The sequence below is a fragment of the Mustelus asterias genome, chromosome 20 (assembly GCF_964213995.1).
Source record: "Mustelus asterias chromosome 20, sMusAst1.hap1.1, whole genome shotgun sequence".
NCBI classification, from domain to species: Eukaryota; Metazoa; Chordata; class Chondrichthyes; order Carcharhiniformes; family Triakidae; genus Mustelus; species Mustelus asterias.
In genome coordinates, this window is record NC_135820.1 from 2,915,673 (window position 1) to 2,986,875 (window position 71,203).

At 50.5% G+C, this 71,203-nt stretch overlaps 1 protein-coding gene across 1 annotated transcript; it reads left to right on the forward strand.

Annotated features, from left to right (window-relative positions):
* The first annotated feature begins 22,641 nt into the window (after positions 1–22,641).
* LOC144508376 (urokinase plasminogen activator surface receptor-like) lies at positions 22,642–39,691 on the forward strand. The gene is made up of 5 exons (XM_078236240.1): positions 22,642–22,719; positions 29,487–29,609; positions 31,486–31,623; positions 34,711–34,854; positions 39,074–39,691. The coding sequence occupies exons 1-5, from the start codon at positions 22,671–22,673 to the stop codon at positions 39,331–39,333; spliced, it is 714 nt and encodes a 237-aa protein (XP_078092366.1). The 5' UTR covers positions 22,642–22,670; the 3' UTR covers positions 39,334–39,691.
* The last annotated feature ends 31,512 nt before the right edge of the window (positions 39,692–71,203 follow it).

Here is a 71,203-nt window from a genome sequence, read left to right on the forward strand (position 1 = left end):
TGTGAGTGAGTAAGTGAATGAGTGAATGGGTGAGTGAGTGAATGAGTGAAAGAGTGAATGAGTGAGTGTGAGTGAGTGAGTAAGTGAGTGGCTGGGTGAGTGAATGAATGAGTGAGTGAATGAGTGAGTGAATGAATGAGTGAATGAGTGAGTGAGTGAGTGAGTGAGTGGGTGAGTGAGTGAATGAATGAATGAGTGAGTGCGTGAGTGAATGGGTGAGTGAGTGAGCGAGTGAATGAATGAGTGAGTGAGTGAGTGAGTGACTTCGAGCGTGAGTGTGTGAATAAGAGTGAGCAAGTAAGTGTGTGAGTGCGTAAGTTAGTGCATGAGTGAGTGTGTAAGTGAATTTGAGAGTGTTAACACGACAAAGCAAAGATCTTACAAATGGATACTTATATACTGCAAAAAAAAAGCAAAAATAATGTGTGTTGTGTACCCTTACGGATGAGTTAGTCGGGGATCACACTGGAGTTCATCCAACGTGACCCAGAGATACATGCGCTGTGACGCCTAACTCCAGAAACAATGGAGTACAAAGACACTGGGCGGCATGGTGGCACAGTGGTTCGCACTGCTCTCTCAGCTCCAGGGACCCAGGTTCAATTCCGGCCTCGGGTCACTGTCTGTGTGGAGTTTGCACGTTCTCTGTATGGGTTTCCTCTGGGTGCTCCTGTTTCCTCCCATAGTCCAAAGATTTGCAGGTTAGATGGATTTGCCATGCTGAATTGCTCCTTAGTACCCAAGATGTGTAGGTCATGGGGATTAGCCATGGGAAATGTATGGGTTATGGCGATAGTCATGATGTGGAGATGCCGGCGTTGGACTGGGGTAAACACAGTAACAGTTTTAACAACACTGACAGTGTGGGCGGAAACCGGAGCACCCGGAGGAAACCCACGCAGACACGAGGAGAATGTGCAAATTCCACACAGACAGTGACCCAAGCCAGGAATTGAACCCGGGTCCTTGGCACTGTGAGGCAGCAGTGCTAACCACTGTGCCGCCCTAGATCTACCTGTATCATACCGCATGAGACCACCATAGTTTGGTACCACCAACAGTCTATGCTCCTTACCTATGAAGCAGCAAGAATTTAATGAGTTGTATTGGGTGAGAACTCCTATTGTAGAATCACAGAATCCCTACAGTGCAGAAGGAGGCCATTCAGCCTATTGAGTCTGCACCGACAGCAATCCCGCCCGGGCCCTACCCCATAACCCCACATATTTACCCCACTAATCCATGCAGGTAAGGAGCAATTTAGCATGGCCAATCAACCTAACCCGCACATCTTTGGAGTGTGGGAGGAACCTGGAGGAAACCCACACAGACACGGGGAGAATGTGCAGATTCTGCACAGACAGTGACCCCAGGCCGGGAATTGAACCCTTGTCCCTGGCGCTGTGAGGCAGCAATGCTAACCACTGTGCTACCGTGCTGCTATCGATGAGGATACGCACTACTGCTGGCCAGAGTAAAGAAAGATAGCAGGCTCAGGATATGCATTGACCCAAGGCACTTGAACAAGGCGCTGCTCCGACCTTATCACCCTGTGAAGACAGTGGAACAGGTGATAGCAGACCATACCAAATGCCAAGCTGTTCAGCAGCTGGGATACTAAATGCAGATCCCGTTCGCGTCTCTGGGAGGGAGATATCGCTTTCTTTGCCTGCCCCGTGGGATCTCCACTGGCAGTGAGATTTTCCAGCAATGCACGGAGCAGCTCTTTGCAGGCCGGCCTTGCGAGATCATTGCTGACAGCACTCTGATTTGGGATTGTACAATGCAAGAACGTGACACACATCTTCATCTCGTCCCCCCGACAGAATCCAGAACCCCGCAGCTGGAGCTTAACCCTGCGAAACGCAGAATCAGGGTCAACCAGGGCTCTTCCGTGGGTCATTTTCTCACAGCCAGTGGTGTAAAGCGCGATCCAGACAAGATAACGGCTGTACAACAGTCCTATGGACAAGCACACTTCACAGCGTTATCTTGGTGTGACAGATTACCCGTCTAATTTCACTCTGGGTTCGAGTGAGGTCTCTGAATCGCTTCGTCAACTTCTCCACCAGGATGTTGAATGATCCTGGTAAGAGCACCTCAGAGCATCTACAACAAACTCAAACAGGCTCCCACAGCCACAGTAAGAAGTTTCACAACACCAGGTTAAAGTCCAACAGGTTTATTTGGTAGCAAATACCATTAGCTTTCGGAGCACTGCTCCTTCGTCAGATGGAGTGGAAATGTGCTCTCAAACAGGGCACAGAGACACAAAATCAAGTTACAGAATACTGATTAGAATGCGAATCCCTACAACCAGCCAGGTCTTAAAGATACAGACAATGTGGGTGGAGGGAGCATTAAACACAGGTTAAAGAGATGTGTATTGTCTCCAGACAGGACAGCGAGTGAGATTCTGCAAGCCCAGGAGGCAAGCTGTGGGGGTTACTGATAATGTGACATAAATCCAACATCCCGGTTTAGGCCGTCCTCATGTGTGCGCAACTTGGCTATCAGCTTCTGCTCAGCGACTCTGCGCTGTCGTGTGTCGTGAAGGCCACCTTGGAGAACAGCCACACAGCCACACCAGTGATACAATACTTTCACGTTCAAACATCCATACTCCTATCAGCGACACCTCCCCGCATGGACTTGGTGCAGTCTGCATCCAGAATGGCAGACCATTGCTTCAAGGCCCCTCACTGACACTGAGACTCGTTATGCACAGATCGAAAAGGAACTCCTCACTTTAGTTTTTGCCTGTCAGAAATGTCACGCCTTCACATATGTTCGTCCCGCAACGGGTAAAACAGATCATCAGCCACTCAGAACTATCTTAAATAATCCTCTCCAAACTGTGTCTGCCTGACTGTGGCACCTGATGCTAAAGTTGCAATGCTCCAATCTCAGCATCATCCAGAGATGCGGCAAGGTCATTTCGACAACAGCCGACAGGATCCATGGGCCAGTTCATCAACAGCTGCATCATGTGCTTCAGTGCAGAAGGATTGTGGTCTGCACTGACCACAATCCCAGCCAAGCCCTATTCCTGTAACCCCACATATTTATCCTGCTAAACCCCCTGACATTAGATTTAATTTAGCATGGCCAATCAACCCAACCAGCACGTCTTTCGGACCGTGGGAGGAAACTGGAGCACCCAGAGGAAACCCACGCAGACACGGGGAGAATGTGCAAACTCCACACAGTAAGAAGTTTAACAACACCAGGTTAAAGTCCAACAGGTTTATTTGGTAGCAAAAGCCACAAGCTTTCGGAGCCTTAAGCTCCTTCTTCAGGTGAGTGGGAATTCTGTTCACAAACACGGGCATATAAAGACACAGACTCAATTTACAGAATAATGGTTGGAATGCGAATACTTACAGCTAATCAAGTCTTAAAGGTACAAACTCCACACAGACAGTGACCCAAGCCGGGAATCGGACTCGGGTCCCGGTTTTCAATCTGCAAAGAAAAGGGCAAGTACTGTGTTTTCTGAAACACCGAATCAGCAGACAGAATTGTTGGGTTGGTGATCGCATGAAAGCATATCAGAACCAACTACGAGACAAGACCAAAATACACAGCATCAAGGAGCTCGTCAAGGATGGATTTATGTATGAAACAATCCTCGCTGGTCGACAAAGTTTAGAGTTGCGAAGTACGATCCCAATTATTGATGTACTCCCCAGAGCACTTAAACCTGGCAAGACATGGGGAAGATGTAGCCTTCTGCAAGCACCAAGGAAATGCCCAGTTTCCCAGCAATTCTACAGAGCATGTGGCGGTGCCATAGAGCAAAGGATGATGCTGATACAAAGAGCGTGCACTGATCCACACACACCATATACAACAGATACATTCAAGCACTAAAAATGACCATCCGGTATCCCGTCAGAAACATATACATGAGGTGACTGACAAACCAGAAAATGACAGAGATTGACAGCGAGACATTGATAGGATGCAAGACTGGGCGGAGAAGTGGCAGATGGAGTTTAACCCAGATAAGTGTGAGGTGGTTCATTTTGGCAGGTCAAATAGGATGGCGGAATATAATATTGATGGTAGGACTCTTGGCAGTGTGGAAGGATCTTGGGGTCCGAGTTCATAGGACGCTCAAAGCAACTGTGCAGGTTGAGGCTGTGGTTAAGAAGGCGTATGGTGTACTGGCCTTCATCAATCGAGGAATTGAGTTTAGGAGTCGTGAGATAATGTTGCAGCTATATAGGACCCTGGTCAGACCCCACTTGGAGTGCTGTGCTCAGTTCTGGTCGCCTCATTACAGGAAGGATGTGGAAGCCATAGAAAGGGTGCAGGGGAGATTTACAAGGATGTTGCCTGGATTGGGGGGCATGCCTTATGAGGATAGGTTGAGACGAAGGATGAGGGGTGACCTGATAGAGGTGTATAAGATGTTGAGAGGTATTGATCGAGTGGACAGTCAGAGGCTTTTTCCTAGGGCTGAAATGGTTGCCACAAGAGGACACAGGTTTAAGGTGCTGGGGAGTAGGTACAGAGGAGATGTCAGGGGTAAGTTTTTCACTTAGAGGGTGGTGGGTACGTGGAATGGGCTGCCAGCAACGGTGGTGGAGGCGGATTTGATAGGGTCTTTTAAGAGACTTTTAGATAAGTACATGGAACTTAGTAAGATAGAGGGGTTATAGGTAAGCCTAGTAATCGCTAAGGTAGGGACATGTTCGGCACAACTTTGTGGGCTGAAGGGCCTGTATTGTGCTGTAGTTTTTCTATGTTTCTATCTTTCTATTTGCATGATGCGGTAATGAGCGGTGAACACAGGGTTCACACTGCCATTCCTGTGGAAAACAGAGACGCAGTCACGCTGTCTGTAGCGTTCGCCAAGATTTTAATTATCGGCCCTAAAAAAGTTAACAATTCATGATTGGCTAAGATTGGCACTGGGGCAAGTGCCAACATATTCCCGCAATGAATTCTAAAAGACATGTATCCACACACATGGAAGGCCATGGCAAAACATGCTGTGAGATGTTCAGTATACAACAGTTTAGTAATTCAATTCTCAGGTTCCACAGTGCCGGAGTGCAAGTACAATTAACAAGACGAAAGGTCCAGTGATCACTGGTTCACAGGCTCTACAGATGTCCCTATCCTCAAGGAGCCCATCACATCAGTGTAAAAGGCAAGGCTGAAGCATTTGCAATAAGCCTCAGGCAGAGATGCCGAGTGGATGATCCATCTCGGCCTCGAGAACTCCCTGCCTAACAGCACGGTGGGTGTACCTACACCACATGGACTGCAGCGGCTCACCACCACCTTCTCAAGGGCCAATTAAGGATGGACAGTAAGTGCTGGCCTTGCTAATGATGCCCACGTCCCATGGTGAATAAAAAAGTCACGAGCTTCCACTCGCGAAAATCCAGGGAATTATTCACCTATCAGAAGGCAGATCAAATTTAGGAATTATTCCTATCACCTCAGTTCATGAGCTAACACTGAGATTCACAGAACATTTTGACAAAATTGGCAGTTTCAAGAGGGCTGTAACATTGCACTTGCAGGAGAATGCAAGTCCGTCAATTGATCTGGTAAATTTTACGTGACGTAAAGCCCAGCAAACACAGGAAGAAGCGTCAAAAAGATTCCACCATTGAAGGCTGGTCGGATTAAATTCAGCAAGTCCGGGGACACGTGAGACCATTTGGTCCTTCCAAGAATGAACTAGGCATCCCCTGGGGCGTCATTTTTAAAGACAGCCAGGTCACCATACCAGAATCTTTGTGACCTGATATTCTTCAACAACTTCATCACTCACACATGGTCAATGATTGGATAAGAAAACTCGCAAGGGGGACAGTCAGTTGTTGGGCATGGAAAATTTCATTGAAGCCATCATCAAGATAGTATGTCGACATTCCTTGAATGAATTTAAAAAAATGTAAATTTAGCACAAGTAGGTGACAATAGAAAATTGATGAGGGAAGGGCTGTGGATGTAGTTTATATGGACTTTAGTAAGGCATTTGACAAGGTCCCACATGGCAGACTGGTACAAAATCACATGGGATTCGGGGCGGGCTGCTAGATGGATACAGAACTGGCTTGGTTATAAAACCAGCTTTAACCTGGTGTTGTTAAAACTCTTACTTGGTTATAGGAGACAGAGGGTAGCGGTGGAAGGATGTTTCTCAGAATGGAGATCTGTAGCTAGTGGTGTTCCGCACGGGTCAGTGCTGGGACCTCTCCTGTTCGTAGTATATATAAATGCTCTGGAAGAAAATGTGGGTGGTCTGATTAGTAAATTTGCGGATGACATGAAGATTGATGGAGTTGCTGAGAGTGCCGGGGATTGTCAGAGGACACAACAGGAGACTTGGGCACAAAAATGGCACATGGAGTTTAATCCGGACAAATGCGAGATAATGCATTTTGGAAGATCAAATTTAGGTGTGAGTTGGACATAAATGGCAGAACCCTTAGGAACAGTAACATGCAGAGGGATCTGGGGTGCAGGTCCACAGTTCCCTAAAAGTGGCAACACACTTGGCCAAGTTGATTAAGAAGGCATATGGCCTTCATCAGCCGAGGCACTGAGTACAAGAGTTGGGAAATCATGTTGCAGCTATATAAAACCTTGGTTCGGCTGCATTTGGAGTATCGTGTGCACTTCTGGTCACCACACTACTAGAAGGACATGGAAGCTTTGAGAGAGTGCAAAGGAGGTTCACCAGGATATTGCCTGGTCTTTGAAGTGTTGGCTATGAGGAGAGGGTGAATAAACTCGGATTGCTTTCACTGGAAAGACGGAGGCTGAGGGGAGACCTGATAGAGGGTCTACAAAATGATGAGAGGCACAGACAGGGTGGATAGTCGGAGGCTTTTTCCCAGGGTGGAAGTGTCAATTACAAGGGGGCACAGGTTCGAGGTGAGAGGGGGAAAGTTTAAGGGAGATGTGCGAGGGGAGTTTTTCACGCAGAGAGTGGTGGGTGCCTGGAACGCGCTGCCAGAGGAGGTGGTGGAAGCAGGTACATTAGCAACATTTAAGAGGTATCTGGATGGATACATGAACAGGGAGGGAATAGAGGGATACGGACCGAGTAAGGGCAGAAGGTGTTTTTAAGTTTAGTTAGGGCATCATGATTGGCACAGGTTTGGAGGGCCGAAGGGCCTGTTCATGTGCTGTACTTCTCTTTGTTCTTTGCTCTTTTTAACCCCATTTACCATCAGTTGGCCCATGGCCCTGAATGTTACGATGTGCCAAGTGTTCATCCAGATACTTTTTAAAGGATGTGAGGCGACCCGCCTCCACCACCCTCCCAGGCAGCACATTCCAGACCATCACCATCCTCTGGGTAAAAAGGTTTTTCCTCACAACCCCTCCTAAACCTCCTGCACCTCACCTTGAACCTACGTCCCCTCGTGACTGACCCTTCAACTAAGGGGAACAGCTGCTCCCTATCCACTCTGTCCGTGCCCCTCATAATCTTGTACACCTCGATCAGGTCACCTCTCAATCTTCTCTGCTCCAACGAAAACAACCCAAGCCCAGCCAACCTCTCTTCATAACTTAAATGTTCCATCCCAGGCAGCATCCTGGTGAATCTCCTCTGCACCCGCTGCATTGCAATCACGTCCTTCCTATAATGTGGTGACCAGAACTGCACACAGTACTCCAGCCGTGGCCTCACCAAGGTTCTATACAACTCCATCATGATTCCCCTTTTGTCATTATCCTTATTGTTTCTCTTTTTGCTTTAAGTTCCGTTCTTGCTTGGAAAACGGCCCCGGTCCTTGGGATTGGGGTTGCGGGGAAGAATGGAAATGATGAGATGTGTAGGATGTTCCTGGGACATTCCAACCTTTCTCTGCGGAGGCGAGGAAGGTGCTGAATATTTAGGATCGCCAAGCCTGTGAGAGGGAATTATTAAAAAATGCTGTGGGATTTGCAATTCAAAGCCTTCATGTGAATGTTGCAATTTCCTCATTCTCTAGAAGGTCATTTGTTAGTCCAGGATCGTTCCACAACCTCAGGAGATGACAGGGGGTTTTTCAAAAGGGGCGGATGCAGATTGGTAGCGGGAAACTGAAACCAGTTGGACAGGAAAAAGACAGACTTGGAAACCTATCTAATCATTGGTAAAAACGCAGATCAACTTCTTTCTTCTGCATAATTGTTTTGCTGTCCCCTGTCAGGAATCTGAACATTTCCTGTTGAGTTTAATACGGAATATGATTAACCGGGGTGGCACGGTGGCACAATGGAGGGGGTGGCATGGTGGCACAGTGGGGGGGGGTGGCACAGAGGCACAGTGGGGGGTGGCACAGTGGCACAATGGAGGGTGGCATGGTGACACAATGGTAGGTGGCATGGTGGCACAATGGGGGGGGGTGGCAAGGTGGCACAGTGGGGGAGTGGCACGGTGACACAGTGGGGGGGGTGGCATGGTGACCCAGTGTGAGGGGCGGCACAGTGGCACAGTGGGGGGAATGACACAGTGGCATGGAGGGGCGGCACAGTGACACAGTGGGGGGACATGGTGACACAGTGGGGATGGCATGGTGACACAGTGAGGATGGCATGGTGGCACAGTGAGGGTGGCATGGTGGCACAGTGAGGGTGGCATGGTGGCACTGTGGGGGGCATGGTGGCACTGTGGGTATGGCACAGTGGCACTGTGGGTATGGCACAGTGGCACAGTGGGGACCATGGAGGCACAGTGAGGGTGGCAGGGTGGCACAGTGGGAGGGCATGGTGGCACAGTGGGGAGCATGGTGGCACTGTGGGGGTGGCACGGTGGCACAGTGGGGGTGGCACGGTGGCACAGTGGGGAGCATGGTGGCACAATGTGGGGCTGCATGGTGGAAGAGTAGGGGCCGGCACGGTGGCACAGTGAGGGGGGTGTGGCATGGTGGTACAGTGGGTAGCACTGCTGCCTCACAGTGCCAGGGACCCGGGTTCGATTCCTGGTTTGGGTCACTGTCTGTGTGGAGTTTGCACATTCTCCCCATGTCTGCGTGGGTTTCCTCCCACAGTCCAAAGATGTGCGGGTTAGGTTGATTAGCCATGATAAATTGACCTTAGTGTCAGGGGGGCGAGTAGGGTAAATACGTGGGGTTACAGGGATAGGGCCTGGGTGGGATTGTGGTCGGTGCAGACTCGATGGGCTGAATGGCCTCCTTCTGCACTGCAGGGATTCTATGAACTTGTGTTTCTGAGGCGTGCTTTTCATCTCAGGATATCCCAGAACCCCTCACAGTCAATGGAACACTCAATAAAAGTGCTGTCACTGTCGGAAACACAGAAGCCAGTGTAGACACAGCAAGATCCCACAAAATGCACTGTGTTGATGACCCACCTGTTTTTCTGATGTTGGTTCCAGATACCTGTTCATCAGGACAGCCGGCAGGGTGTGACTTCTTCCTGTTCCAAGCGATACCATCGGATTCTCAACCTCACAGGACAATGAAGGCAGTCTCTTCTGAACCCATTTACCTTCTACAAGGATCAGTACTGAGGGAGTGCCGCACTGACAGAGGGTCAGTACTGAGGGAGTGCTGCACAGTCAGAGGGTCAGTATTGAGGGAGTGCTGCACTGTCAGAGGGTGAGTACTGAGGGAGTGCCGCACTGTCAGTGGGTCAGTACTGAGGGAGTGCTGCACTGTCAGAGGGTCAGGACTGAGGGAGTGCTGCCCTGTCAGAGGGTCAGTGCTGAGGGAGTGCCGCACTGTCAGAGGGTCAGTACTGAGGGAGTGCTGCACTATCAGAGGGTCAGTACTGAGGGAGTGCCGCACTGTCAGAGGGTCAGTACTGAGGGAGTGCTGCACTGTCAGAGGGTCAGTACTGAGGGACTGCTGCACTGTCAGAGGATCTAGTATTGAGGGAATGCTGCACTGTCAGAGGGTCAGTACTGAGGGAGTGCCGCACTGTCAGAGGGTCTAGTACTGAGGGAGTGCTGCACTGTCAGAGGGTCAGTACTGAGGGAGTGCCGCACTGTCAGAGGGTCAGTACTGAGGGAGTGCTGCATTGTCAGAGGGTGAATACTGAGGGAGTGCCGTACTGACAGAGGGTCAGTACTGAGGGAGTGCTGCACTGTCAGAGGATCAGTATTGAGGGAGTGCTGCCCTGTCACAGGGTCAGTGCTGAGGGAGTGCCACACTGTCAGAGGGTCAGTACTGAGGGAGTGCTGCACTGTCAGAGGGTCAGTGCTGAGGGAGTGCAGCACTGTCAGAGGGTCAGTACTGAGGGAGTGCTGCACTGTCAGAGGGTCAGTGCTGAGGGAGTGCCGCACTGTCAGAGGGTCAGTTCTGAGGGAGTGCTGCACTGTCAGAGGGTCAGCGCTGTGGGAATGCCGCACTGTCAGAGTGTCAGTACTGAGGGAGTGCTGCACTGTCAGAGGGTCAGTACTGAGGGAGTGCGGCAGTGTCAGAGGGTCAGTACTGAGGGAGTGCCGTACTGACAGATGGTCAGTAGTGAGGGAGTGCTGCACTGTCAGAGGGTCAGTACTGAGGGAGTGCCGCACTGTCAGAGGGTCAGTACTGAGGGAGTGCTGCACTGTCAGAGGGTCAGTAGTGAGGAAATGTCGCACTCTCAGAGGGTCAGTACTGAGGGAGTGCTGCACTGTCAGAGGGTCAGTACTGAGGGAATGTCGCCCTGTCAGAGAGTCAGTACTGAGGGAGTGCTGCACTGTCAGAGGGTCAGTAGTGAGGGAATGTCGCAGTGTCAGAGGGTCAGTACTGAGGGAATGTCGCCCTGTCAGAGAGTCAGTACTGAGGGAGTGCTGCACTGTCAGAGGGTCAGTACTGAGGGAATGTCGCCCTGTCAGAGAGTCAGTACTGAGGGAGTGCTGCACTGTCAGAGGGTCAGTAGTGAGGGAATGTCGCAGTGTCAGAGGGTCAGTACTGAGGGAGTGCCGCACTGTCAGAGGGTCAGTACTGAGGGAATGTCGCCCTGTCAGAAGGTCAGTACTGAGGGAGTGCTGCACTGTCAGAGGGTGAGTACTGAGTGAGTGCTACACTGTCAGAGGATCAGTACTGAGGGAGTGCCACACTGTCAGAGGGTCAGTACTGAGGGAGTGCCGCACTGTCAGAGGGTCAGGACTGAGGGATTGCCACACTGTCAGAGGGTCAGTACTGAGGGAGTGCCGCACTGTCAGTGGGTCAGTACTGAGGGAGTGCTGCTGTGTCAGAGGGTCAGCACTCAGGGAGTGCCGCTGTGTCAGAGGGTCAGCACTGAGGGTGTGCTGCACTGTACGAGGGTCAGTACTGAGGGAGTGCCACACTGTCAGAGGGTCAGTACTGAGGGAGTGCTGCACTGTCAGAGGGTCAGTGCTGAGGGAGTGCCGCACTGTCAGAGGGTCAGTACTGAGGGATTGCTGCACTGTCAGAGGGTCAGCGCTGTGGGAATGCCACACTGTCAGAGGGTCAGTACTGAGGGAGTGCCGTACTGACAGATGGTCAGTAGTGAGGGAGTGCTGCACTGTCAGAGGGCCAGTACTGTGGGAGTGCTGCACTGTCAGAGGGTCAGTACTGAGGGAGTGCTGCACTGTCAGAGGGTCAGTACTGAGGGAGTGCTGCACTGTCTGAGGGTCAGTACTGAGGGAGTGCTGCACTGTCAGAGGGTCAGTGTTGAGGGAGTGCTGCACTCTCAGAGGGTCAGTACTGAGGGAGTGCTGCACTGTCAGATGGTCAGTGTTGAGGGAGTGCTGCACTCTCGGAGGGTCAGTACTGAGGGAGTGCTGCACTGTCAGACGGTCAGTACTGAGGGAGTGCTGCACTGTCAGAGGGTCAGTACTGAGGGAGTGCTGCACTGTCAGAGGGTCAGTACTGAGGGAGTCCTGCACTGTCAGAGGGTCTAGTATTGAGGGAATGCTGCACTGTCTGAGGGTCAGTACTGAGGGAGTGCCGCACTGTCAGAGGGTCTAGTACTGAGGGAGCGCTGCACTGTCAGAGGGTCTAGGACTGAGGGAGTGCTGCACTGTCAGAGGGTCAGTACTGAGGGAGTGCTGCACTGTCTGAGGGTCAGTACTGAGGGAGCGCTGCCCTGTCAGAGGGTCAGTGCTGAGGGAGTGCTGCACTGTCAGAGGGTCAGTACTGAGGGAGTGCGGCAGTGTCAGAGGGTCAGTACTGAGGGAGTGCCGTACTGACAGATGGTCAGTAGTGAGGGAGTGCTGCACTGTCAGAGGGTCAGTACTGAGGGAGTGCCGCACTGTCAGAGGGTCAGTACTGAGGGAGTGCTGCACTGTCAGAGGGTCAGTAGTGAGGAAATGTCGCACTCTCAGAGGGTCAGTACTGAGGGAGTGCTGCACTGTCAGAGGGTCAGTACTGAGGGAATGTCGCCCTGTCAGAGAGTCAGTACTGAGGGAGTGCTGCACTGTCAGAGGGTCAGTAGTGAGGGAATGTCGCAGTGTCAGAGGGTCAGTACTGAGGGAATGTCGCCCTGTCAGAGAGTCAGTACTGAGGGAGTGCTGCACTGTCAGAGGGTCAGTACTGAGGGAATGTCGCCCTGTCAGAGAGTCAGTACTGAGGGAGTGCTGCACTGTCAGAGGGTCAGTAGTGAGGGAATGTCGCAGTGTCAGAGGGTCAGTACTGAGGGAGTGCCGCACTGTCAGAGAGTCAGTACTGAGGGAATGTCGCCCTGTCAGAAGGTCAGTACTGAGGGAGTGCTGCACTGTCAGAGGGTGAGTACTGAGTGAGTGCTACACTGTCAGAGGATCAGTACTGAGGGAGTGCCACACTGTCAGAGGGTCAGTACTGAGGGAGTGCCGCACTGTCAGAGGGTCAGGACTGAGGGATTGCCACACTGTCAGAGGGTCAGGACTGAGGGATTGCCACACTGTCAGAGGGTCAGTACTGAGGGAGTGCCGCACTGTCAGTGGGTCAGTACTGAGGGAGTGCTGCTGTGTCAGAGGGTCAGCACTCAGGGAGTGCCGCTGTGTCAGAGGGTCAGCACTGAGGGTGTGCTGCACTGTACGAGGGTCAGTACTGAGGGAGTGCCACACTGTCAGAGGGTCAGTACTGAGGGAGTGCTGCACTGTCATAGGGTCAGTGCTGAGGGAGTGCCGCACTGTCAGAGGGTCAGTACTGAGGGATTGCTGCACTGTCAGAGGGTCAGCGCTGTGGGAATGCCACACTGTCAGAGGGTCAGTACTGAGGGAGTGCCGTACTGACAGATGGTCAGTAGTGAGGGAGTGCTGCACTGTCAGAGGGCCAGTACTGTGGGAGTGCGGCACTGTCAGAGGGTCAGTACTGAGGGAGTGCTGCACTGTCAGAGGGTCAGTACTGAGGGAGTGCTGCACTGTCAGAGGGTCAGTACTGAGGGAGTCCTGCACTGTCAGAGGGTCTAGTATTGAGGGAATGCTGCACTGTCTGAGGGTCAGTACTGAGGGAGTGCCGCACTGTCAGAGGGTCTAGTACTGAGGGAGCGCTGCACTGTCAGAGGGTCTAGGACTGAGGGAGTGCTGCACTGTCAGAGTGTCAGTACTGAGGGAGTGCTGCACTGTCTGAGGGTCAGTACTGAGGGAGTGCTGCACTGTCAGAGGGTCAGTGCTGAGGGAGTGCCACACTGTCAGAGGGTCAGTACTGAGGGAGGGCTGCACTGTCAGAGGGTCAGTACTGAGGGAGTGCTGCCGTGTCAGAGGGTCAGTACTGAGGGAGTGCTGCACTGTCAGAGGGTCAGTGCTGAGGGAGTGCCACACTGTCAGAGGGTCAGTACTGAGGGAGTGCTGCACTGTCAGAGGGTCAGTACTGAGGGAGTGCCGTACTGACAGATGGTCAGTACTGAGAGAGTGCTGCACTGTCAGAGGGTCAGTACTGAGGGAGTGCTGCACTGTCAGAGGGTCAGTACTGAGGGAGTGCCGCATTGTCAGAGGGTCAGTACTGAGGGAGTGCCGTACTGACAGATGGTCAGTACTGAGGGAGTGCTGCACTGTCAGAGGGTCAGTACTGAAGGAGTGCTGCACTGTCAGAGGGTCAGTGCTGAGGGAGTGCCGCACTGTCAGAGCATCAGTAGTGAGGGAATGTCGCACTGTCAGAGGGTCAGGACTGAGGGAGTGCCGCACTGTCAGAGGGTCAGTACTGAGGGACTGCCGCATTGTCAGATGATCAGTACTGAGGGAGTGTTGCACTGTCAGAGGGTCAGTAGTGAGGGAATGTCGCACTGTCAGAGGGTCAGTACTGTAGGAATGCTGCACTGTCAGAGTCTCAGCACTGAGGGAGCGCCGCACTGTCAGAGGGTCAGTACTGAGGCAGTGCTGCACTGTCAGAGGGTCAGTACGGAGCGAGTGCTGCACTGTCAGAGGGTCAGTACTGAGGGAGTGCTGCACTGTCAGAGGGTCAGTACTGAGGGAGTGCTGCACTGTCAGAGTGTCAGTACTGAGGGAGTGCTGCACTGTCAGAGGGTCAGTACTGAGGGAGTGCTGCACTGTCAGAGTGTCAGTACTGAGGGAGTGCTGCACTGACAGAGGGTCAGTACTGAGGGAGTGCCGCACTGTCAGAGGGTCAGTACTGAGGGAGTGCTGCACTGTCAGAGGGTCAGTGCTGAGGGAGTGCTGCACTGTCAGAGTGTCAGTACTGACGGAGTGCTGCACTGTCAGAGGGTCAGTACTGACGGAGTGCTGCACTGTCAGAGGGTCAGTACTGACGGAGTGCTGCACTGTCAGAGGGTCAGTACTGAGGGAGTGCTGCACTGTCAGAGTGTCAGTACTGAGGGAGTGCTGCACTGTCAGAGTGTCAGTACTGAGGGAGTGCTGCACTGACAGAGGGTCAGTACTGAGGGAGTGCTGCACTGTCAGAGGGTCAGTGCTGAGGGAGTGCTGCACTGTCAGAGTGTCAGTACTGACGGAGTGCTGCACTGTCAGAGGGTCAGTACTGAGGGAGTGCTGCACTGTCAGAGGGTCAGTACTGAGGGAGTGCTGCACTGTCAGAGTGTCAGTACTGAGGGAGTGCTGCACTGTCAGAGGGTCGGTACTGAGGGAGTGCTGCACTGTCAGAGGGTCAGTACTGAGGGAGTGCCGCACTGTCAGAGGGTCAGTACTGAGGGAGTGCTGCACTGTCAGAGGGTCAGTACTGAGGGACTGCTGCACTGTCAGAGGATCTAGTATTGAGGGAATGCTGCACTGTCAGAGGGTCAGTACTGAGGGAGTGCCGCACTGTCAGAGGGTCTAGTACTGAGGGAGTGCTGCACTGTCAGAGGGTCAGTACTGAGGGAGTGCCGCACTGTCAGAGGGTCAGTACTGAGGGAGTGCTGCATTGTCAGAGGGTGAATACTGAGGGAGTGCCGTACTGACAGAGGGTCAGTACTGAGGGAGTGCTGCACTGTCAGAGGGTCAGTATTGAGGGAGTGCTGCCCTGTCACAGGGTCAGTGCTGAGGGAGTGCCACACTGTCAGAGGGTCAGTACTGAGGGAGTGCTGCACTGTCAGAGGGTCAGTGCTGAGGGAGTGCAGCACTGTCAGAGGGTCAGTACTGAGGGAGTGCTGCACTGTCAGAGGGTCAGTGCTGAGGGAGTGCCGCACTGTCAGAGGGTCAGTTCTGAGGGAGTGCTGCACTGTCAGAGGGTCAGCGCTGTGGGAATGCCGCACTGTCAGAGTGTCAGTACTGAGGGAGTGCTGCACTGTCAGAGGGTCAGTACTGAGGGAGTGCGGCAGTGTCAGAGGGTCAGTACTGAGGGAGTGCCGTACTGACAGATGGTCAGTAGTGAGGGAGTGCTGCACTGTCAGAGGGTCAGTACTGAGGGAGTGCCGCACTGTCAGAGGGTCAGTACTGAGGGAGTGCTGCACTGTCAGAGGGTCAGTAGTGAGGAAATGTCGCACTCTCAGAGGGTCAGTACTGAGGGAGTGCTGCACTGTCAGAGGGTCAGTACTGAGGGAATGTCGCCCTGTCAGAGAGTCAGTACTGAGGGAGTGCTGCACTGTCAGAGGGTCAGTAGTGAGGGAATGTCGCAGTGTCAGAGGGTCAGTACTGAGGGAATGTCGCCCTGTCAGAGAGTCAGTACTGAGGGAGTGCTGCACTGTCAGAGGGTCAGTACTGAGGGAATGTCGCCCTGTCAGAGAGTCAGTACTGAGGGAGTGCTGCACTGTCAGAGGGTCAGTAGTGAGGGAATGTCGCAGTGTCAGAGGGTCAGTACTGAGGGAGTGCCGCACTGTCAGAGAGTCAGTACTGAGGGAATGTCGCCCTGTCAGAAGGTCAGTACTGAGGGAGTGCTGCACTGTCAGAGGGTGAGTACTGAGTGAGTGCTACACTGTCAGAGGATCAGTACTGAGGGAGTGCCACACTGTCAGAGGGTCAGTACTGAGGGAGTGCCGCACTGTCAGAGGGTCAGGACTGAGGGATTGCCACACTGTCAGAGGGTCAGTACTGAGGGAGTGCCGCACTGTCAGTGGGTCAGTACTGAGGGAGTGCTGCTGTGTCAGAGGGTCAGCACTCAGGGAGTGCCGCTGTGTCAGAGGGTCAGCACTGAGGGTGTGCTGCACTGTACGAGGGTCAGTACTGAGGGAGTGCCACACTGTCAGAGGGTCAGTACTGAGGGAGTGCTGCACTGTCATAGGGTCAGTGCTGAGGGAGTGCCGCACTGTCAGAGGGTCAGTACTGAGGGATTGCTGCACTGTCAGAGGGTCAGCGCTGTGGGAATGCCACACTGTCAGAGGGTCAGTACTGAGGGAGTGCCGTACTGACAGATGGTCAGTAGTGAGGGAGTGCTGCACTGTCAGAGGGCCAGTACTGTGGGAGTGCGGCACTGTCAGAGGGTCAGTACTGAGGGAGTGCTGCACTGTCAGAGGGTCAGTACTGAGGGAGTGCTGCACTGTCAGAGGGTCAGTACTGAGGGAGTCCTGCACTGTCAGAGGGTCTAGTATTGAGGGAATGCTGCACTGTCTGAGGGTCAGTACTGAGGGAGTGCCGCACTGTCAGAGGGTCTAGTACTGAGGGAGCGCTGCACTGTCAGAGGGTCTAGGACTGAGGGAGTGCTGCACTGTCAGAGTGTCAGTACTGAGGGAGTGCTGCACTGTCTGAGGGTCAGTACTGAGGGAGTGCTGCACTGTCAGATGGTCAGTGTTGAGGGAGTGCTGCACTCTCAGAGGGTCAGTACTGAGGGAGTGCTGCACTGTCAGATGGTCAGTGTTGAGGGAGTGCTGCACTCTCAGAGGGTCAGTACTGAGGGAGTGCTGCACTGTCAGACGGTCAGTACTGAGGGAGTGCTGCACTGTCAGAGGGTCAGTACTGAGGGAGTGCTGCACTGTCAGAGGGTCAGTACTGAGGGAGTCCTGCACTGTCAGAGGGTATAGTATTGAGGGAATGCTGCACTGCCTGAGGGTCAGTACTGAGGGAGTGCCGCACTGTCAGAGGGTCAGTACTGAGGGAGTGCCGCACTGTCAGAGGGTCTAGTACTGAGGGAGTGTTGCAATGTCAGAGGGTCTAGGACTGAGGGAGTGCTGCACTGTCAGAGGGTCAGTACTGAGGGAGCGCTGCCCTGTCAGAGGGTCAGTGCTGAGGGAGTGCCACAGTGTCAGAGGGTCAGTACTGAGCGAGTGCTGCACTGTCAGAGGGTCAGTGCTGAGGGAGTGCCACACTGTCAGAGGGTCAGTACTGAGGGAGGGCTGCACTGTCAGAGGGTCAGTACTGAGGGAGTGCTGCCGTGTCAGAGGGTCAGTACTGATTGAGTGCTGCACTGTCAGAGGGTCAGTGCTGAGGGAGTGCCACACTGTCAGAGGGTCAGTACTGAGGGAGTGCTGCACTGTCAGAGGGTCAGTACTGAGGGAGTGCCGTACTGACAGATGGTCAGTACTGAGAGAGTGCTGCACTGTCAGAGGGTCAGTACTGAGGGAGTGCTGCACTGTCAGAGGGTCAGTACTGAGGGAGTGCCGCATTGTCAGAGGGTCAGTACTGAGGGAGTGCCGTACTGACAGATGGTCAGTACTGAGGGAGTGCTGCACTGTCAGAGGGTCAGTACTGAAGGAGTGCTGCACTGTCAGAGGGTCAGTGCTGAGGGAGTGCCGCACTGTCAGAGCATCAGTAGTGAGGGAATGTCGCACTGTCAGAGGGTCAGGACTGAGGGAGTGCCGCACTGTCAGAGGGTCAGTACTGAGGGACTGCCGCATTGTCAGATGATCAGTACTGAGGGAGTGTTGCACTGTCAGAGGGTCAGTAGTGAGGGAATGTCGCACTGTCAGAGGGTCAGTACTGTAGGAATGCTGCACTGTCAGAGTCTCAGCACTGAGGGAGCGCCGCACTGTCAGAGGGTCAGTACTGAGGGAGTGCTGCACTGTCAGAGGGTCAGTACGGAGCGAGTGCTGCACTGTCAGAGGGTCAGTACTGAGGGAGTGCTGCACTGTCAGAGGGTCAGTACTGAGGGAGTGCTGCACTGTCAGAGTGTCAGTACTGAGGGAGTGCTGCACTGTCAGAGGGTCAGTACTGAGGGAGTGCTGCACTGTCAGAGTGTCAGTACTGAGGGAGTGCTGCACTGACAGAGGGTCAGTACTGAGGGAGTGCTGCACTGTCAGAGGGTCAGTGCTGAGGGAGTGCTGCACTGTCAGAGTGTCAGTACTGACGGAGTGCTGCACTGTCAGAGGGTCAGTACTGACGGAGTGCTGCACTGTCAGAGGGTCAGTACTGACGGAGTGCTGCACTGTCAGAGGGTCAGTACTGAGGGAGTGCTGCACTGTCAGAGTGTCAGTACTGAGGGAGTGCTGCACTGTCAGAGTGTCAGTACTGAGGGAGTGCTGCACTGACAGAGGGTCAGTACTGAGGGAGTGCTGCACTGTCAGAGGGTCAGTGCTGAGGGAGTGCTGCACTGTCAGAGTGTCAGTACTGACGGAGTGCTGCACTGTCAGAGGGTCAGTACTGAGGGAGTGCTGCACTGTCAGAGGGTCAGTACTGAGGGAGTGCCGCACTGTCAGAGGGTCAGTACTGAGGGAGTGCTGCACTGTCAGAGGGTCGGTACTGAGGGAGTGCTGCACTGTCAGAGGGTCAGTGCTGAGGGAGTGCTGCACTGTCAGAGTGTCAGTACTGACGGAGTGCTGCACTGTCAGAGGGTCAGTACTGACGGAGTGCTGCACTGTCAGAGGGTCAGTACTGAGGGAGTGCTGCACTGTCAGAGTGTCAGTACTGAGGGAGTGCTGCACTGTCAGAGGGTCGGTACTGAGGGAGTGCTGTACTGACAGAGGGTCAGTACTGAGGGAGCGCTGCACTGTCAGAGAGTCAGTACTGAGGGAGTGCTGTACTGACAGAGGGTCAGTACTGAGGGAGTGCTGCACTGTCAGAGGGTCAGTGCTGAGGGAGTGCCGCACTGTCAGAGGGTCAGTACTGAGGGAGTGCTTCACTGTCAGAGGGTCAGTACTGAGGGAGTGGTGCACTGTCAGAGGGTCAGTACTGAGGGAGTGCTGCACTGTCAGAGGGTCAGTGCTGAGGGAGTGCCGCACTGTCAGAGGGTCAGTACTGAGGGAGTGCTTCACTGTCAGAGGGTCAGTACTGAGGGAGTGGTGCACTGTCAGAGGGTCAGTACTGAGGGAGTGCCGCACTGTCAGATGGTCAGTGCTGAGGGAGTGCCGCACTGTCAGAGGGTCAGTGCTGAGGGAGTGCTTCACTGTCAGAGGGTCAGTACTGAGGGAGTGCTTCACTGTCAGAGGGTCAGTACTGAGGGAGTGCTGCACTGTCAGAGGGTCAGTACTGAGGGAGTGCCGCACTGTCAGATGGTCAGTGCTGAGGGAGTGCCGCACTGTCAGAGGGTCAGTGCTGAGGGAGTGCCGCACTGTCAGAGGGTCAGTAATGAGGGAGTGCTGCACTGTCACAGGGTCAGTACTGAGGGAGTGCTGCACTGTTAGTGGGTCAGTACTGAGGGAGTACCGCACTGTCAGAGGGTCAGTACTGAGGGACTGCCGCATTGTCAGATGATCAGTACTGAGGGAGTGCTGCACTGTCGAGGGTCAGTAGTGAGGGAATGTCGCACTGTCAGAGAGTCAGTACTGAGGGAGTGCCGCACTGTCAGAGGGTCAGTACTGTGGGAATGCCGCACTGTCAGAGTCTCAGCACTGATGGTGTGCTGCACTGTCAGAGGGTCAGTACTGAGGGAGTGCTGCACTGTCAGAGGGTCAGTGCTGAGGGAATGTCGCCCTGTCAGAGGGTCAGTACTGTGGGAGCGCTGCACTGTCAGTGGGTCAGTCCTGAGGGAGTGCTGCACTGTCAGATGGTCAGTACTGAGGGAGTGCCACACTGTCAGATGGTCAGTACTGAGGGAGTGCCGCACTGTCAGTGGGTCAGTCCTGAGGGAGTGCCGCACTGTCAGTGGGTCAGTCCTGAGGGAGTGCTGCACTGTCAGAGAGGCAGTACTGAGGGAGTGCCGCACTGTCAGAAGGTCAGTACTGAGGGAATGTCGCCCTGTCAGTGGGTCAGTCCTGAAGGAGTGCTGCACTGTCAGAGGGTCAGTACTGAGGGAATGTTGCCCTGTCAGAGGGTCAGTACTGTGGGAGCGCTGCACTGTCAGTGGGTCAGTCCTGAGGGAGTGCTGCACTGTCAGAGGGTGAGTACTGAGGGAGTGCCACACTGTCAGATGGTCAGTACTGAGGGAGTGCCGCACTGTCAGTGGGTCAGTCCTGAGGGAGTGCTGCACTGTCAGAGGATCAGTACTGAGGGAGTGCCACACTGTCAGATGGTCAGTACTGAGGGAGTGCCGCACTGTCAGAGGGTCAGTACTGAGGGAGTGCCGCTGTGTCAGAGGGTCAGCACTGAGGGAGTGCTGCACTGTAAGAGGGTCAGTACTGAGGGAGTGCTGCACTGTCAGAGGGTCAGTAGTGAGGGAGTGCTGCACTGTAAGAGGGTCAGTACTGAGGGAGTGCCGCACTGTAAGAGGGTCAGTACTGAGGGAGTGCCGCACTGTCAGAGGGTCAGTACTGAGGGAATTCTGCCACTTATGAGAGTGTAATTGCGAACTTAGTCATAAATTAAGAACATTTTGTGCTGTGGTCTCATATCTAGGGGAGCTAAGGAAAGACTGCATCAGCCAGCTCCTTATCAGAGGCAGAGAATGAGAGAGAGTGAGGGAGTGGAGGATCTACGGGTAAACTGACTGAATGACATCTCTTGGCCCAGTTCCCAGCCGAATAATCTACCCTTTCCAATAGCTGGGCTCTTTCTCTGCCTCGGACAATGAAATGGTCGTGAAAGGCACTTCATAGGGGCGGCACGGTAGCACAGTGGTTAGCACTGCTGCTTCACAGCTCCAGGGGCCTGGGTTCGATTCCCAGCTTGGCTTACTGTCTGTGTGGAGTTTGCACATTCTCCTCGTGTCTGCGTGGGTTTCCTCCGCGTGCTCCGGTTTCCTCCCACAGTCCAAAGATGTGCGGGTTAGGTTGATTGACCAGGTTAAAAATTGCCCCTTAGAGTCCTAAGATGCGTAGGTTAGAGGGATTAGCGGGTAAAATATGTGGGGGTAGGGCCTGGGCGGGATTGTGGTTGGTGCAGTCTCGATGGGCCGAATGGCCTCCCTCTGCACTGTTAGGGTTTTTATGATAGGAACATTAGAATTAGGAGCAGAAGTGGGCAAATTCTGCCCTTCGAGCCTGGCCCTGCCATTTAATCAGATCATGGCTGATCTCTCCCTGGTCTCCCGTCCACCTCCCCACCTGTTCCCCACATCCCCTCATCCTTCTTGTTTTATTAGAAATATATCTATCTCTTTCTTGAAACCATTGAACGATTCAGACTCCACCGCACTACGGGGCAGCAAGTTCCACAAATTCTCTACCCTCTGTGAGAAGTATTTTCTCCTCATCTCAGTTTTAAATCTACTGCCTCTCCACCTATATCTGTGACCTCTCATTCTAGGTTGCCCCACAATGGGAAACATTTGGTGGACATTTACTTTATCAGTCCTTTTTAGTATTTTATACACCTCGATCAGGTCTCCTCTCATCCTTCTAATCTCCAGCGAGTCGAAGCCCAAACTGTGCAATCTCTCCTCATACATCAGCCCTTTCATCTCCAGAATCACTCCAAAGGCATGCTGGTTAGGTGCATTGGCCATGCTAAATCCTCCCTCAGTGTACCCAAACAGGCGCCAGAGAGTGGCAACTAGAAATTTTCACAGTCACTTCATTGCAGTGTTAATGTAATCCCAACTTGTGACACTAATAAAGTAAACTTCAATCTGGTGAAGCCCCTCTGAACTGTTTCCAATGCCACCTTCCTCAAATAAGGAGACCAAAACTGGGCACAGCACTCCAGGTATGGTCTCACCAACACTCCATACAATTGCAACAACACTTCTGCACTTTTATACTCCAGTTCTTGTGTAATACGTGCTCATATTCTCCTTTCCTGAGCAGGTTAATGGGCTGTCAGGTAACGAAAGAAGTGCTTCCAACTCTTTAAAAAAAATACATTGATAGAGATAAAGTATAGGTGATGAGTTGATCAGACCACTGGAGATGTGGCGATCACAGTCTCTGAACACCAGTTTCTTTGGGGTGAATTTCCCATTCCCTCCCGCAGCGGGGAATTTACCATTGGAGCCTCGCCAACATCTTCACTTCCTCCAGTGCCTCAATATCTAGCAGGCGGGACAAGCAATGGGGATTTCAATTGGGCTCTCTTTTCATGAGGGTGGTTGTGAAATATTCCCCATGACGTTATCCAGCCTATAAATATCATCGAATGCTTCATTCTGAGCAGCCCTTGGAGTCCAGAGAGAGAGATAAAGAAGAAAATGAAGTTGTTACTTGGAACAGTGCTTCTCGCCGTCTTGCTCACAGAAGGTAGGGTTACTGAGCATTCACAGGGCATTGTCAATCCAGACACAAACTCTCTTCTTATACTTTTCACAAAGACATATCGATTAGTGTGATAACATTGCAAAGAGGAAGGGTCCTGCCTACCATTACAGTGTTGTGTTTGAAACAGACAGCGAGCGTTTAGGGGTTGCAATCTGACAAATATTAGAGCATTTCATTGCAGAAATATTATGACAGCTAGTGTTATATCAGAGAGAGATATTCCCATTGTAGACAGAGGAATGTTTATTACAGAGTGATATGTCCATTGGGGAGAGAGTGTTGATGTCTTTATTACAGAGTGATATCCCCATTGGGGAGAGAGTGTTGATGTGTTTATTACAGAGTGATATCCCCATTGGGGAGTGAGTGTTGATGTGTTTATTACAGAGTGATATCCCCATTGGGGAGTGAGTGTTGGAATGTTTATTACAGAGTGATATCCCCATTGGGGAGAGAGTGTTGATGTGTCTATTACAGAGTGATATCCCCCATTGGGGAGTGAGTGTTGGAGTGTTTATTACAGTGATATCTCCACTGAGGAGTGAGTGTTGGAGTGTTTATTATGAGTGATATCCCCATTGGGGAGTGAGTGTTGGAGTGTTTATTACAGAGTGATATCCTCATTGGGGAGTGAGTGTTTATGTGTTTAGTACAGAGTGATATCCCCATTGGGGAGTGAGTGTTGGAGTGTCTTTTAGAGAGTGATATCCCCATTGGGGAGTGAGTGTTGGAGTGTTTATTACCGAGTGATATCTCCATTGGGGAGTAAGTGTTGCTGTGTTTATTACAGAGTGATATCCCCATTGGGGAGTGATTGATTAGATTAGATTTGATTTGATTTATTATTGTCACATGTGTTAGTACACAGTGAAAAGTATTGTTTCTTGGGCACTATACAGACAAAGCATTCCATTCATAGAGATGGAAAGGTGAGAGTGCAGAATGTAGTGTTACAGTCATAGCTGGGGTGTAGGGAAAGACCAGCTTAATGCAAGGTGGGTCCATTCAAAAGTCTGATGGCAGCAGGGAAGAAGCTGTTCTTGAGTCGGTTGGTCCGTCTCCTCAGACTTTTGTATCTTTTTCCCAATGGAAGAAGGTGGAAGATAGTATCTCCGGGGTGCGTGGGGTCCTTAATTATGCTGGCTCCTTGTCCGAGGCAGCGGGGAGTGTAGACAGTGTCAATGGATGGGAGGCTGGTTTGCGTGATGGACTGGGCTTCATTCACGACACTTTGTAGTTTATTGCGGTCTTGGGCAGAGCAGGAGCCAGACCAAGCTGTGATACATCCAGAAAGAATGCTTTCTGTGGTGCATCTGTAAACGTTGGTGATCGTAATTAGCATGACAAATTTCTTTTGTCTTCTGAGAGAGCAGAGGCGTTGGTGAACTTTCCTAACTATAGCGTCGGCATGGGGGGAACAGGACAGGTTGTTGGTGATCTGGAGACCTAAAAACTTGAAGCTCTTGACCATTTCTACTTCAGCCCCCATTGATGTAGACAGGGGCATGTTCTCCACGATGCTTCCTGAAGTCAATGTCAATCTCCTTCATTTTGTTGATATTGAGAGAGAGATTATTGTCGTTGCACCAGTTCACAGGTATAGGTGGAGAGGCAGTAGATTTAAAACTGAGATGAGGAGAAACTACTTCTCATTCCTGTACTCTGTCTCATCATTGTTTGAAATCGTCAGCAAACTTGAAAATTGAGTTGGAGGAGAATTTGGCCGCATAGGTGTATAAGGAGTATAGTAGGGGGCTGAGGACACAGCCTTGTGGGCCACCGGTGTTGAGGATGATCGTGGAGGAGGTGTTGTTGCCTATCCTTACTGACTGTGGTCTGTGAATTAGGAAGTCGCGGATCCAGTTGCAGAGGGAGGAGCCAAGCTCCAGGCCAGCAGTGCCCCGCAGGAATAATGGTTGGTCGGTGAGTGTTGGTGTGTTTATTGTTTTGAAGTGGAGGTTGATTCCCTCCTCTGAGAACTAACACTGAAACACCCAAAGAGGAGTACCTCGCCCTATTGTCTGTAAAAAGTGTGTGAAGTGGTTTGACCTGCTCTTCAGCAACTTCTAGTGGTTAAATACAAAATAAATCCCTGACACTCACTCTCAAAAATCAACACGTAACAATTTATTTATCGAACTAACAGTGAGCAAATTAACTAAACTATTAACAAACCGAATGAATCCCTTCAACTATTAACTATTCCTGAATAAAACAAGATTCTAATGGTATACTGTTCCAATAAATACAATTCCCACTCATTAAGAAAATAGAATTTAGTCACTCTCTAAATTACAACCAGGTTTTGTGTCCTCTGGAATATTCTGGGTCTTCTCCGCTGATTCTACTGTCTGGAACTTCTTTCTTCTTGGTACCTTTGCAATCTAGATGGTGCTCTGTCTGAGGCATAGATGGAGCTCTGAGAGTCAGCCATTCTCTCTCTCTCTTGAGGGAGAGTTGAGAGCTAAGAGCTGTTAGTTCTGCAGATGGCAGTTGCTCTACGCTCTTTGTTCCGTTTCCCCCTTCTTTTAGACCCGTGATGACATATCAATATTTCCCACAATAGGATTGGTCCTAGGTTGTCAAAAGCATTAGATTTAAAGTGAATAGGTTTCTGGTATCTAAGTGCCTGATTCAAATTGATTGGCTAAATTCAAAACCCTGCTGCCTTGGTAAAACTGCTGCTTGGCCTTTCGATGCAAATGTTTCAGTTTGGGCTCTCTCTGTACTTGCATTCTTAAATTTTTCAGCATAGAGAAAGCACCATCTATTAAATTTTTAAATCAACACGTAATGGTTTCTTACAAATTGTACAATTTTAACAAACACCAAATTCTACGTTCCTACCTCCAAATCTACAATTCCTCTCCCCAACTTCATAACATTGTTTTTGTGATACCACTGTAGGAATGTGCTCCTGAGTTTGTGCCTATGTGAGCGTGCTTCTTCTCACTTACATGTCAGTGTGTGCGTACAATATGCGCATTTGTGTAGACGTGTGTGTACTTGTGTGCAAGAGATGGTGTGTGGATGGGTTTGAGGGCGGCACGGTGGCACAATGCTTAGCACTGCTGCCTCACAGTGCCAGGGAACCGGGTTCAATTCCAGCCTCGGATCACTGTCTGTGCGAAGTTTGCACACTCTCCCTCCGTATCTCCCTCCGGGTGCTCCGGTTTCCTCCCATGGTCCAAAGATGTGCAGGTTAAGGAGATTGGCCATGCTAAATTGACCCTAGTGTCAGGGGGCCCAGCAGGGTAATTATATGGGGTTACAGGAATAGGGCCTGGGTATGTTTGTGGTTGGTGTAGACTCGATGGGCCGAATGGCCTCCTTCTGCGCTGTAGGGATTCAATGATTCTATTTGTAAAACAATGTGTTTAAGGGTTATTTGTGGATTGACATGAACTTTGGTAGGTTTTAATGTAGAATTCTCAGCGAGTGTGGAAAACTTTCACTAAGTTTGCATTCACAATCATATTCACGTCTTCAGTGCTGTTGGGGCATTTCGTTTTGGTATGACCATGCCCTCCTGGGCTCAAAAGAGCGCACAAAACTCTGCCAGAGACAGTGCGTGATTGCAGGTGTACAGCGAAGTTACCATCGAGACCACACATCCAATCAGCTGACTGCTAGGGGGCTGGTGCACAGGTGCCATGGAGACATCCTTTGTTTCGGTATCTTCCTTCAGACTTTCTACAAGTGGGATTATAGCCATTGCGCCACTGGTTTTAACCTCTTGACCATATCCTTGCTCAATGGGCTGAGTGGCCTTGCTCTGTCCTTCTCTTCTCATGCTTTGAAGGGACTGTCAAGTGGGTGATCAGGAGCAGAAACTCTGTTGGGACATAAGAAATCAGGGTAGGCCACACCATTCCAAGAGCTTGCTCCCCTCGATCTGTAAGATGATGGCTGATCCTCTACCAGAACATTGCATTCCTGTTCAGCACGATGCCCTTAGTGCCCAAAATCCTCTCATCAGCACGTCGGAAATGGCGGGAGAAGGCCATTCAGCCCCTCGAGCCTGCTCCTTCAGTCACCTTGGTCACGTGACCTTCATCCTCAGTGCCATTTTCCTGAACCTGTTCGGGTACACTGAGGGAAAATTTAACACCTAACCAGCACGACGTTCAGACTGGGAGGAAACTGGAGCACCCGGAGGAAACCCACGCAGACACAAGGAAAATGTGCAGACTCCGCACAAACAGTGACCCAAGTCAGGAATTGAACCCGGGTCCCTGGCGCCGTGAGGCAGCAGTGCTAACCACTGTGCCACCGTGCCACCCCAACAACAACGCAATCTTGCACAAAACAGTTCCAATTGCCCATCATGATGTTCAGCCTGGGATGACTGTAGGTCGCTTAGGAGTGATCCTTGACTGAGACCTTCCTCCTTTGCTTACCAACGGATAAAACGGATGCTTTCCATTAATATTTATCTTCTGTCTTCTCTCTGCAGTGCTCTCCGTCGATACATAACTTTTGCCTTCCTTCTTGAGTGCCCGCATGCAGGAATTTCCAAGGGTTTACATACACAATACCAGAAGAGCTGATGCCCAATGCTCTTCTGGATGTCGATTGGTTGGGTGCATGATCGGCTGTTGGTTGGCTAGCGTTTTCTAATGGTTTAGCCATCTAAGGGCTTCTTGTAGTCCCATTGTGATGACCTATCTGGCTTCGAATGGTTTGCTGTGATTAACTCTTCATTGTCAATTAATTCAGCCATCTCATTGAGATTAACAAGTGTCAATGTAATGAGCGAATATTGCACCCATCCGGTTTCCACATAACAAACACTGCTTGGAACTCACAGCCTGTCTGTTAACCCTTTCCTTTTGAGATGGGGGGATGATCTATTGTCAAGTATCTACAGCACAGAAGCAGGCCATTCAGCCCAACTGGTCTGTGCCAGTGTTTATGATTTACGTGGGCATCCCCCTACCCACCCGCCCCCCCACTTCATTTCACCTCATCATCATATCCTTCTGTTGCTTTCTTCCACACACATTTCGTAGAATCTGCACAATGCAGAAGGATGCCATTCAGCCCATCGAGCCTGCACCAACAACCCTATCCCTGTCACCCCACTAGTACCCAACTAGTCCCCCTGAGAATAAGGGGCAATTTTTGCATGGCTGCACATCATTGGAATGTGGGAGGAAACCGGAACACCCGGAGCAGACATTGGAAAATGTCCAAACTCCACAGAGATAGTCACCCAAGGCCGGAATCGAACCCGGGTCCCTGGGGCTATGAGACAACAGTGCTAGCCACTGTGCTACCATGCCGCCCTAATATAGGTACGATGTTCAGGGCCAGAATTCTGCCTTGTCGATAGATTATAGAATCCCTACAGTGAGTGAGTGGGTTAGGAGAGTGGGCCAAAATGTGGTAGATAGAGTTTAACATGGATAAATGTGAGGTCATGCATTTTGGTCGGAGAAATGGGAAGGTGACTTATTATCTAAATGGGGAGAGACTTCAGGGTGCTCTGGTGCAGAGGGATCTGGGTGTCCTTGTTCATGAGTCACAGAAAAGTAGCATGCAGGTACAGCAGATAATAAAGAAAGCGAATGGATTGTTGGCATTGATAGCGAAAGGAGTAGAATATAAAGGTAAGGGAGTATTGTTGAAACTATACAAGGCATTGGTGAGGCCGCAGCTGGAGTAATTGCACAGTTTTGGTCCCCGTATTTGAGGAAAGATGTAGTGGTGTTGGAGGCAGTTCAGAGGAGGTTCACTGGATTGATTCCAGAGATGAGGGGTTTGTCGTGTGAAGAGAGATTGAACAGTTTAGGCCGATACTCTCTGGAATTTAGAAGAATGAGGGGAGATCAAATTGAGGTATACAAGATGATAAAAGGTATGGATAAAGTAGACGTGGAGCGGATGCTTCCTCTTGTGGGGCATTCTAGGACGAGAGGTCATAGTCTTAGGATCAGGGGCAGCAAATTTAAAAGCGAGTTGAGGAGAAACTACTTCTCCCCAAGGGTTGTGAATCTGTGGAATTCGCTACCCAAAGTGCAGTGGATGCTGGGACTGTGAGTACATTTAAGGAGGAGTTAGACAGATTTTTAATTGGTAATGGGTTGAAGGGTTATGGGGAGAAGACAGGAAAATGGGCATGAGGAGCATATCAGCCATGATCGAATGGCAGAGCGGACCCGATGGGCTGAATGGCCTAATTCTGCTCCTATATCTTATGAACTTATGAACCCGGGTCCCTGATGCTAAGAGGCGTTTATCCAGCTTCACTCTTTAATACAAAAACCCAGCATTGGAATTGCTCTTTTGAAAGTGTTCGAGAAGTGGTCTAAAGGTTATCACACACCATAATTCCATTGGTCTGAGTACTCTTGCTGTTAAAGGGTTCAGTGGCATCAACTAATTGCCCTATTCACCTGGATGAGTGCTTCTTCATTAACACTCAAGAAAGTCACGCCTGCTACCAACTAGAAGGACAAGAGCAGCAGATACCTGGGAACACCGCCACCTGGAGGTTCCCCTCACCAACCTGACTTGGGAATATATTGTCTATTCCTTCACCGTGGCTGGGTCAAAATCCTGGGACTCCCACCCTAACAGCACTGTGGGTGTACCTACACCTCAGGGACTGCAGTGGGTTCAAGATGGCGGCTCACCATCATCTTCTCAAGGGGCAATTAGGGATGGGCAATAAATACTGGGCTTAGCCAGTGACAGGCATATCAAAATTGAGTTAGAAGTAAACTTTTTGTTCTTTTTTCTCACAGGTTACTCACTGATTTGTCACAGATGTAATAGTCTCACCGGCAACTGTGCATTAAATACCACGACTGAGTGTAACTCGACGCTCCATCAGACATGCCGATCCATCAGCGTCAATGAGTTCACTGGTAAGTATCTGTGTAATCTTCCACTGTGAGACTACAACACAGTAACTTGCATTCATGTGGCGCCTGGAATGGAGTGAAACTTCCCATCGTGCTTCACCGAAGCACGTCCAAATAAAAATCTGACACCCAGTCGGTCATGTGACCAAAGACCCGGTTAAAGAGATGGGTTCAATGAGGGTCTTCAAGGAGGGGGGAGAGAGAGAGAGAGAGGGGTTGGAGAGGTTTAGGGAGGCAATTCCAGAGCATAGGGCTCCCCCAGGCAGCTGAAGGCATGGGCAGCAATGGTGGAGCGATGGGAATTGGGGGATGCTCAAGAGGTCAGAATTGGAGGAGCGCAGCGATCTCAGAGGGCTATAGGGGCTGGAGCAGGTTATAGTGGTAAGGAGGGTTGTGAGGCCTGGCGGAGGTTATGGAGATTGAGATGGTTGTAGGGGCTGGAGGAGGTTACAGAGATAGGGAGGGTTGTAGGGGCTGGAGGAGGTTACAGAGAAAGGTAGGGTTATAGGGGCTGGAGGAGGTTACCAAGATAGGGAGGGTTGTAGGGGGCTGGAGGAGGCCACAGAAATAAGGAGGGCTGTGGCAGCTAGAAAAGGTTACAGAGATGGGGAGTATTGTAGGGACTGGAGGAGGTTACTGAGATAGGAAGGGTTATAGGGGCTGGAGGAGATTGCAGAGATAAGGAGGGTTGAAGAAGCTGGAGGAGGTTACAGAGACAGGGAGTGTTGTAGCGGCTGGAGGAGGTCACAGAGATAGGGAGGGTTGTAGGGGGCTGGAGGAAGTCACAGTGACAGGGAATGTTGTAGGGGCTGGAGGAGGTCACAGGGATAGGGAGGGTTGTAGGGGCTGGAGGAGATCACAGAGATACGGAGGGTTGTAGGGGCTGAAGGAGGTTACAGAGATAGGGAGAGTTGTAGGGGCTGGAGGAGGTTACAGAGACAGAGAGCGGTGTAGGGCTGGAGGAGGTTACAGAGATAGGGAGGGTTGTAGGGGCTGGGGGAGGTTACAGAGATAGGGAGTGTTGTAGGGCTGGAGGAGGTTACAGAGATAGGGAGAGTTGTAGGGGCTGAAGGAGGTTACAGAGATAGGGAGAGTTGTAGGGGCTGGAGGAGGTTACAGAGATAGGGAAAGTTGTAGGGGCTGGAGGAGGTTACAGAGATAGGGAGAGTTGTAGGGGCTGGAGGAGGTTACAGAGATAGGGAGAGCTGTAGGGGCTGGAGGAGGTTACAGAGATAGGGAGAGTTGTAGGGGCTGAAGGAGGTTACAGAGATAGGGAGAGTTGTCGGGGCTGGAGGAGGTTACAGAGATAGGGAGAGTTGTAGGGGCTGGAGGAGGTTACAGAGATAGGGAGAGTTGTAGGGGCTGGAGGAGGTTACAGAGATAGGGAGAGTTGTAGGGGCTGGAGGAGGTTACAGAGATAGGGAGGGTTATAGGGGCTGGAGGAGGTTACAGAGATAGGGAGCGTTGTAGGGGCTAGGGAAAGGGACAGATATAGGGAATGTTACAGGGACTGGAGAAGAAATGTTATGAACTACAGAGGAACAGAAATGTTCAGTGCCAATATTCAGAATCATTCAAACCAGTGGTCAGGAAGAAGAGACAAATAAAATGTTCAGAGAATGCCGGCCTCTGTCTCAGGAGGACTGGAATATAAACGGGCGGCAGCTAAATTCCAACTTTCCAGAATTTGTGTTAGATCCCGCCTGGAGTAAGCGTGTTCACTCCTCGATACTCCATCATGGGAAGGATACATTGGCCTGGGCGGTTGTGCAGTGAATCTTCACCAGAGTAAAACCAAGGGTCCATTGATGTGGACAGGCTGTGCAGAGTGGCTCGGAATCATTCCACTGACATATTGTGATGTTATTTGTTCCGTTAGTTGGACTACACAGCAATTATCTCCTGAGTGGCTGTGGACACTGTTTTGGCCTCATCACCTTCAACACCGGGATTTTGTCCAGATATCTGCACACCAGTTGTTGTAGCTCCAATCTCTGCAACGATGATGTTGAACCAGGTAGGACATTGCAATGCAGCAATACTGGGAGGATGAAGGGCATGGGACGGAGGGAGGGGGATGGAGGGGGGTGAGAGGAAGTCCGGTTCACCATTCTATATCACACTTCTTGGCCAGAGGACCAATTGCAACATCTGTGGGGTAGGGCAACCCAGGGAGCCTGGGCTGTAGCAGGAGAGGAAAGAATAGAAAGGATTAAGAAGACAACCTGACTGTAGTATCCACACTCACTGCAGGCTGACACATGACAAATTACAAATAACTACATCCCAGGAAGCACTGGACAGTCACACCCCAGGTGAGATCTTTCCAAGGCTACAGCAACAATAAGAGAATCAATGCCACTTATCGAGACTCCACAATGGCTCGAGGAGCCATTGTACCTCTGGAAAACTTCTCAAGTACCAGGGAAATTGGGACAATTAACACACCATTGAAATCAGCTTGATAACTACAGTGCTTTGATCTTACAAACAGGTACACAGGATATGTTCAGAAAATGATTAAAGATAAAGCACACAGGACAATGGATCAGCATAAAGTGAACAAAACAGAACTTGAACAAATTTAAAGTAACAATATGATGGCCTAATTGAAATGCAGCGCTTTGTAATGCGTAAACGTATAAGAATGTGTAAGCACCTATGACGGGTGGAGTAGCTCAGGAGCAAGCTGGAATTACAGCTCCAAGTACTGCTCTCCATCATGCATGTTGAATAAAGCCATTTTTGTTGAAGTTCTATACAGTCTCGGAAGACTTAGTTCATTCATTCCTCCCAATAACCTGGAATCCCAAAGTTCAAGAAGGAAGTTTCTTTGATACCTCAAGGTGCCCTGCATTACGCCCAATTCTTTGGAACTGTTGTAGGAACCAGAGCAGTTTGTATTATGCACACCAACCTCCCATAGACTGCAATAGGAGAATGACTGCCCGGGATTTATTGATGTTTAGGATGATGTTGGGGGATAAGCATTGGCAGCAGGAGGGAGTCTCCTGTCAAAAAATTGGCCTTAACCTGTTGAAAATTGAGAAACATAAGGACCCTGAGTTTAGCATTCCACTTTGAAAAGCAGCACTGGGTACAGCACTGGGATATCACCCTGATTTCATGGCGGAGCCTTCAAGAGTGAGATTTGACCTTTCCAATTTTTCTTCTTTATTTGTTCATGGGACGTGGGCATTGCTGGCGAGGCCAGCAATTATTGTCCATCCCTGGTGGCACTTAAGAGTCAACCACATTGCTGTGGCTCCGGAGTCACATGTAGGTCAGGCCGGATAAGGATAGATCTCCTTCCCGAAAGGCCATCAGTGAACCAGATGAGTTTTCCCGACAATCGACAATGATTCCATGGTCATCAGCAGATTCTTAATTCCAGATATTTTTTATTGAATTCAAATTCCACCAGTTGCCGTGGCGGGATTCGAACCCAGAACATTATCCTGGGTCTCTGGATTACTAGTCCAGTGACAATACCACTATGCCACTGCCGCCCCTAAAAAGACTATATGTGACCCCACCTCCCCAAGCCACTTAATTTCGAGTGATTTAATTCCCTCACACAACAAAAATGTTCACTGTGCTCCAATCTGTTCTTTGTACCCCTGAACTGATAGAGGCCATTCGGCCCATTGCCTCAGTACTGGCTCTCTGCGCAAGCGGGTTAGCTAGTCCCACTCCCCTCCCTGCCGTTTCCATGTGGTCCTGCATATCGTTTCTCGTCAGATAGTGATTCCCTTTCGAGGGTCAAGGTTGAATCAGCCTCCAACACATCCCAGGTCGTGCGTTCCAGATCCTAACCACTGATTAGATTAGATTTGATTTGATTTATTCTTGTCACATGTTTAAGTATACAGGGGAAAGTATTGTTTCTTGCACGCTATACAGACAAAGCATATCGTTCATAGAGAAGGAAAGGAAAGAGTGCAGAATGTAGTGTTACAGTCATAGCTAGGGTGTAGAGAAAGATCAACTTAGTGCGAGGTACGTCCATTCAAAGTCTGATGGCAGCAGGGAAGAAACTGTTCTGGAGCCGGTTGGTCCGTGACTTTTGTATCTTTTACCTGAAGGAAGAAGATGGAAGAGAGAATGTCTGGGGTGCGTGGGGTCCTTAATAATGCTGGCTACTTTTTCGAGGCAGTGGGAAGTGCAGACAGAGTCAATGGATGGGAGGCTGGTTTGCGTGATGGATTGGGCTTCATTCACCACCCTTTGTAGTTCCTTGCGGTTTTGGGCAGAGCAGGAGCCATAGCAAGCTGTGATACAACCAGAAAGAATGTTTTCTATGGTGCACCTATAGAAGTCCGTGAGAGTTATAGCAGACATGCCAAATTTCCTTAGCCTCCTGAGAAAGTAGAGGCGTTGGTGGGCTTTCTTAACTATAGCGGTATTGGGGGACCAGGACAGGTTGTTGGTGATCTGGACACCTAAAAGCTCGAAGGTCTCGACGATTTCTACTTTGTCCCCACAGGGGCATGTTCTTCACTGGCTGCATGAAAAAGTTTTTTCCTCATGTCATAGAATCCCTACAGTACATGAGGAGGCCATTTGGCCCATCGGGCCTGCACCAACTCATAATCCCACCCAGGCCCTATTCCCGTAACCCCTCATATTTACTCTGCTAATCCCCCAGGGTTAATTTAACATGGCCAATCAACCTAACCTGCACGTCTTTGGACTGTGGGAGGAAACTGGAGCATTCAGAGGAAACCCACGCAGACACGGGGAGAATGTGCAGACTCCGCACAGACAGTGACCCAAGCTGGGAATTGAACCTGGGTCCCTGGCACTGTGAGGCAGCAGTGCTAACCACTGTGCCGCTGTGCCACCATGTCACTGTTGTTCCTTTCGCGAATGTCCTTGAATCAGCTGTCTTCTGGTTCCTGATCTTTCTGCCAATGGGAACAGTCTCTCCAAATCTCCTCTGTGAGCGCCCTCATGATTTTGAACACCTCTATCAAACCTCCTGTCCGCCCTCTCCATGTAACTGGGACCCTGTTAATGAGCATTGAGTCCTGTATATTTTCAGGCAGAGTGTTTGGAATTGAGCAGAATGCGACTGGTTAACCTTGTCTATTTGCATTCCAAGATGTGGAAAACAGCACGCTGAATGGCCTGGAATGTCACGGGTGTTTCGCTATTACGGAGGCTGGGTGCTCGGCTTTGAAAGTTAAGGTGAAATGCAAAGGACAACAAGATCGCTGTGTCCACACTTCAGGCCAACTGACAGGGTGTAAGTCCAATTCTTTACACATACTGAGCAATGTAAAAACTCAGAGAAAAACTGAATCACATGCACTGGCCATTCAGCCCACCCACTCCATGCTGCTGTCAATGCTCCACACACACCTCCTCCATCCTTCTCCACCACCCCCCCCCCACCCTGACTTATCATCCCACCCGCATCATCATATCCTTCTTTCATTCCTTTCTCCCTCGCTTTTATCCCTTTAAATACATCAATACTATTCCACCTGAACCACTCCCTCTGGGAGTGAGTCCCACATTCTCCCATTCCCCCTGGGAACGAGTCCCACATTCTCCCCACTCCCTGTGGGAGCGAGTGCTACATTCTCCCCACTCCCTGTGGGAGCGAGTCCCACATTCTCCCCACTACCTATGGGAATGAGTTCCACATTCTCCCCACTACCTGTGGGAGCGAATCCCACATTCTCCCCACTGCTTGTGGAAGTGAGTCCCACATTCTCCCATTCCCCTCTGGGAGTGAGTCCCACATTCTCCCATTCCCCCTGGGAGCAAGTCCCACATTCTCCCCACTCCCTGTGGGAGCGAGTGCTACACTCTCCCCACTCCCTGTGGGAGTGAGTCCCACATTCTCCCCACTCCCTGTGGGAGCGAGTGCTACATTCCCCCCACTACCTGTGGGAGCGAATCCCACATTCTCCCCACTGCTTGTGGAAGCGAGTCCCACATTCTCCCCACTCCCTGTGGAAGTGAGTTCCACATTCTCCCGACTCGCCGTGGGAGCGAATCCCACCTTCTCCCCACTTCCCGTGGGTGAGTCCGACATTCTTCCCACTCCCCGTGGGTGCGAGTCTCACATTCTCCCCACTCCCTGAGGAAGCGAGTTTCACATTTTCCCGCTCCCTGTGGGAGCGAGTTCCACATTCCCCCCAATCCCCGTGGGAGCGAGTCCCACATTCTCCCCACTCCCTGCGGGAGTGAGTCCCACATTCTTCCCACTCGATGTGGGATGAGTTTCACATTCTCCCCAATCCCTGTGGAAGCAAGTCCCACATTCTCCCCAATCCCTGTGGGAGTGAGTCCCACATTCTCCCCAATCCCTGTGGGAGCGAGTCCCACATTCTCCCCCCTCCCTGTGAGAAGATGTTTCAGTAAAAACAGTCGTCGTGAATCTCTTGTCTTGAAAAGAAAAGACTAAGAGGTGACATGATAGATGTCTTTGTGAAGGGGATTTTGATAAGGTAGACTTAGAGATGTTTCCACTTGTGAGGGAGAGGACAGTCAGCGGCCATGATTATTAGATAATCACTAATATTCCACTGGGGGATTCCAGAGAAACAGCTTTACCCAGAGAGAGTTGAGACTGTGGAACCTGCTCCCACAGGGATAGGTTCAGGTGCAGGGTATGGATACAGGGAAGTTGGATGAACAAATGAGGAAGAAAGGGATTGGAGGAGGCCTGTATGGAGCAGAAAACAAGTATGGAGCTGATGGGCCGAATGGTACATGCTGTGGATGGTCTGACTGACACAAGATGTTGTCTAGAAAATTGAAGCTATGAGGGAAGGATTGGATAGACGGGGGTTGTTCCCTTTGGAGCAGAGAGGAGATCTGATTGAAATGGACAAAATTGTGAGAGGCTGGGATAGAATGGGTGGGAAGCAGTGGGGCCAATGACTTGGATTTAATTATGGAATCCCTACAGTGCAAAAGGAGGCCATTCAGCCCAGCGTGTCCACGCTAACTCTCGGAAGAGCATCGTACCAAGGCCCATCCTCTCTCATCACTGACCCTCTGACAGTGCGGCACTCCCTCATCACTGACAATCCGACAGTGCGGCACTCCCTCATCACTGACAATCCGACAGTGCAGCGCTCCCTCAGCACTGACCCCCTGACAGTGCAGCACTCCCTCATCACTGACCCTCTGACAGTGCAGCACTCCCTCAGTACTGACCTTCTGACAGTGCAGCACTCCCTCAGCACTGACCTTCTGACAGTGCAGCACTCCCTCAGCACTGACCCTCTGACAGTGCAGCACTCCCTCAGTACTGACCCTCTGACAGTACGGCACTCCCTCAGTACTGACCATCTGACAGTGCAGCACTCCCTCAGCACTGACCCTCTGACAGTGCAACGCTCCCTCAGCACTGACCCTCTGACAGTGCAGCACTCCCTCAGTACTGACCGTCTGACAGTGCAGTGCTCCGTCAGCACTGACCCTCTGACAGTGCAGCACTCCCTCATCACTGACAATCCGACAGTGCAGCACTCCCTCAGCACTGACCCTCTGACAGTGCAGCACTCCCTCAGTACTGACCCTCTGACAGTGCAGCACTCCCTCAGTACTGACCCTCTGACAGTGCAGCGCTCCCTCAGTACTGACCCTCTGATAGTGCAACACTCCCTCTGTACTGACCCTCTGACAGTGCAGCACTCCCTCTGTACTGACCCTCTGACAGTGCAGCACTCCCTCAGTACTGACCCTCTGACAGTGCGGCACTCCCTCAGTACTGACCCTCTGACAGTGCAGCACTCCCTCAGTACTGATCATCTGACAGTGCAGCACTCCCTCAGTACTGACCCTCTGACAGTGCAGCACTCCCTCAGTACTGACCCTCTGACAGTGCGGCACTCCTTCAGTACTGACCCTCTGACAGTGCAGCGCTCCCTCAGTACTGACCCTCTGATAGTGCAGCACTCCCTCAGTACTGACCCTCTGACAGTGCAGCACTCCCTCAGCACTGACCCTCTGACAGTGCAGCACTCCCTCAGTACTGATCATCTGACAGTGCAGCACTCCCTCAGTACTGACCCTCTGACAGTGCAGCACTCCCTCAGTACTGACCCTCTGACAGTACGGCACTCCCTCAGTACTGACCCTCTGACAGTGCAGCACTCCCTCAGTACTGACCCTCTGACAGTGCAGCACTCCCTCAGTACTGACCCTCTGACAGTGCAGCACTCCCTCAGTACTGACCCTCTGACAGTGCAGCACTCCCTCAGTACTGACTCTCTGACACTGAACCAGTGACACTTAGAGGCAAGTTGATCCTGCCAAACGATACCAAGATAGAACTGGGTCTGAGCGATTGGGTGCGAGGTTCAAGGAGGTGAGACCCTGAATAGCAAACAAAGAGACGTCAAAGAGATGCGTTGATTGATGGATCTAACAGGTGGAGATTAAGAGAAGTCAAGTGGTGGAGAGTTTTAAGGACGGGACACAGGTTGGCAGTTACAGGCCTGGCAGAGATTGCTGAGGCAAAGGAGTTGGAACAGTCGGACAGAAATGAATTACAAACCTCCATCAGTCCTACTTGCTTCGTTCTGGACACCAGCCTTAGTGTGGTGAACCATAGATGGTTACCACTATGGGTACTTGTACATATGTTACTCTTGTTACTGTTGGTGTTAGGGTTGGGGTGTTCCACCTGTTAGCATTGTTTATGTGGTACACTCCATTTGGCTCCGCCTTCTTACAGGAGTATAAAGGTCACTGCTACTTCCTAGCAGCCCTTAGTCTGGGATAGTATTGTTAAGCAGTGTGCTCTATTCTTGTTGTGAATAAAAGCCTTTATTCCCGGGTACGTCCTCGCCTCCCGTGTGAATCAATCGCGCATCACTTAGGAAGGACATTGCCCTTGAAGGGGAGCAGAGTAGATTCACCAGAATGTTCCCCATGGCCTGAAACAGTTAAATTATGAGGATAGCTTACGCAGACTCCGTTTGTATTCCCTCGAGACATTTAAGAGGGATCATCGACAGTAGGCTGTCAAGAAGGATTCAATAGCATTGATAGATTGACTCTGCTTCCCCTGGTGGGGCCACACCGAGAATAACAGGACTAAGCCTTAACATTTGAGCAGGAGGTGATGTTTTGAAGCACCCCTCTGGACAATGGTGAGTGAACATCAGGAACTCCCTCCCTCAACAAAATGCTGTCAGATTTGGAGGGGGTCAACTGAAAAGGTCAAAACTGAGTTGGCTAGACATCTGTTAGTAAAGGGGAGTAAAGGTTGTAGACCCAGGATGGGTGGATGTTGTTAAGGGATAGATGGACCATAATCTAGGTTGAATTATAGAATGGGCTGGATGGGCTGAATGGCCTGACTCTGTGAGGCGGGCTGGGTGGTTCACAGGATGGGGAAGTTTAAAGCACATGGGTGAGAGATGGGATGCTGGGACCTGGATGAAATGTAATTGAATTGGAAGGTATGTAACAGATTGCTGTCCCTTTCCAACACACAGCGGATCCTTCAACGTACGTGATGAAAGGCTGTGTTTCCGACTTCGTCTGTCAGGATGCCAATAATGGACTTGGAGTTTTTGGGATTAATCCGAACAACGCGTTCTACTGCTGCAAGGACAACATGTGCAACCTGGAGTCCCGCAACTTCACCAGATCCACCACTCCGAGTCCCACAACCACTCCCAACTCTGGACCAACCCACCTCAATGCCTCCATTGGCACCGCACTCTTCCTGGTTTTCCTTAACCTGGTGATCTGAACACAATGCTTCATTCTTCAACACTCTTCGACTGGATGCAGCCTCTTGGAGATGGAGCGAGGGTTCCTGAGAGGGAGGGAGAGTCCCAACATGTACAGAATGGTCACAACTCTCTGTCCAACAGTTTTATCAATTCTCTCTATATCCTGCAGAGTGGAATTCTCCAGCCCATTCCCGCTCAAACTGGGTGCTATTGTAGCTGTGGTGTTAACGGGTGTCTGTTCAACAATGGCTGTATTTGTCTAATGTTTGATCTCAGTTCTAGTCAGAGGACATTTGGCCCATCGTGTCTGTTTCAGATCTTTCGTATATCAATCCCAAATTAATCCGACTGTCCCACTCTCTCCCCATAGCCCTGTATCAATCACCAAACTAATCCCACCACCCTGCACTCTCTCCATAGCCCTGTATCAATCACCAAACTAATCCCACTGCCCCACTCTCTCCCCATAGCCCTGTATCAATCCCAAACTAATCCCGCTGCCCCACTCTCTCCCCATAGCCCTGTATCAATCCCAAACTAATCTCACTGCCCCCACTCTCTCCCCATAGCCCAGTATCAATCCCAAACTAATCCCACTGCCCCACTCTCTCGCCATAGCCCTGTATCAATCCCAAACTAATATCCTACTGATGTCCTTCTCTCTCTTAACAAAGGGGAAATATATTAAATGCCGGACTATAGGAAGCCACTGTTGAATCATTTGTACCTCAGCCATACTCTGCCTGTAATAGAAAATGTTCCCTGCTGCTGGTAATTTAACATAATTTCAACTCTTTAAATAACCCAACATTTCACTCATTCCTTCAATACATAATTGACTGTAAATGTGAAATTGAATAGAGTCACAACTCGCTCCATCTCCCTCCATATGACTGAACTCTCTCATACCTCCCTCTGTCTCTCTCTGTATCTCGACACTCTAAGCCCCTTCTTCAGGTGAGTGGGAATTCTGTTCACAAACAGAACTTATAAAGACACAGACTCAATTTACATGAATAATGGTTGGAATGCGAATACTTTCAACTAATACGGGCATTCGGCCTCTGATATTCGGGTAAGCGTTCTCCAAGGCGGCCTTCGCGACACACGACAGCGCAGAGTCGCTGAGCAGAAACTGATAGCCAAGTTCCGCACACACAAGGACGGCCTCAACCGGGATATTGGGTTTATGTCACACTATTTGTAACTCCCACAGTTGCGTGGACCTGCAGAGTTTCACTGGCTGTCTTGTCTGGAGACAATACACATCTTTTTAGCCTGTCTTGATGCTCTCTCCACTCCCATTGTTTTGTTTCTTAAAGACTGGATTAGTTGAAAGTATTCGCATTCCAACCATTATTCATGTAAATTGAGTCTGTGTCTTTATAAGTTCTGTTTGTGAACAGAATTCCCACTCACCTGAAGAAGGGGCTTAGAGCCTCGAAAGCTTGTGTGGCTTTTGCTACCAAATAAACCTGTTGGACTTTAACCTGGTGTTGTTAAACTTCTTACTGTGTTTACCCCAGTCCAACGCCGGCATCTCCACATCATCTCGACACTCAGTCACATCTCCCTCTGTCTCGCTCTGTATCTCGATACTCAGTCACATCTCCCTCTGTCTCTCTCCCTGGGTGGGATTTTCCAGCCGCCCCATCCTGAAACCGGGAAATCCTACCCGAGTTCAACGCATCTTCCCATGACCCACCCCTCACCTGCTCCGATTCCCGTGGCGGGTGGGACGGTAGAAGTTCCCCCTCTATCTCTATGCTCAGTCACATCTCCCTCTATCTCTCTCTCTCTCCCTCTGGGTGGGACTAAACGGCCTCGGTCGCCGTGAAACCGGAATATCCTGTCCAAGGTCAACTTGCCTTTCCATGACCTCCCCCTCACATGCTCCGATTCCATAGCGAGTGGGGCAGTAGAATTCCGGGGTGTATCTCTATATTCAGTCACATTTCCCTCTCTTTCCCTCTGCTGGTGTCTTTCTGTACCACTGGGCAAGTTCACTGTGTTTGAACGTCTCCAGCACATCTGTGCCGGCGAGAGGAGAGGGTTCAGCTTCAGAGAGTAACTCTGGGTGAAGTGTTCCTCCACTTGGTGGATTTCCAAGGGTTTTTTTTATATTGGTGAATTTGATTCAAGGTAAAGGGTCAGGATGTATTTTGGGGATATGTTCTGAGGGGTGTCACAGTTAGGGGTATAACAGGCGACCATTATGACAGGTACAGGGGATCATTCCCATTTTCACAATGTCCCCCCAGCATTATCATCGCTCCGAGTTTTTAGTTAATCTTCCGGAACATTCCAACTGACGGTTCTGGCTGTGGAGAGAAGCAGGAAAGCAGACACAAGATGAAGTGGATGTAATCTTAACGCAGATGCTGTTTGGACGTAGGTGGGACACGCAATTTGGACCAAATGGGACCAATTTGTCCCTGAAAACGGGGATGGGGGGAGGGGGCGAAGGAGTAAAGTAAGGACACTCAGTTCAAGGAATATCTTTGACGTTGAACTTTTGTCTCATTATTAAGTGATAGATAGAGTCAGCAGTCTGACAGCAACTTGCTGAGTCACAGGAAACTAGCATGCAGGTACAGCAGATAATAGAGAAAGCGAATGGAATGATGGCATTGATAGCTAAAGGAATAGAATATAAAGGTCAGGGAGTATTGTTGAAACTATACAAGGCATTGGTGAGGCCGCAGCTGGAGTATTGTGCGCAGTTTTGGTCCCCGTATTTGAGGAAAGATGTTGTGGCCCTGGAGGCAGTTCAGAGGAGGTTCACTGGATTGATTCCAGAGATGAGGGGTTTGTCGTATGAAGAGAGATTGAACAGTTTAGGCCGATACTCTCTGGAGTTTAGAAGAATGAGGTGAGATCAAATTGAGGTATACAAGATGATGATAAGAGGTATGGATAAAGTAGACGTGGAGCGGATGCTTCCGCTGGTGGGGCATTGTAGGACGAGAGGTCATAGTCTTAGGCTAAGGGGTAGTAAAGTTTAAACAGAGTTGAGGAGAAACTACTTCTCCCAAAGGGTTGTGAATCTGTGGAATTCGCTACCCCAAAGTGCGGTGGATGCTGGGACAGTGAGTAAATTTAAGGAGGAGTTAGACAGATTTTTAATTGGTAATGGGTTGAAGGGTTATGGGGAGAAGGCAGGAAAATGGGGATGAGGAGCATATCAGCCAAATGGCAGAGCGGACCCGATGGGCTGAATGGCCTAATTCTGCTCCTATATCTTATGAACGTATGAACTGTGAGAGTTACTGCACAGGCTCCATAAGGATTTACACTGAAATTCTGAGTATAGGCATTGGTGATGCATATTCAAATGTTTTAATTTCCGAATCACTTCTAAACTAAATAATAAACTGAAACGATCTTTAAAAACTGCAAGTTTCTGCCTACCATTTGTGTCAGATGACTTCTTGTTAATCTCCATGAAATTAAGAAATTAGAATTACATTTTGACTGGAACTGGAGTCCAATGTACGAGTGTTACTGATTAATCCAATGGGGCATTCAGTAGAAACCCCTTTATGGGCGGCACGGTAGCACAGTGGTTAGCGCTGCAGCTTCACAGCTCCAGGGTCCCAGGTTCGATTCCCGGCTCGGGTCACTGTCTGTGTGGAGTTTGCACATTCTCCTCGTGTCTGCGTGGGTTTTCTCCGGGTGCTCCGGTTTCCTCCCACAGTCCAAAGATGTGCGGGTTAGGTTGATTGGCCAGGTTAAAAATTGCCCCTTAAGAGTCCTGGGATGCGTAGGTTAGAGGGATTAGCGGGTAAATATGTGGGGGTAGGGCCTGGGTGGGATTGTGGTCGGTGCAGACTCGATGGGCCGAATGGCCTCCTTCCGCACTGTAGGGTTTCTATGATTCTATGATTCTATGATTATCCAGAATGTACAACTCGCTCCCACCGGGAGTGGCTGAGGGGAGGATGTATGGATACATTTAAAGTAAGCTGGACAAACACATGAGGGAGAAAGGAATAGAAGGCTATGGTGATGGGGTTATAATAACTCCAGGAGTTGGCTCGAAAGGAAAAGTGCTTTATTGCATCAAATAAAGTAAAGCAAAACCACAAGCCTGTGGTGAATAGAAACAGGTCCCAACTATGCAACAATGGACCCACTCAGAGGCCTGCTTTATACTCCATGGGTACTGACCCTTAGACAGTCCAGCACTCCCGCAGTACTGACCCTCTGACAGTGCAGCACTCCCTCGGTACTGACCCTCTGACAGGGCAGCACTCCCTCAGTACTGACCCTGAGACAGTGCAGCACTCCCTCAGTACTGACCCTCTGACAGTGCAGCACTCCCTCAGTACTGACCCTCTGACAGTGCAGCACTCCCTCAGTACTGACCCCCTGAATGTGCGGCACTCCCTCAGTACTGACCCTCTGACAGTGCAGCACTCCCTCAGTACTGACCCTCTGACAGTGCGGCACTCCCTCATCACTGACAATCCGACAGTGCAGCACTCCCTCAGCACTGACCCTCTGACAGTGCAGCACTCCCTCAGTACTGACCCTCTGACAGTGCAGCACTCCCTCAGTACTGACCCTCTGACAGGGCAGCACTCCCTCATCACTGACAATCCGACAGTGCAGCACTCCCTCAGCACTGACCCTCTGACAGTGCAGCACTCCCTCAGTACTGACCCTCTGACAGTGCAGCACTCCCTCAGTACTGACCCTCTGACAGTGCGGCACTCCCTCAGTACTGACATTCTGACAGTGCAGCACTCCCTCAGCACTGACCCTCCAGTACTGCAGCACTCTCTCACTACTGACCCTCTGACAGTGCGGCACCCGCTCAGTACTGACCCTCTGACAGTGCGGCACTCCCTCAGTACTGACCCCCTGAATGTGCGGCGCTCCCTCAGTACTGACCCTCTGACAGTGCAGCACTCCCTCAGTACTGACCCTCTGACAGTGCAGCACTCCCTCAGTACTGACCCTCTGACAGTGCAGCACTCCCTCTGTACTGACCCTCTGACAGTGCGGCACTCCCTCTGTACTGACCCTCTGACAGTGCAGCACTCCCTCTGTACTGACCCTCTGACAGGGCGACACTCCCTCAGTACTGACCCTCTGACAGTGCAGCACTCCCTCAGCACTGACCCTCTGACAGTGCAGCACTCCCTCAGTACTGACCCCCTGAATGTGCGGCGCTCCCTCAGTACTGACCCTCTGACAGTGCAGCACTCCCTCTGTACTGACCCTCTGACAGTGCGGCACTCCCTCTGTACTGACCCTCTGACAGTGCAGCACTCCCTCTGTACTGACCCTCTGACAGGGCGACACTCCCTCAGTACTGACCCTCTGACAGTGCAGCACTCCCTCAGCACTGACCCTCTGACAGTGCAGCATTCCCTCAGTACTGACCCTCTGACAGTGCGGCACTCCCTCAGTACTGACCCTCTGACAGTGCAGCACTCCCTCAGTACTGACCCTCTGACAGTGCAGCACTCCCTCAGTACTGACCCTCTGACAGTGCAGCACTCCCTCAGTACTGACCCTCTGACAGTGCAGCACTCCCTCAGTACTGACCCTCTGACAGTGCAGCACTCCCTCAGTACTGACCCTCTGACAGTGCAGCACTCCCTCAGTACTGACCCTCTGACAGTGCAGCACTCCCTCTGTACTGACCCTCTGACAGGGTGACACTCCCTCAGTACTGACCCTCTGACAGTCCAGCACTCCTCCAGTACTGACCCTCTGACAATGCCGCACTCCCTCAGTACTGACCCTCTGACAGTGCAGCACTGCCTCTGTACTGACCCTCTGACAGTGCGGCACTCCCTCAGTACTGACCCTCTGACAGTGCAGCACTCCCTCAGTACTGACCCTCTGCCAGTGCGGCGTGCTCTCAGTACTGACCCTCTGACAGTGCAGCACTCCCTCAGTACTGACCCTCTGCCAGTGCGACACTCCCTCAGTACTGACCCTCTGACAGTGCGGCACTCCCTCAGTACTGTCCCTCTGACAGTGCAGCACTCCCTCTGTACTGACCCTCTGACAGTGCAGCACTCCCTCAGTACTGACCCTCTGACAGTGCAGCACTCCCTCCGCACCGATTCACTGACTTTGCTCCTTATTGATCCTCCAACATGAAAGTGGCTAATTATTAATATCTGACGTGTTACTGGATGCAAGAGCTGGCAACTCTCTCCCTAGCGCCTTCGGTCAGGATTCAACATCTCAACATTCCTGCTTCCCATTCCTGAGCAGTGTACTCTCCTGGCTGGAGACAATTCACACCTCTTTAACCTGTGCTTAACCCTCTCTCCACTCACGTTGCCTGTACCTGTAAAGACTTCATTACCTGTGAAGACTCACATTCCAACCATTGTCTTGTAAATTGAGTTTGTGTCTATGTATGCCCTGTTTCTGAACCCAACTCTTCACTCACCTGAAGAAGGAGCAACACTCCGAAAGCTTGTGCTACCAAATAAACCTGTTGCTCTTTAACCTGGTGTGAGACTTCTTACTGAGACAACCATGCCAAGGAAGAGACCCTGTGGCAGCAGGAATGGAAGCAACGCACCACCATTAAAAGCCAAACTTCCCACATCCTGCCCATCCAGCTTCAGCTTGCCACGTCAACAATGGGCACTCCTCAACCATCTCTGCACCAGCCAAGGACTTTGTCCAGGAAATCAGCACAAGTGGGGCATTGCAGGGAACCCGGACTGCAACACTGGTGCACCCCAATCAATGAATCACATCATTGAGATCTGCCCACCGTCAACAGTCAGCGGAGGGCTCATAGATCTCCATTTAGCCACTGTGGAATCTAATGCCTGGCTGTGTGATAGCTGCACACAGCAAAGCGAAAATTATTAGCTCAGCATTACGCTGAGACATCTGCCCTTGACTTCAGCTTCCTCCACTTTCTTTTTTAATTACGTTTCCGCTTTTTTCTCATAGTTAAATTTTTCCTGTGAATATTCAAAATATTGGGGGTGATTCTCCCATCCTGCTGCGCTAAAAATTCGACGCAGTGGGATGGGAGATTTAAGCAGCGCTCGATCCGTTGGATCTGCGCTGGACATCCGGCCCTGAGTGCACCTCTTAGCGCCATATTTCCAACACCATCAGCCCTGCACCAGAAATAGGCACGGAGCTTCATTCTACATGCAGGGGACCATTTGAGTACTATTTGAATGTAATTAGCAGGCCCGGGACTGAATTCTCTGGGCCCGCTCGCCTCTCCCAACCCACCAATGTTTCAATCCAGCGAGGTTTAGACTCGCTCCCCACTTTCCCGACACCACTGGAGTGTAAGGGGGGCAATCGGGGCCTGCTGGGGGTTGGGCGGTGGGGGGGTGTTACCCCCTGGGCATGGGCACCCTGAAAGCGCCAGCCTCTGTCCCCTGGTACCCACCAAGGGACAAAGTGCCAATGCCCAGGGTGCACCTTGGCACTGCCCATCGGGCATCAGGCAATACCAAGGGCGCCATTGGGAGTGGGGCCCAAGGGGTGGGGCCTAATGGAGGTGGGGCCTCGGGGTGATCAGTCGGGGTGGAGGGGGCCCCACTGCCACTCTGCCTCGGGATCGGTCTCGGAAGGAGGGAGGTCGGTGATGGAGGCGGGCTGAGGAGGGGGTCAGTGGGAGGACGGGAAGGGGTCAGTCTGCTATGGGGTTGGCACCACGGGGAGAGGGGGTGATGACATTGGGAGGGGGCAACTATAAGGGGGGGGAATCGATGGGAGGGCTGGAGAGATCAGGCGCACTGGGAGTGGGGGAGTCGGGGCTGGGCCCGGGAGTGGTCAGTGGGCCAGTGCTTGGACCATGGGGGGCAGCAAGCCGACATTGCGGGGGTCATGGGGCTTGCCAGCGATCGAGCTGGCCAGCAATCGGTGAGGCTGTCAGTGCGGGGCCACTGCGCATGCGCTGATCTTGGCACTGACAGATCAGCACATGCGCAATGGCCCCCTCAGCTCACTGATTTCAGCCTCTCCAGTGAGAATAAGCCCCGCCTCCTGAAATGTAATGATATTCACACTGGTGGCCTCTGCAGTGCAGAGTGCGGGAGATTCTTCCCTGAAATCCCACTGAAAAAAACAGCGTGAATTACTCCAGTTTTTCCATGAATTCGACACCTAGAATATTTCGGGGAAAATTCCGCCTATTAATACAAAAAAACAAAATACTGCAGATGCTGCAACTCTGAGGCAAAAAGACAAAATGCTGGGAAAACTCAGCTAAGTGGCAGCACCTGCGGAGAGAACCAGTCAACATTCATGTTGATGGCAGTTTTAGAATATTGAGGCTGGAATTTTCCAGTCTCACATGCCCGCTACAGCTGCCAGCGAGAATGGAGAATTTGGCACTCAGCCGAATCTTCATTCACTGCAGCGGGACTGGAGAATCCCAGCCGTGGGCAAGGTCAGAGAATCTGGCCCTAAGTTATGGATGAACTGCATAAATTATTTGTGTTTTTAAGGAAATCAAGCTTCCTTTTATACAGTTTACATTTGTATTATATTGCTTACATTTTCCAAGTTGATGGCCCATGTTTTGCGATAGTTGGAACTGAAGCTATTAGAGCCCAGCATGGTGGGCGGTACCATAGCACAGTGGTTGGCACTGCTGCTTCACAGCGGCAGGGACCTGGATTTGATTCCCGGCTTGGGTCATTGTCTGGGTGGAGTCTGCACGTTCTCCCCGTGTCTGCGTGGGTTTCCTCCGGGTGCTCCGGTTTCCTCCCACATTCTGAAAGACAGGCTGGTTAGGTGCGTTGACCTGAACAGGTGCTGGAGCGTGGTGACTAAGGGAATTTCACAGTAACTTCATTGCAGTGTTGATGTAAGCCTTACTTGTGACGAATAAACAAACTTTAATAGTGGAAATCAGATCTTTGTCCCTCACACATGCGCAGTAAAACATGGAAACCCGTGGTTCCCGATTTCCTCTGGATTATCCGCCCGTATCACTGATAGCGACTGTGGGCTGAAAATCTCCCTAAAAAAAATCTTTTCAGGGAAAATAGGAGGTGTTGTTCAGAGGTTTTGACAGCAAAGAATTGTGCCATGTATGTTAAACGGCTGGGAACCACTGGTCCAGAGAGACACTTGCTGCTGACTCTGGGGTGGGTTTCTTCCACTCTCTGTCCATTTTATTCCACACTTTGTACTCGAGTTGTGCGTCTTCCCTTTGACTTGTCCAAATTTGTACAAATCGAATGATCTTTGAAAGTTCCTTTGTGAATTTGATTTCTCTTTCCTGTAAGGATCTGTGCATCACATTTTACCCAACTTCCATGTGTAGAAAATAAATTTCCTCACCTCCCCCAACCCCTGTTGGGGGAGATTGTTTGGGTTGTAAGTTGTATGTGGTTGTAGGCGGTTGTAGAGGGTTGTTTTTCAAACTGGAGGACTGTGACCGGCAGTGTGCCTCAGGGATCAGTGCTGGGTCCATTGTTATTTGTCACTTGTATTAATGATTTGGATGAGAATACCGGAGACATGGTTAGTAAGTTTGCAGATGACACCAAGATTGGTGGCATAGTGGACAGTGAAGAAAGTTATCTCCGATTGCAACGGGATCTTGATCAATTGGGCCAGTGGCTGACGAATGGCAGATGAAGTTTAATTCAGACAAATGCGAGGTGATGCATTTTGGTAGATTGAACCAGGGCAAGACTTACTCAGTTAATGGTAGGGTGTTGGGCAGAGTTACAGAACAAAGAGATCTCGGGGAACATGTTCATAGTTCCTTGAAAGTGAGGTCACGGGTGGACAGAGTGGTGAAGAAGGCATTTGGCATGCTTGGTTTCATCGGTCAGAATATTGAATACAGGAGTTGGACGTCTTGTTGAAGTTGTAGAAGACATTGGTAAGGCCACACTTGGAATACTGTGTGCAGTTCTGGTCACCCTATTATAGAAAGGATATTATTAAACTAGAAAGAGTGCAGAAAAGATTTACTAGGATGCTACCGGGACTTGATGGTTGGAGAGGCTGGATAGACTGGGACTTTTTTCTCTGGAGCGTAGAAGGCTGAGGGGCGATCTTATAGAGGTCTATAAAATAATGAGTGGCATAGATCAGCTAGATAGTCAATATCTTTTCCCAAAGGTAGGGGAGTCTAAAACGAGAGGGCATAGGTTTAAGGTGAGAGAGGAGAGATACAAAAGTGTCCTGAGGGGCATTTTTTTCACACAGAGGGTGGTGAGTATCTGGAACAAGCTGCCAGAGGTAGTAGTAGAGGCGGGTACAATTTTGTCTTTTAAAAAGCATTGAGATAGTTACATGGATAAGATGGGCATAATGGGATATGGACCAAATGCAGGCAATCGGGATTACCTTAGGGGTTTAAAAAAAAAGGGTGGCATGTACAAGTTGTGCCGATGGGCCTGTTTCCATGCTGCAAACCTCTATGGCTCTATGACTCTATGACCCCTTGGTGCACAGAATCCCTACAGTGCAGAAGGAGGCCATTCGGCCCATTGAGCCTGCACCAACAACAACCTTACCCAGGCACTATCCTGTAATCCCACCTATTTATCCTACAAATCCCCCTGACACTAATTTAGCATGGCCAATCAACCTAACCTACACATCTTTGGACACTAAGGGGCAATTTAGCATGGCTACCCCACAAACCTACACATCTTTGGACACTAAGGGGCAATTTAGCTTGGCCAATCCACCTAATCTGCGCATTTTTGGCAACAAAGGGGAAATTTAGCATGGCCAATCTCCCTAATCCGCACATCTTTGGACATTAATGAGCAATTTAGCATGGCCACTTCACCTAACCCTCATATCTTTGGACAATTAGGGCCAATTTATCATGGCCAATCCACCTAACCTACACATCCTTGGAGTGTGGGTGCAAACTGGAGCACCTGGAGGAAACCCATGCAGAGAACATGCAGACTCCACACAGACAGTCAGCCTACGCCGAAATTGAACCCGGGTCCCTGGCGCTGTGAGGCAGCAGTGCTAACCACCGTGCCACCGTGCCATTGATATACTGATTCTCTTCAATCTGTGCCCCCTCTGGTTACTCACCCTCCTGTCACTGGAAACACTTTCTCCTCATTCCCTCCATGCAATTGCCCCCTCCTCATGATTTTGAACGCCTTGGTTCAATCTCCCCCTTAACCTTCACTGCTCCGAGGAGAGCGATCCCAGCTTCTCCCAGTCCCTTCAACATGAACTGAAGTCCCCTGTCTCTGTCATCAATCTAGTCACTCTCCCCTGCACCCGCTCCAACACCTTGGCACTTTTACCTAAGCTACGGTGCCCAGAATTTGCACAACTAATCCTCCAGTTGAGGCTTAGCCAATGACTTGGTACAGTGTGGTATAGCTTCCTCCTTTGGGTAGTCTATGGCCCTATTGTACTGATTGGAAGATATCTTCCTGGAGCTGTGGGCTACAAACTGGAATCATGTCAATATCCTGCACGCCATGACTTCACCCCATCACCATATCCTTCGATTCCTTTCCCCCTCATCTGTTTCTGCAGTTTCCCTGTTTAAATATATCTGTATTATTCATCTCAACCACTCCAAGTTGCACATTCTTTCCACGCTCTTCCACATGTCAGCTACGATTCTCACCAACTTTTATAGATGCACCATAGAAAGCATCCTTTCCGGTTGTCTCACAGCTTGGTATGGCTCCTGCTCTGACCAAGACTGCAAGAAACTACAAAGGGTTGTAGCCCAGTCCATCACGCTGGAATGTAGCCCAGTCCATCACGCAAACCAGCCTCCCATCCATTGACTCCGTCTACACTTCCTGCTGCCTTGGAAAAGCAGCCAGACTAATTAAGGACCCCACGCACCCTGGACATTCTCCCGTTGGGAAAAAGATACAAAAGTCTGAGGTAACATACCAACCGAGTCAAGAACACCTTCTTCCCTGCTGCCGTCAGACTTTTGAATGGACCTACCTCATATTAAGCTGATCTTTCCCGACACGCTAGCTATGACTGTAAAACTAAATTCTGCATCCCCCCCTTTCCTTCTCTCCACAATGTACTCTATGGACTGTGTGTTTTGTCTGTATAGCGAGCAAGAAACAATACTTTTCACTGTATCCCAATACATGTGACAATAATAAATCAAATCAAATCTTGGGGGTAAGTTTAAGTTTACTTATTATTGTCACAAGTGGGCTTACATTAATGCTGCAATGAAGTTACTGTGAAAATCCCCTGGTCACCACACTCTGGTGCCTGTTCGGGTACACTGAGGGGGAATTTAGCATGGCCAATGCACATAACCATCATGTCTTTCAGACTGTGGGAGGAAACTGGAGCACCCGGAGGAAACCCACGCAGACCTGGGGAGAACGTGCAGACAGTGACCCAAGCTGGGAATCGAACCTGGCGCTGTGAGGCTGCAGTGCTAACCACAGTGCCACCATACGGGTAAAGAGGTCTATCCAGAATTCCCCATTGGATTTATTAGTGACTTCCTTATATTTATCTCCCACAGTTCTCTAGAATTTAGGAACATTTTGCCTACATCTACCTTGTTGAGACACCTTCATAGTTTTAAAATCCTCTCTCAGGTCAACCCTCAGTCTCCATTTCTTTGGAGAAAGGAGCACCAGACTTGATAAGTCCCTCCACTCCGTCCCAGTATCCTCCTCCTGAATAGTTTGTTTGCATTATCTCCATTACTTCCATATCCTTTTTTTTAAACATTGATTTGGTTTGATTTATTATTGTCACCTGTATTAACATACAGTGAAAAGTATTGTTTCTTGCGCGTTATACAGACAAAGCATACCATTCATAGAGAAGGAAAGAGAGAGTGCAGAATGTAGTGTTACAGTCATAGCTAGAGTGTAGAGAAAGATCATCTTAATGTGAGGTAGGTCCATTCAAAAGTCTGACCGCAGCAAGGAAGAGGCTGTTCTTGCGTCGATTGGTATGTGACCTCAGACTTTTGTATCTTTTCCCCGAAAGAAGAAGGTGGAAGAGAGAATGTCTGGGTGCGAGGGTTCCTTGTGATAACCAGGACTGCATCCAGTGAAGATGAGTGTGTTTTAACCTACTTCTCGATATGGATTCGCCTTTTGTTCAAACAATGGAACTTTCTCTCCTCATCAACTCAACCAGGGAGCAACGTGGCATCCAGGAAACAATAGTATCAGAGGGTTCTGCCTTAGGTGTCCTGTGTGTGGGTGCTTTACCCCATCATCTACCCTCCAAAAACCTGAGCTCATCCAAGTGCCTGTTGCACCTGGTTCTAACAAGCCTCATTCATCCGTTACCCATTGTGCTTGCTGCCGGCAATGCCTGGATTTTCACATTTTCATCCTGTTTTCAAATGTCTCTGTGGCTTTACCACTCCCAGTCTTCAAACCATAGAATCGGGGAATGGTTACAGCACGGAAGAAGGCCAATCAGCCCATTGCATCCCATGCCAGCGCTCTGCCAAAGCAACTCAGCTTAGTCCCAATGCGCTGATTTTTCCCCCCACAGCCCTGCAATTCGATCCTCTTCAGACAATATCCAATTCCCTTTTGGTCTTGGTCTCCACCACACTGTCAGACAGTCCTTTCCAAATCCTAAACCCTCCCCGTGTAAAAAAATGTTTCCTCGTGTCACCTCTTGTTCTTTTCAGTCAGTGATCCTTGGTTTTTGACCCTCTTGTCAATGGGAACAGTTTCTCTCTGTCCACTCTGTCCAGACCCCCCCCCCATGATTTTGAACACCTCCATCAAATCTCCCTCTCGGCCTTCTCTGCTCCAAGGAGAACAGCCCTGACTTCTCCCGTCTCTCCTCGTAGTTGAATTTCCTCATCTCTGAACCATTCCCCACAATCTTTTCTGCATCCTCTATCTTTCATAACCTGTGCTACTCAGAATTGGTTGCAGTTTCCACTTTAGACCGAGTTGATGTTTGTAACCTTTCACCATAACGACTCTGCTTTTGGAGTCTATATCTCTATGTATAAAGCGAAGGATTCTGTAGGATTTATTCAACACTTTCTCAACTTGCCTGCCATATTCAATAAATTGGGTAAACATCCAGACTCCTCAGCTCCTTCACACTTCCCTGTATTTAACTAATCTGTAACATCTCCCCCATTCAACCAGCCTGTTATTACCCTCTTGGCGTCGATCATGATCCCCCTTAGAGTTCGAGACACTGACAATATTTGTATTATCAGCAATCTCTATATTTCCTGCAGCCCCTACAAACCTCTCTATTTCTGTAACCTCTACCAGCCTCCACAACCCTCCTTATCTCTGTAACCTCCTCCAACCTTTACTACCCTCCCTATCTTTGTAACCACCTCCAGCCCCTACAATACTCCTTATTTCTGTAACCTCCTCCAGCCCCGACAACCCTCCCTATCTCTGTAATCTCCTCCAGCCCCTCCAACCCTCTCTATCTCTATAACTTCCTCCAACCCTTTAGCCCTCTGAGAACTCTATGCTCCTCCAATTCCGGCCTCTTGAGCATCCCCCAATTCCCTTCGCTCCACCATTGGCGGCCGTGCCTTCAGCTCTCTGGAGAAGGGACCCTAAGCCTTGGAATTCCCTCTCTAAACCTTTCCACCTCTCTCTCTCTCTCTCTCCCTTTCTCTGTATCTGCCTCTCCCTTTCTGTCTGGATCTTTGTCTTTCTCTATCTCTCTTTGTCTCTCTCTTGTTCTCATCTGCCTTCCTTTCTCTGTCTCTCTACCTGCCTCTATTCCTGTCTCCCTTGCCCTCCATCTCTCTCTCTGCCTCTCTCTCTCTCTCTGCCTCTTTCTCTCGATCACTCACTCTCTACCTCTCACCCTCTATTTCTCTCTCTCTGTCTCTCTGCACCTCTTTTTCTGCCTCTCTCTCTCTACCTCTTTTTCTCCCCATATCTTTGCCTCTCTCCCTCTATCACTCACTCTCTGCCTCAATCTTCCTGCCTGACTCTTTCTCTGTCTCACTCTCTACCTCTCTCTCTGTGTCTTTCGCTCTGCACCTCTCAGCCTCTCTCTCTCTCTGCCTGTCTTGCTCTGTCTGTCTCTCTCTCTCTCTCTGCCTCTCTCTCTCTCTCTGCCTGTCTCTCTCTCTGCCTTTCGCTTTCTCTGCCTGTCTCCCTGTACCTTCCTCGCTCTGCCTCTCTCTCTCTCTGCCTCTCCCTCTCTCTGCCACTCTCTCTCTGCTTCTCTCTTTGTCTCTCTCTCTCTTTGCCTCTCTCTCTGCCTGTTTCCTTCTGCTTCTCTCTCCCCATCTCTCTGCCTCTCTCTTTGTCTCTGTCTCTCTCTCCGTCTCTCCCTCTGCTTGTCTCTCTCTGCCTCTCTCTCTCTCTCTCTCTGGCTCTCCCTTTCTCTCTCTCTGCCTCTCTCTCTCTCTCTCCCTCTGCCTCTCTCTCTCTGCCTCTCTCTCTCTCTCTCTGCCTCACTCTCTCTGCCCCCCTCTCTCTCTCTCTGGCTCTCTCTGTCTCTCTGCCTCGCTCTCTCTGCAATCCCCCCTCTCTCTCTCTCTCTGCCTCTCTCTCTCTCCCTCACTCCCTACTTTTAAAACATTCCTGTCTCTTTGACTAAGCTTTTGATCATCTGACTCCGATATCTCCAGTGGCTGAATATCGAATATGGTTTGCGAATTGCTTGTCTAAAAACCCTCGGGATGCTGTGGGACATTAAAGGCACTACATAAATGCAAATCATTGTTGTTGCTATTGTTGCTTTGTGTGACATTCTTGTAGAATAACTGGCCTGATTTTGGTGATGTGAAGAGGGGGAATAAGGTCTGGAGGATATTCTTGGAACAATCCAAACCTTTAAAGTTTATTCAATAGTGTCACAAGTCCATTTACATGAACACTGCAATGAAGTTACTGTGAAAATCCCCTAGTTGCCACACTCCGGCGCCTGTTCGGGTACACTGAGGGCGAATTTAGCACGGCCAATGCACCTAACCAGCACATCTTTCAGATTGTGGGAGGAAACCGGAGCACCCGGAGGAAACCCACGCAGACATGGGGAGAACGCGCAGACTCCGCACAGACAGTGACCCAAGCTGGGAATCGAACGTAGGTCCCTGGCGCTGTGAGGCAGCAATGCTAACCACTGTGCCACCGTGCCGCCCTTTCCTGGAGATGTGAGGGAGATAATGAATATTCAGGATCACAAAGCTGGCAGAGGGAATTTGAATAAAAAGGAGTCATTAATTTATTCTGACTTCCTGATTCTCTGGAGGGGAAAATCTTGTTGCTTCAGAGTGTTCAATATTCTCAAGGTGTCTCCGGGGATTTCCAAATTTGAGCAGATTGAGGAAGCCAGGTCAGCTGAAAGCAGCTGGCAACTGGGCAGTCAGTGTAAAAACAGCAAAACATCAGCATCAAGTCAAATATAGTCCGATCCAAATCAGCTCATAGAATCCCTACAGTGCAGAAGGAGGCCATTCAGCCCATCGAGTCTGCACGGACAACAATCCCACCCTGGCCCTATCCCCATAACCCCATGAATTTACCCTACTTGTCCCCCTGACACTAAGGGGCAATTTAGCGTAGCCAATCCACCTAACCTGCACATCTTTAGACTGTGGGAGGATACCAGAGCACTCAGAGGAAAAAGTTAAAGTTTATTAGTCAAAGTAAGGCTTACATTAACATTGCAATTAATTTCCCTAGTCACCACACTCGAGTGCCCGTTTGGGTCAAAGCACCTAACCAGCAAGTCTTTCAGACTGTGGGACAGTGTGGCACTCCCACAGTACTGACCCTCTGACAGTGCAGCACTCCCTCAGTACTGACCCTCTGACAGTGCAGCACTCCCTCAGTACTGACCCTCTGACAGTGCGGCACTCCCTCAGTACTGACCCTCTGACAGTGCAGCACTCCCTCAGTACTGACCCTCTGACAGTGCAGCACTCCCTCAGCACTGACCCACTGACAGTGCAGCACACCCTCAGTACTGACCCTCTGACAGTGCGGCACTCCCTCAGTACTGACCCTCTGACAGTGCGGCACTCCCTCAGTACTGACCCTCTGACAGTGCGGCACTCCCTCAGTACTGACCCTCTGACAGTGCAGCACTCCCTCAGTACTGACCCTCTGACAGTGCAGCACTCCCTCAGCACTGACCCACTGACAGTGCAGCACACCCTCAGTACTGACCCTCTGACAGTGCGGCACTCCCTCAGTACTGACCCTCTGACAGTGCGGCACTTCCTCAGTACTGACCCTCTGACAGTGCAGCACTCCCTCAGTACTGACCCTCTGACAGTGGTACTCCCTCAGTACTGACAAAATGACAGTGCGGCACTTCCTCAATACTGACCCTCTGACAGTGCAGCACTTCCTCAGCACTGACCCTCTGACAGTGCAGCACTCCCTCAGTACTGACCCTCTGACAGTGCAGCACTCCCTCAGTACTGACCCTCTGACAATGCGGCACTCCCTCAGTACTGACCCTCTGACAGTGCAGCACTCCCTCAGTACTGACCCTCTGACAGTGCGGCACTCGCTCAGTACTGACCCTCTGACAGTGCAGCACTCCCTCAGTACTGACCCTCTGACAGTGCAGTACTCCCTCAGCACTGACCCACTGACAGTGCAGCACACCCTCAGTACTGACCCTCTGACAGTGCGGCACTCCCTCAGTACTGACCCTCTGACAGTGCGGCACTTCCTCAGTACTGACCCTCTGACAGTGCAGCACTCCCTCAGTACTGACCCTCTGACAGTGGCACTCCCTCAGTACTGACAAAATGACAGTGCGGCACTTCCTCAATACTGACCCTCTGACAGTGCAGCACTCCCTCAGCACTGACCCTCTGACAGGGCAGCACTCCCTCAGTACTGACCCTCTGACAGTGCAGCACTCCCTCAGTACTGACCCTCTGACAATGCGGCACTCCCTCAGTACTGACCCTCTGACAGTGCAGCACTCCCTCAGTACTGACAAAATGACAGTGCGGCACTTCCTCAGTACTGATCCTCTGACACTGCAGCACTCCCTCAGCACTGACCCTCTGACAGTGCAGCACTCCCTCAGTACTGACCCTCTGACAGTGCGGCACTCCCTCAGTACTGACCCTCTGACAGTACAGCACTCCCTCAGTACTGACCCTCTGACAGTGCAGCACTCCCTCAGTACTGACCCTCTGAAGGTGCAGCACTCCCTCAGTACAGACCCTCTGACAGTGCAGCACTCCCTCAGTACTGACCCTCTGAAGATGCAGCACTCCCTCAGTACTGACCCTCTGACAGTGCAGCACTCCCTCAGTACTGACTCTCTGACAGTGCAGCACTCCCTCAGTACTGACCCTCTGAAGGTGCAGCACTCCCTCAGTACTGACCCTCTGACAGTGCGGCACTCCCTCAGTACTGACCCTCTGACAGTGCAGCACTCCCTCAGCACTGACCCTCTGACAGTGCAGCACTCCCTCAGTACTGGCCCTCTGACAGTGCAGTACTCCCTCAGTACTGACCCTCTGACAGTGCGGCACTCCCTCAGTACTGGACCTCTGACAGTGCAGCACTCCCTCAGTACTGACCCTCTGACAGTGCGGCACTCCCTCAGTACTGACCCTCTGACAGTGCAGCACTCCCTCAGCACTGACCCTCTGACAGTGCGGCACTCCCTCAGTACTGACCCTCTGACAGTGCGGCACTCCTTCAGCACTGACCCTCTGACAGTGCAGCACTCCCTCAGTACTGACCCTCTGACAGTGCAGCACTCCCTCAGTACTGACCGTTTGACAGTGCAGCACTCCCTCAGTACTGACCCTCTGACAGTGCGGCACTCCCTCAGTACTGACCCTCTGACAATGCAGCACTCCCTCAGTACTGACCCTCTGACAGTGCGGCACTCCATCAATACAAACATTAGGAGTCTCATTCTGTGTTCTTTGCATAATTTTCTGCAGGAGGTCTTGGACCCATTGCCTTTCACATTTTCTTGGGGAGACATAGAGAGAGTGTGTGTGTGTGTGTGTGTGTGAGAGTGTGAGTGAGTGTGCGTGTGTGTGTGAGTGTGTGCGAGTGTGAGTGAGTGTGTGTGTGAGTGTGTGTGTGAGAGAGAGAGAGCGCGAGAGAGGGAAAGAGAGAGAGAGGGAAAGGGAGAGAGATTGGCTCGGAGAGAGACAGTGTAAGAGAGCGAGGGAGAGAGGGAGGGTAAGAGAGAGAGAGGAAAAGAGAGATAGAGAGTAAGAGAGAGAAATAGAGGGAAAGAGGGAGAGAGAGAGGGTACAGGGAGAGAGAGAAAGAGGTAGAGGGTAAGCGTGTGCTATCGGGAGCCTGGAGCTGGAATTCTGAATATTTTCGCTGTTCTGACATCCAGTGAATCCCAATGCAGATCAGATAGAGAAAGGATTAGAGATAGAGTGAAGGGAAATAATAAACAACAGAGACTTTTCTTGATATTATCGCAGAGCCATGGGGAGCTCTGGTGGGGTATGTCCCTGCCTGAGAGTCAGAATCTCCAGGACTTGATGGCTAAGGGAGATGTGTTCACAACACGGCCAACCAGGGTGACTGACAGCCTCTGAACCCACCCATCTGATCCCAATCGCAGGCGGGAAGAGATTCCTGGTCAGGAAGGCAGCTCACTACCACCCTCTCATGGACAACTCAGGATGCGCAATAAACACTGGGCCTAGCCAGGGACGCCCATGTCCCATGAATGAATACAAAGAAATAGATGGTGATGAATTATGTGAGTTACTCAGCAAACAGAGAATCATCTTAGCTGGATTAAAAAACTGATAGGTTAGGGTGAGGGTCAGGGTTAGGATTAGGGTTAGGGGGAGGGTTAGGGTTAGGGTTTGGGTTAGGTTAGGGTGAGAGTTAGGGTTTGGGTTAGGTTAGGGTGAGGGTTAGGGTCAGGGTGAGGTTTAGGGTTAGGGTGAGAGTGAGGGTTAGGGTGAGGGCTAGGGTTAGGGTTAGGGTTAGGATGAGGGTTAGGGTGAGTGTTAGGGTTAGGTTTAGGGTGAGGGTTAGGGTTAGGTTTAGGGTCAGGGTGAGGGCTAGGGTTAGGGTTAGCGTCAGGGTTAGGGATAGGGTTAGGGTCGGGGTGAGGGTTAGGGTTTGCGTTAGGCATAGGTTTAGGGTTAGGGTCAGGGTTAGGGTTAGGGTTAGGGTGAGGGGTAGGGTTAGGGTTAGGATTAGGAGGAGGGTTAGGGTTAGGGTTAGGGTGAGGGTCAGGATGACGGTTCGGGTTAGGGTTAGGGTGAGGGTCAGGGTGTGAGTTAGGGTTAGTGTTATGTTTAAGGTTAGGGTTAGGGCTAGTGTTAGGATCAGGGTGCGGGTTAGGGTTAGGGTTAGGGTTCGCGTTAGGGTTAGGGTTAGAGTTAGGATTAGGATTAGGGTTAGGTTTAGGGTTAGGGTTAGGTTCAGGGTGAGAGTTAGGGTTAGGGTTAGGATCGGGGTGAGGGTTAGGGTTAGAGTTAGGGTTAGGGTTCGGGTTAAGTTTAGGGTCAGGGTGAAAGTTATGGTTAGGGTTAGCGTTAGGGTTTCGGGTTAGGGTTAGGGCTCGTGTTAGGGTCAGGGTGAGGGTTAGGGTTAGGGTTAGGGTCAGGGTGAGCGGTTGGGTTAGTGTTATGTTTAGGGTTCGGGTTAGGGCTCGTGTTTGGGTCAGGATGAGGGTTAGGGCTCAGGTTAGGGTTAGTGTTAGGGTCAGGGTGAGGGTAGGGTTCGGGTCAGGATGAGGGTGAAGGCTCGAGTTAGGGTCAGGGTGAGGGTTAGGGTTAGGGTCAGGGTGAGGGTTAGGGCTGGGGTTAGGGTCAGGGTTAGAGTGAGGGTCAGGGTGAGGGTTAGGGTTAGGGTGAGGGTCAGATTGAGGGTTTGGGTTAGGGTTAGGGTTGGGGTTTGGGTGAGGGTCATGGTTAGGGTTCGGGTCAGGGTTCGGGTAAGGGTTAGGGTCAGGGGAAGGTTAGGGTTTGGGTTAGGGCGAGGGTCAGGGTGAGGATTAGGGTTAGGGTTAGGGTTAGGGCGAGCGTTAGGGTTAGGGTCAGAGTGAGGGTTCGGGTGAGGGCTAGGGTTAGGGTTAGGGTGAGGGTTAAGGTGAGGGTCAAGGTGAGGATTAGGGTTAGGTTTAGGGTTCGGGTTAGGGTTCGGGTTCGGGTTAGGGTTAGGGTCAGAGTGAGGGTTTGGTTGAGGGCTAGGGTTCGGGTTAGGGTGAAGGTTTGGGTGAGTGTTAGGGTTAGGGTTAGGGTTAGGGTCAGGGTAAGGGTTAACGTTAGTGTTAGAGTCAGGGTCAGGGTTAAGGTTAGGGTTAGGTGTTGGGTGAGGGTTAGGGTTCGGTTTAGGGTCAGGGTTCGGGTTAGGGTTAGGGTTAGGGTTAGAGTTAGGTTAAGGGTCAGGGTTAAGGTTAGGGTTAGGTGTAGGGTGAGGGTTAGGGTTAGGGTGCGGGTCAGAGTGAGGATTAGGGTTAGGGTTAAGGTCAGGGTCAGGGTTAAGGTTAGGGTTAGGTGTAGGGTGAGGGTTAGGGTTAGGGTTAGGGTTAGAGTTAGGGTAAGGGTCAGGGTTAAGGTTAGGGTTAGGTGTAGGGTGAGGGTTAGGGTTAGGTTTAGGGTCAGGGTGAGGGTTGGGGTTAGGGATGGCGTTAGTGTTCAGGATCGGATTAGGGTCGGGGTTAGGGTTAGCATTAGGGATAGGTTTACGGTTAGGGTTAGGGCTCATGCTAGGGTCAGGGTTAGGGTTAGGGTCAGGGTGAGGGGTAGGGTTAGGGTTAGGATTAGGGGGAGGGTTAGGTTTAGGGTTAGGGTGAGGGTCAGGTTGACGGTTAGGGTTAGGGTTGGGGTGACGGTCAGGGTTAGGATTAGGGTTAGGGTTAGCATTAGGGTTAGAGTTAGGATTAGGGTTAGGGTTAGGTTTCGGGCTAAGGTTAGGGTTAGGGTTCGGGTTAGGGTTAGGGTTAGGGTCGGGGTGATGGCTAGCGTTAGACTTAGGGTTAGGGTTAAGTTTAGGGTCAGGGTGAAGGCTATGGTGAGGGTTAGCGATAGGGATAGGTTTAGGGTTAGGGTTAGGGCTCGTGTTAGGGTCAGGGTGAGGGTTAGGGTTAAGGTTAGGGTCGTGGTGAGCAGTTGGGTTAGGGTTAGGATTTGGGGGAGGGTTAGGTTTAGGGTTAGGGTGAGGATTAGGGTTAGGGTTAGGGTTACGGTAGGGTTAGGTTGAGGGTCAGGGTGACGGTTAGTGTTAGGGTTGGGGAATGGTTAGATTTAGGGTTAGGATTCGGGTCAGGATGAGGGTTAGGGTTAGGGTTGGGGTTAGGGTTGGGGTTAGGGTTAGGGTTAGGGTTGGGGTTAGGGTTAGGGTGAGGGTCTGGGTTAGGGTTAGCGTTCGGGTCAGGGTGTGAGTTAGGGTTAGTGTTATGTTTTGGGTTAGCATTAGGGCTAGTGTTAGGGTCAGGATGAGGGTTAGGGCTCGGGTTAGGGTTAGGGTTAGAGTGAGGGTCAGGGTTAGGGTTAGGGTTAGGGTTAGGGTTCGGGTTTGGTTCAGGGTCAGGGTTAGCTTTAGGGTTAGGGTTAGAATTAGGGTTAGGAGTAGTTTGAGGGTTATGATTAGGGTTAGGGTTAGGGTTAGGGTTCGGGTTAGGTTCAGGGTCAGGGTTAGTTTTAGGGTTCGGGTTAGAATTAGAGTTAGGAGTAGGTTGAGGGTTATGATTAGGGTTAAGGTTAGGATTGGCATCAGGGTTAGGGTTAGGATTAGGGTGAGAGTTAGTGTTAAGTTTATGGTCAGGGTGAGGGTTAGGGTTAGGGTTAGCGTTAGGGTTCGGGTTAGGGTTAGGGTTCGGGTTAGGGTTAGGGTTAGGGTTAGGGTTCGGGTTCGCGTTTGGGTTAGAGTTAGGGTTAGTGTTCGTGTTCGGGTTTGGGTTAGGGTTAGGGTGAGGGTTAGGGTTCGGGTTAGTGTTAGGGTTAGGGTTAGGGTTAGGGTTAAGGTTTGCGTTAGGGTTAGGGTCAGAGTTAGGATTAGGGTTAGGGTTAGGTTTAGGGTTGGGTTAGGGTTTGGGTCAGGGTGAGAGTTAGGGTTAGGGTTAGGGTTTGCGTTGCGGTGAGGGTTAGGGTTAGTGTTAGGATCAGGGTGAGGGTTAGGGTTAGTGTTAAGATCAGGGTGAGGGTTAGGGTTAGGGTTAGGGCTAGGGTTAGGGTTGGGGTTCAGGTTAGGGTTTGGGTTCGGGTGAGGGTTAGGGTTCGGGTTAGCGTTCGGGTTGGGGTTAGAGTTAGGATTAGGGTTAGGGTTAGGTTTAGGGTTAGAGTTAGGGTTTGGGTCAGGGTGAGAGTTAGAGTTAGGGTTAGGGTTAAGTTTAGCGTCAGGGTGAAGGTTATGGTTAGGGTTAGGGTTAGGGTTAAGTTTAGGGTCAGGGTGAAGGTTATTGTTAGGGTTAGGGTTAGGGCTCGTGTTCGGGTCAGGATGAGGGTTAGGTCTCGGGTTAGGGTTAGTGTTCGGGTCAGGGTGAGGGTTAGGTCTCGGGTTAGGGTTAGTGTTCGGGTCAGGGTGAGGGTTCGGGTTCGGGTTAGGGCTAGAGTGAGGGTCAGGGTTCGGGTTATCGTTAGGGTTCGGGTTCGCGTTAGGGTTAGGGTTCAGCTTAGGGTTAGGGTTAGGGTTCGTGTTAGCATTAGGGTTAGGGATAGGGTTAGGTTTAGGGTTAGGGTTAGGGTTAGGGTTATGGTTCGTGTTATAATCCCACCCATCCACCCTGGCTTCCCCCCTCTCCTCCCATCTCCACCCCTCCTGCTCCCCACCGTCTTCCGGCTCAATCTCCTCCAGTTCCCAACCGTGGACGGATATCTACGGTGGATCTTGGCTCACACTTCACCAGTAGAAATTGTCTACTGGGCGGGAAACTCCATTCGGGCTCTTATTTCATGAGTGTGCATTTTTTAAATTAAAAAAAATCCCCTCACCGTCATCAGGTGTATAGAATGTCATCAGGATGCTTCATTCTGTGCAGCTCTTAGAGTCCAGAGAGAGAGAGATTAAGAAGAAGATGCAGTTGTTACTTGGAACAGTGGTTCTCGCCGCCTTGCTCGCAGCAGGTAGGGTTACTGAGCATTCACAGAATCGTGCCAATCCAGACATTCTCCTTTTATACTTTTCAGGGAGATATCGCTCAGTGTGCTAACATTGCAAAGAGGACAGGTCCTGCCCCATCATTGTAGTGCTGTGTTTGAAACAGACAGAGACTGTTTCGCGGATGCTATTTTACAAATACTACAGTATTTTATTACAGAAATATTATGGTATCTAGTGTTATATCAGGGAGTGAAATCCCATTGTGGAGAGCAGTGTGTTTATCAGAAAGTGATATCCCCATTGGAGAATGAGTCTTGGAGTGTTTATTACAGAGTGATATCCCCATTGGAGAATGAGTGTTGATGTGTTTATTCCTGAGTGACATCTCAGTAATAAACACATCAGTAAATAAGTTTTTTGTGTCGGTCTTCACGGTGGAAGACACAAATAGTTTACCGAATATTAATGATAGAGGGTTGGTAGGAGGAGAGGTACTCAATACAATTAATGTTACCAGGGAGGCAGTGCTTGGTAGACTAATGGGACTGAAGGTGGACAAGTCCCCGGGCCCGGATGGAATGCATCCCAGGGTACTGAAAGAAATGTCAGAGGTAATAGCGGATGTGTTCGTGGTTATTTATCAAAATTCGTTGGATTCTGGGGTAGTGGCAGCGGATTGGAAAACGGCTAATGTTACGCCGCTGTTTAAAAAAGGAAATAGACAAAAGGTGGGTAACTACAGGCCGGTTAGCTTAACGTCTGTAGTTGGGAAAATGCTGGAATCCATCATTAAAGAAGAAATAGCAGGCCATCTGGATAAGAATCGTTCGATTAAGCAGACGCAGCATGGATTCATGAGGGGAAAGTCGTGCTTGACGAACTTGTTGGATTTTTATGAAGATGTGACTAGTGCGTTTGATGGAGGGGAACCGGTGGATGCGGTGTTTTTGGATTTCCAAAAGGTGTTTGATAAGGTGCCTCACAAAAGGTTGCTGAAGAAGATTGGGTCACACGGAGTTAGGGATAGGGTGTTAGCGTGGATTGGGGATTGGCTATCCAACAGGAAGCAGAGAGTCGGAATAAATGGGTGCTTTTCTGGTTGGCGGATGGTAACTAGTGGCGTGCCACAGGGATCGGTACTGGTGCCTCAACTATTTACCATTTATATAGACGATCTGGAGGAGGGGACTGAGTGTAGGGTAACAAAGTTTGCAGACGACACAAAGATAAGTGGAAAAGTGAATCGTGTGGAGGGCGTAGGAGGTCTGCAGAGAGATTTGGACAGGTTGAGTGAGTGGGCGAGGATCTGGTAGATGGAGTATAACGTTGACAAATGTGAGGTTATTCACTTTGGAGGAAATAATAGCAAATTGGATTATTATCTAAATGGAAAAAAATTACAACATGCTACTGTGCAAAGGGACCTGGGGGTCCTTGTGCATGAGACACAAAAACCCAGTCTGCAGGTGCAACAGGTGATCAAGAAGGCAAATGGGATGTTGGCCTATATCGCAAGGGGGATAGAATATAAAAGCAGAGATGTCTTGCTGCATCTGTACAGGGCATTGGTGAGGCCGCAGCTGGAATACTGTGTGCAGTATTGGTCCCCTTATTTGCGGAAGGATATATTGGCCTTGGAGGGAGTGCAGAGAAGGTTCACCAGGTTGATACCAGAGATGAGGGGTGTTGATTATGAGGAGAGACTGAGCAGATTGGGTTTGTACTCGTTGGAATTTAGAAGGCTGAGGGGGGATCTTATAGAGACCTATAAGATAATGAAGGGGCTGGATAGGGTAGAGGTGGAGAGATTCTTTCCACTTAGAAAGGAAGCGAGAACTAGAGGGCACAGCCTCAAAATAAAGGGGGGTCAGTTTAGGACAGAGTTGAGGAGGAACTTCTTGTCTCAGAGGGTGGTGAATCTCTGGAATTCTCTGCCCACTGAAGTGGTGGAGGCTACTTCGTTGAATCTGTTTAAATCACGGACAGATGGATTCCGGATCGGTAAGGGAATTAGGGGTGATGGGGATCAGGTGGGTAAGTGGAACTGATCCACTTCAGATCAGCCATGATCTTATTGAATGGCGGGGCAGGCTCGAGGGGCTAGATGGCCTACTCCTGCTTCTAGTTCTTATGTTCTTATGTTCTTATCCCCATTGGGGAGTGAGTGACATCTCCATTGGGGAGTGAGTGTTGGAGTGTTTATTACAGAGTGATATCCCCATTGGGGAGTGAGTGTTTATGTGTTTCTTACGGAGTGATATCCCCATTGGGGAGTGAGTGTTGATGTGTTTATTACAGAGTGATATCCCCATTGGGGAGTGAGTGTTGATGTGTTTATTACTGAGTGACATCTCCATTGGGGAGTGAGTGTTGATGTGTTTATTACAGAGTGATATCCCCATTGGGGAGAGAGTGTTGATGCGTTTATTACAGAGTGATATCCCCATTGGGGAGTGTTGGAGTAAATTTAAAATCGAGACTGTTTAAGCCATTATTGTGAATTCAAAACTGTTTAAGACATTATTGTGAATTCAAAACTGTGCCTACAAGAAAGACTGTGTATGTAACTGCTGCACTCTGTGGTTAACCACAAACACTCGAGCCCTGACTCAGTGAGAAGCTGCGGTGAGCCATATCTCATTTCAGTGTAAAAATGCAAAGCAAGCAGGAATAGTCAGACAGCAAAGGACAGGAATAGTCAGGTAGCTCAGAGGCAGATGGCCTGAAAGGGGAACTGAAACAGTGAGGTATGATTCTTGTTTTCAACGAAATGTGATTGGGAGTTATTGATAACTAGCTATTGTCAAGGGGCCCAATTGGCCAAAGTATGTAACCGCCTACGGCTTGATGCAAAACTATCGATGTTTTAATGTATAAAAGCGCACTTGCCGCCAAGCAAGATTAAGAAACTGCCTGCGAGCACCGCGGGGTTGCCCAGGGTTTCTTCCGAAGCTTCAATTTAATAAACTACATGTTGAATCTCAAGTCTGATCTCCGAGTGGTGACTTTTCCCACAACAAGTGGCGTAGTCGGCAGGATCTGTATTACTGGTAAGTCCGATTGGTGGCCACGATCAGAAGCCGGAATAGAGATCATTGAATCTGTAGCAGTCAGACTGAGTCAACAGTGTAGCTTTCTGGGGTAAATTCGGGGAATCTGTGATTATAGTGATAAGGTATAGTGATAAGTACTAACTGTTGATAGTGATAAGTAACTGTGACTTGTGCTGATCAACAAGAGGACAAGGTAGTGCCTGTCTCTGAGCTCACCTTAGATCGGACGTTAAGAGGGAAAATTCCCCACGCTATGGTCAGGTATTGAAGAGGTAAAGAGACACCAAGGGCACTTAGGATTGTGAGGCACAAGTGGCAGAAGGCGGCTAACATCAAACTCTGTAGTGGTGAAGAACGCAGAGGTTTGTCTTTGTGAATTTAAGGTTATATAAGTTGGATTGGTAGCCTACCGGTTAAGTTGTAATGTAGCATGCGAAGGAATTGATCACTCCTTACTTTGAGCCGGACTCCGGTGGAAGAAACACATTACAGAGAAGGTAATCGTGGCCGGGAGTACGTGAGTATAAAAAAACGGTGGGAAGAAACACGTTACTAAGAGAGTAATTGTGGCCGTATAGGGAAGCGAAACCGAGAGAGGGAACGTAGGAGTCTATCGGATGACAGACGAGGAAATGAAGTGGGGGATCCCAGGCTCCCTTATCGACAAATATATGACCGACAGGCATTCGTTGATTAGAGAGATGCAAAAAGATGGCTGGGATGCTTCTCAGACCTTAGAAGAGCAGAGAATGTGGATAGACGGGCAACCAAAAAAGATTAAGAAGGAAAAAAAAACGGGAGTGTTTTTAGTTCACCAGTTAGATGGTCTAGGGGGGCGGGGGGTTCCCCAGAGGTTATAGGACTATGGGTTGTTTTCTAATGCCTGATTTCTTTTTTTCCAATTCCCTGATTCTGATGTCTAGTTTCTTAATCTTTGCCATGTCCTCCTTTACTTGTCCAATTACACCATCTAACTGGTGGACTAAAAACACTCCCGTTTTTTTTTTCATCTTAATCTTTTTCGGTTGCCCGTCTATCCACATTCTCTGCTCTTCTGAGGTCTGAGAAGCATCCCAGACATCCTTTTTGCATCTCTCTAATCAACGAATGCCTGTCGGTAGCCCCCCCCCCCCCCCCCCACTCCCCCGCCACCCCCCGTACACGGCCTCTCAGGAGATGTTACAACAAGGTTATCATTAGTGGAGACACGTATAGATGTGCAAGGCAGAGGTGTCTGGAAACATTGGACCCAGTTGAAAGAATACACTGGTACCAATCGGAAAACATGTAATGTACAACAAAACAGTTAAAGAGGGGAGTGAAGGGTTAAGCACCAGCAGGCTGCGAGTTTCCCTCTCTCTCTCGACAAGGGAGGGAGAGAGAGGGGGGTGAAAGTGTGCGATCGAGAGCCACACGTGGTGGAATAGGGTGCAGCAGATCAATGTTTAATAAACTGTTCTCCCCAGTTGACATTTTACAATCGTGCATTACATGACAGCTGAAGAGTGGTGAGGAGAGTTAACCATTTAAGAGAAATAATTAATTATGCGCGCATCTCCGGAGAGTCTGTGAGAAAGTGTAAAGGTCGTAATTAGTAGAGATCCTTAATAGTGATGAACATAAATGGATTTTTTGGATCAGACTCTTGTTACAAAATGTACTCTTGATAGAATTGACAATGAAAAGATAAATGGAAAGAATTACTCCTGCGTATTTGAAGTGATGATCAATCACTTATTTATGTTCAGTTGAGTGAACTTACCCCTCCGGCTCTCTGCTGAAACGAGCAGAGATCTAATCCATCCTTTCCGCGACAGGAAATTTGTGTTATAAGACTTGCAGTAATCTTAAGATATAGAGTCAAAACTTAACCGAGAAGGGAGTTACAGAAGGGCCAAATAGGAGGCCGTCCTCCTATCCCCCCCCTCCTCCCCCGCCCCCCCACCCAGCAAATCAGTCATAATAGTAAGAGATACAGGAGATAACCCAGCAGAAGGAATTTTGGATACAGGGGAACCACATAACTGTGGGGACGTAGATGCGGATACGGAAGAAGGTAGGATAAAGGATGTACCTTTAGCGACAGCCGAGGAGACTCTTTTTGTAGATGGCTCACGTAAATACGTGGAGGGATCACCCTGGACAGGGTGGGCAGTAGTAAATGACAAATTGGAAACGGTAAAGTCAGGAAGGATTGATGGAAGTTTATCTGCCCAAGTAGCAGAACTACTGGCACTTACACAGGCCCTAGAATTATATGACTGATGCGCATCAATTTGACACGAGGCACAAAGCTTCGGTAAAAGAAGGCTTTTATTAACTAACAATGGAACTATCAGAACTTTAACACACTATCCCAGACTGAAGAGGTCCCGCCCGAGCAGGGGGTCTTATACCTCTCCCAGGAGGCGGAGCCCGACTGGGATGTGCCACAACAGTAACAACCACAGGTGTATCAATCCCACCCTAGCCCAACAACAACATTAGAACAATCCCACAGTGGGAACCAACGATGGTTCACCACATTCACCCCTCCTTTGAGAACAAAGGCCGGCGGGGTACGAAAACAGACTAAAATGTCAACAGATTATAAGTTCAGACGGTCTGGAGGACCGAACCGTCGTTGTGACCTCCTCAATACCGGCGGTGACACCGGAGCAGGTGCTTGCGGTGGCGTTCTCCCCAAAACAGCGTCCAGCTGTTCTCCCACGGACTCACAGGCCGGTTGACCCTGATGAAACGGTAGTGCAGGGGATCCTGATACATTCTGCGATGGCGACGATCTTCGGGGCTCAGGCAAGCTGTGCATTGGAGTAAAACTGTTAAGCATTGGTCCCGATGCTGTCCGCGCCATGTCCGGGGGAGAAATAAGGGATAAGGGATTCGTCACTGGGGGTATGGGAGCGACAGGGGTTGCTACGTCCCCTGCGGGCGCCAGGTCTCGGATCGAGACTGTGTCCTCTCGCCCGTCAGGAAATGCCACATAGGCATACTGAGGGTTGGCGTGGAGGAGGTGGACCTGTTCGACCAAGGGGTCGGACTTGCGGGCCCTTACATGTCGCCGCAGGAGGACGGGTCCTGGGTACGTCAACCAGGCTGGTAAAGATATCCCCGAGGACGACTTCCGAGGGAATGAGAACATCCTCTCGTGGGGAGTAGCATTGGTTGCCGTACACAGGAGGGAGCGAATGGAGTGAAGCGCATCAGGGAGGACCTCCTGCCAACGGGAGACTGGAAGGCCTTTAGACTTCAGCGCCAATAGGACAGCCTTCCAGACTGTAGCATTCTCTCGTTCCACCTGTCCATTACCCTCACTCTGGGTTTTCGCCTCTCCCTGGAGATCACATGGTCTGGAATGGGGGGGTGGGGGTGAGTTAATAGGTTGTGATGAACAAAGCATCGTAGCTGTGAGGGACAGCTCGGTGGATAGGATATTGGTATGTAGATAGGCTGGAAAATTGGGCGGGGATCCCGGATTCAGGATTCAATCCTGGACCGGGGAGCAGCGCGGGCTTGGAGGGCCGAAGGGCCTGTTCCTGTGCTGTATTGTTCTTTGTTCTTTGTTCTTTGTACCCCTAGGGTTGTAACTCGTGGTCCTACTAGAGGCAATCCCGTATGAGAGCAGGAATTGCCTCAAGTCATTACTCATGAACGACGAGCCCTTGTCGCTATGGATATAGCTGGGGTACCCGAACAGGGTAAAAAGATCACGGAATGCCTTGATCACCGTTGCAGCCGACGTGTTCGCGCAGGGGACAACAAACGGGAACCGGGAGTACTCATCTATTATGTTCAGAAAGTACACGTTCCGATCTGTTGAGGGAAGGGGGCCCTTAAAATCCACACTCAGCCTCTCGAAGGGGCGAGTGGCCTTGACCAAATGTGCCCGGTCAGGTCGGTAAAAGTGCGGTTTGCATTCCGCGCAAATCCGACAGCTCCTTGTCACCGACCTGACGTCCTCCACCGAGTAAGGCAGGTTGCGGGCTTTGACAAAGTGGTAGAGCCGAGTGACCCCAGGATGGCACAGGTCATTATGGAGGGCGTTCAAGCGATCCTCCTGCGTAGTAGCGCATGTTCCGCGCGAGAGGGCATCCGAGGGCTCATTGAGTTTCCCTGGACGATACATGATATCGTAGTTATAGGTGGAGAGTTCAATTCTCCACCGCAAGATCTTGCCATTCTTGATCTTGTCCCTCTGCGTGTTGTTGAACATGAACGCCACGGACCGCTGGTCCGTGATCAGGGTGAACCGCTTTCCCGCCAGGTAATGGCGCCAGTGTCTGACGGCCTCCACAATGGCCTGGGCCTCCTTTTCCACCGCTGAATGCCGAATTTCGGGGCCTTGGAGGGTGCGGGAAAAAAACGTGACGGGCCTGCCCGCCTGGTTTAGTGTGGCGGCCAGGGCGAAATCAGATGCATCGCTTTCCACCTGAAAAGGGATGGATTCGTCTACCGCGTGCATCGTGGCTTTCGCAATGTCGTGTTTCAATTCCTTGAAGGCCAATTGGGCCTCTGGCGTGAGTGGAAAAGTCGTGGACTTAATAAGCGGACGGGCTTTGTCCGCGTAGTTGGGGATCCACTGCGCATAATAGGAGAAGAAGCCTAGGCATCTTCTCAGTGCTTTTGCGCTAGCGGGCAAGGGAAGTTCAGCAAGGGGGCGCATATGGTCTGGATCAGGGCCAATGACCCCGTTTTCCACCACGTATCCCAGGATGGCTAACCGGCGCGTACGGAATACACACTTCTCCCTGTTGTAGGTCAAATTCAGGCGAGATGCAGTGCGTAAAAAGTTCTGGAGATTTGTGTCATGGTCCTGCTGATCACGGCCGCAGATGGTGACATTATCCAGGTGCGGGAAGGTAGCCCGCAGCCTGTTCTGGTCCACCATTCAGTCCATAGCACGCTGGAAGACC

What these genes read in the sequence shown, in the direction of transcription:
- LOC144508376 (XM_078236240.1), top strand. Translation starts at nt 22,671, where the DNA reads ATGAAGTTGTTACTTGGAACAGTGCTTCTCGCCGTCTTGCTCACAGAA. An exon ending in CAGCGTCAATGAGTTCACTG is followed by an intron (nt 29,610 to 31,485) that starts GTAAGTATCTGT and finishes TTGTTCCGTTAG; the next exon opens with TTGGACTACACAGCAATTAT. An exon ending in TTCAGGCCAACTGACAGGGT is followed by an intron (nt 34,855 to 39,073) that starts GTAAGTCCAATT and finishes TCCAACACACAG; the next exon opens with CGGATCCTTCAACGTACGTG.